Source organism: Lactuca sativa, chromosome 4 (assembly GCF_002870075.4).
Source record: "Lactuca sativa cultivar Salinas chromosome 4, Lsat_Salinas_v11, whole genome shotgun sequence".
In the NCBI taxonomy this organism is placed as follows: domain Eukaryota; kingdom Viridiplantae; phylum Streptophyta; class Magnoliopsida; order Asterales; family Asteraceae; genus Lactuca; species Lactuca sativa.
Genome location: NC_056626.2, coordinates 403,076,965 through 403,149,053, shown reverse-complemented (window position 1 = coordinate 403,149,053; position 72,089 = coordinate 403,076,965). Strand labels below are relative to the sequence as shown.

The following is a 72,089-nucleotide window of genomic DNA, read 5'->3' as shown; positions in this document are numbered from 1 at the left end:
GAGAGAATACTCTAACACTCGCAAAATCGGCCAAGCCCTCTTGTTTCTTAGTGTAGCCGATTTTGGGGAGAGTTACATTGCTTATATAGTGTGTTGCATTAGGTAAACCCTAATGTTCCATGACTCTTCATTTCTTGATCCATGGGTTAACTCCATGGAGCATCAATGGAGCATCTTATGGGTGGAACCCAACTTGATAATCCATGGAGCATCTTAGTCCACTATATAAGATATGGAAGATTTACTTAATCTACCCATATATCTAATTAGTTATCTTTTGATCACTTAATTAATTCTAAATTAATTCTTGATCAAAACTAATTAAATAATATTATTAATATATTAGAACTTATAATATATTAATAAACCATATGTGTTATTTCTCTCATTTAGTTTATCCAATTGCATGGTGCCATGCAACCCAAATGGACCATACCGTATCGGGTCAAGTACTTACCAGAAATATTTATGGACTTGGACACCTTATCCAACAGTTACTACTTTGGCCAAGACCCAGTCTTGGCCTAAGCAAGCTAAGGCCATGACAGTAGCTCACTTCTCATCACATGATAAGACTATTCCATGTGATCTTCTCATTCACTAACAACGAATGAGAAGGCAAAAAATAGCCCAGGTGACGTCGAAAACTGACGTCACCTAAGAGTTAGTTAGCGTGAATAGCTCTCCCAGTTAGAGGAGGCCATGGTTCATGCTCACGAGACACAATCTCCACGATCCGTTAGTAACAGGTACAAAAGGATCTCTTCTGTCTGAAGGAAGGGATCCATCTTCTCTCTTATTAAAAATACTTACTACCAAATTCTCTCTATCTCTCAGGAAAAGCTAACTTGATCGTCGTAGTGACATCCCAGGAGAACACCTGGCCGTCCTCTAACGGTTCTCTTGTGATTGTGTTATCAGGAAAGCACCCTAGTTGGATCCTCCATCCAGCATCTAAGTCATCTGTGAACATGTCACAACAAGGCCCCAAACTCGTCGAGTAGGAATGTAATTCGGACGTGGGGTGTAAAGTCTACTCGACGAGTAGGACTGGCAAAGTGAAACCCTAATTTCCAGGGTTTTGCACCTTATTTAAACACCTTAACCTCCAAAGGCTGACTTATTTACAACCTCCAAGTCCTAAACCCTAAATCTTGAAACCCTAATGCCTTGTGTGAGCTTTTGAGTCATTTTTTAGGAATACTTGTGTATTTGAAGCTTGTGGAAGAAGAAGAAGCTTGAAGACTCAAGAAGGTGTGAGTAGATCTAGAAACTTCACCCCATCCTCGTCACTTTTTGGTAAGCAAGTCTCGAACTTGCTTAATGAATTCTTAGATCTCTTCATTTTCACTTTTATTGGGGTTTTGGTCCAAATATCTTGATCCTTGGGAATTGGACATCCCAATTGAGTATACTTCCAGATCTAGGACCTTTAAGGGCTTTCATGGCATAAAGGTGCAAACTTTATGGCCATTAAAGCCCCATGCAAGCTTTAAGATATCATTTTGGCCTTTTAAGCTCCAAAAGGCCATGCATGGAGAGAAAGTCAAAGACTTTACGTGTTCATGTAGTGTCTAGGGTCTAGATGTTAGTTTGTATGCCTTAGCTTGAAGTATTGATGGCTTATGGATCAAGATCTAGGTCTTAAAGAGTAGGGTTTGAGATAAACCCATTAAGGAACGGTATTAACAGGTAAAGTTGGAAACTTTACCCTTAAAATGACATTTTCAGCATGTACATGAAGTATCGAGCTTAGATTTGAAGGATAGGAGCTTAATATATTAAGATATCTTAATAGACTAAAGAACTCGACAAGTTCATAAAGGAACTCGATGAGTTGGGTCGAAATGCCCCGACCCTATAGAAGGTAAGACTCAACGAGTTCCGGGGCGAACTCAACATGTGACGTTGGAAAGTCCCGATTCTGTTGATAGGAGAAACTCAACGAGCTCGTGAAGAACTCAACGAGTCGGATCGCGAGTTCATGGTTTTTTTATTTATGGAACTCGGCGTGTTGATGGGTCAACTCGGTGATTTGATTCAACCTAGAATGTTGACCTTGACCATAATGTTGAATTTGACCAGGGGTATAATGGTCATTTTATCCTAAGAAGGATTATTGGATTTTGACCAAGTGTTATTGTGATAATGATAGTCGGGGCGTCGTTGGAGCAGCCGTTAGAGATTCCTTATCGTGAGTTTTATCATTCAACTTTGCGAGGTGAGTTCCTTCCTGTAGGAAAAGGTTAAAGGCACCAATGCCAGCCGATTTATGTATGTTAGTATATGTCGGGATAAGGTCTGATGTCTGGTAAGGCCCGATGTAGGTTTATTTGTTTCCGAACTTCGGTCCGATGCTGAGGAAAGCACGAGGAATTTTTGTATGCTTGATGTCTTCTTGATTCTTGCATGTACTTGTTTTATATGTTCCGGACTTCGGTCCGATGTCGGGGTAAGCCTGAGGAATGCTTATATGTTTATATTATATGCTTCCGGATTTCGGTCCGATGCCGGGCGGGGCCCGATGAATGTTTATATGTTCATCTTATGTGATTAAGTTTATATGGATTTGTTGATATGTTTACATGTATACCAGATTTCGGTTCGATCCCGGGTGGGGCTCGATGTCGGATTTCAGTCCAATGTTGGGCGGGGCCCAATGCCCGATGGCCCGATGTAGCGAGTAAGGCCCATGTTATGTTATTTTGTGATTATGTGTATGATATGTGTTAGTTTGGGGAGACTCACTAAGCTTCGTGCTTACAATTTTTCAGTTTTGGTTTCAGGTACTTCCGGTAGCAAAGGGAAGAGCTCGTGATGACTGTAGTGCACACACACCATTTGTTTTAGCCCCGGATGCTTTACTTTGATGTATTGACATGTGTTTTGATATGATAATGATTTGATACGTTGACTTATGTTTTTGGATGAAATGATTTGAATAACTATGGTTTATTTAATAATTAATAATAATTTTTTTGGACCGTATTTTAGGGGTGTTTCATAAATCAGTTTGTCAACAAAATATGTCAAATTTTGTAAATAAAACCGTAAACAATATGTCAAATTTCATAAATAACAAGTCCATACCCGTAGACATAATTGTTTATGAGTTTTGACATATTTTGTTTGAGATTAAACTAATAAATCATGTCTGATGAAAAAAGGCAAGATTTAGAACGAAAAAGTAAGGAAAATAGACAATAATAATTAATAACAAAAAAAGGGTTTATAAATTTCAATTCAAATTTGAACCATGAAGGCATCCTATTTATGTAAATAACTAAAAGGGAGTTAGAAACTTGCAAAGATGAAAGTCAAACGCAAAAAAACATATAATATAATTAATAAATATATCTATTATTCAAATTAACATTGATCTTGTAACACCTCAAATTTCAACCCAAAATTTTCAATTAAAACGTTAAGTGTTTATTCAATTCACAACTACAAAAATTTAAAACATTTATCAGAGTATCATTTAAATTTATCAGGTGCACAAGTCCCCCATTGATGTGATGCAATCGAGCAGTGCCCTTCCTTTAATATAAGAAAACCTGAAACGTGTAAACCACAAATCATAAACACAAAGCTTAGTGAGTTCCCCAAAATACCACACACAACATAACACAAATAAACAACTATGAGTTATCAGCAACCCTCCAGACTACCTGAAGTCTCTGTGGGCAAACAGCATGCCCGTTGGGTTATCACCAACCATGGAGACTACCGGAAGTCTTAGTGGGTGAACAGAACCTCTGGTGGGTTATCATCAACCTTCGAGACTACCCAAAGTCTCAGTACACACTATCACGTATCACAGTAACAACAAGCAAGACTCAACTGGTCAGCACACACACACATACACACACACACACATACACACACACACACACACATATATATATATATATATATATATATATATATATATTACCACACAGGCTCATACAAATATGCAAATGTCACGAAGCACTACAAGAAAAAGATCCTTTTACGACGCAAAAACCACGACACTCATTGATTTATGTTACGCAAAAAAGAGTGACATTAAGAAAGTGTCATCTCTTAAAAAAAAATAAGGATTTAGGTCACACATTATTGCGTGCCCTTAAATTAGTGTCTCTTGTAAAAAAAATTAAAAACACGGAGGCCACTTGTGCATCCTCTCTCAATGTCGCTTTATAATTTTTACTCAAAACGCGCTTCTTAAAGGGGGAAACAAAATTCTCTTAAAATTCTAAAATTTTTAAATACCCTGCTTCAAGATCTCCCATTCGTTCTCTTCTTCCCTTCTCTCTGCAAACCCTGATCACGATACTTCCCAATCCGCTATTTACCTAGACAACTCATATAACCATTCTACAATTTTTTTTCTTAAAAACTCTCGTTCATTCTGGTCAGATTTCCCGTTTGGAGGTGAAAGGTGACCATGAATGCACCATCGACCTCCAATACTTTCTTGGGGTTAGTTTAATCCTGGTCCCGGTCTGCTATTTACCCTCGATGTCTCCACCGCTTACTTTCTACTCCACCTTCTATCTTCAATCTTTGTTAATGTTGGCAACCACCGGACGAATGTCACGACCATTCTTACATCTACACGTCTTTTCTCCTACACATAAATAAGCCGGTGTTCGTTGACCAGTGGTGGCCAACAAAATCCCTAAATTTCCATCGCTTACTCTTTATATGTATGTAATTTTGCACGGTTTGTCTTTATTTGTTATATGGTGATGGAGATTCCAAGAACGTTGCTTCTTTCATCGCCTCTCATCACCTTAACATATTCGAAGTCAAAGGTATCTTAACTACTCATTCTTCATCTCTTTTGTATCTTCGTCTCCTTCTTTTAATCATCAAACTACTTACCCTCGATCTGAGTTTGACAAGATTACGAAACTAAAGGAAATAGACATCAGATATTAGGTATTCGATAGTATTTTTGGCCCTGGTGATAAGTTGATTGTTCCATCTTTAGTTGCTGCAGCAAGGGCAGGGAAATCAAAGGTAATCTGAAATTTGGCTATAAGTTTAATGAATCTTTATTTAATTGGAATTGATGTTGCCTATGATGATAGTGAAGCAAGCACCCCAAGGGGACATCCCCATTTGCAGATCTTTTTTCCAAGAGCACAGTGGAGCATTTTACTAGAAAACTGAAAATAGATTCTGGATATGAGAGTGAAAACAAATCAGGAATCTACAAGATTTTTTCTTCAAAAGCAGGCGCATGGATGGGTAAAAAAAGAAATTCATGGTCACAGAAAGGAAACGAAAGAGTAGAGTCTTTTGATCCTATATTTGGTAGGTTTGGTTGGTAAAGGTTAGATATCAATCAAGAAGATGAGCTTTGCCCAAAAATAAGCTATTATGTTTCCTCAAAACTAGACTTTCAACTATTGGAAAATATCAACAAGAGCAATAACAAAATTGAGGCTTCAGGGTTATGTTTTTCTTCATTACATGTTAGTAGAAGTACTACAACTAATTAACTCAAGTAGCTCAAGCAGCAGTATGAGCATCAAAAGCAATGCCATCATCAAAGTGGAGAGGGAAACTAATGGCCTTGATTGTGAAATCTTGTGGGAGGATTTGATAATTGGAGAAAAAATTGGACAAGGTAAGAGAAGGGTATTGTAGTCATTTTGAAAACTATCAAATTACTATTATTTTGATATTTTATGTTTTGGCAGGTTCATGAGGGACTGTACATCGTGCATTGTGGTATGGATCAGTATGTTCTCTAACTCACACTTGATTATAATTTATAGGTAACTATTATTTTCATAAGTAGCATCAAGCATGCTAAGTATCATCTTTTCCATATTTCTTTTGATTTGTTTGTCTTAATTGTGACTCTCTCAAGGCACGAGGCATGAATTATCTTCATCATTGCAACCCACCGATTATTCACCGTGATTTGAAGTCTTCAAATCTTGTTGTGGATAAGAATTGGACATGTTCAAGATGGGTAAGAAGAAGAAGAAGACCGAGAAAAGTGCTGCAGAGATTGCATTACTTGTTGAAAATGTGATGGCTGAACATGAAGTTGTAGCGGAAGAAGATGCAGAGCAAAACAAACAATCAAAACCATCTATTAATAACTTAGAAAGTTGCCACTTCTAACTGAATTATTATCTAAGTAAAGTCTTTTATTTACAAAAGTAAAACATCTATTACATAGTATTGTTTATATCATTTACCTTTTTAAATTCTTAATGCAGGAAACAACTTCAATTAGAGTTTCTAGATCATGGAGTTCTAACTCTTTTGAAAAATTGGCTTGAAACCCTTCTAGATGGAAGCTTGCCCAATATAAACATTCATGTAGAAATATTGAAGATCCTAAATCAGATAGGTATAAAATCAACCAGGATTAATTATATGCCAAAGCTAATGGAAGAACATTCTACTTATACTCTCTAGGACTGGACAGTGGACCACAAAGGAAGACAACAAATCATAGTACCACTATTGTTGTCTCCCATAACAAAAGTGTCCACCATGATTGGCTAGACTCACTAATTGACAAATTTAAGTAAAAGACTAAAATACCTCTTGTCCAAATATCAACAGCATAACAAGAAGGAATTACTCAATCGCCTTTTTTTGCCCTTCTGCTATATAGACCAGTAGAGTCTGGGGCTTATCTATCTTAAAATATCCACTTGTGCTCTTTCTTTCAATAAGATATTTATCTTAAATCTTTATTTTTTTATAATGTATAAAAAATAAAGAAATGCAAGAGAGAATCACACTGCTAGAACAACAACTGGCTACAACCAATAGTGAGAATCCAAGTCATCATCTGGAGAGAATGTATCTGAAGAATACATCAACGAGCTAAGAAAGAAAATTTAGATGCAGGTAACTCCAGGTGCTAATGCCAAGTCAGAAGCTGCAATGGCTGAAAAGGAAATCATAGAAGATGAATACAGGAAAAAAGTTGAGGAGTTGAAGAAGAAAGAAGGGGAGTTGGAGAATGATATGGCGAATATGTGGGTTCTTGTTGCTCAGTTGAAACGATAAGCAGGAGTTGCTATTGAAGCTAATGTTAATAGTGAGAGAAATGAAAATGTGAATGAAGTAAGAGTCAAAAATGGTGATTTCACTTCTCACTGTTTCCAAAAAAAATAGTCAACATGGCATTTAAACTGGTTGCAGAGTTTCTGAAAATTGTGTTGTAGACTGAAGTTAATTTCCTTGGTCAGCTCATACATCCCAATTTGGTGAGATTGTTTGGGTATTGCTGTGAAGATGACCACAAATTGCTTGTTTATAAGTTCATGTTTTGAGGAATCCTTGAAAACCACCTCTTTCGAAGTATGCCACTTCCTTCCATATGTATCTTTTTTTTCTTTATGTCAAACATCTCAAACCCCCCTTTTTCCTAACTTCAATACTCTACATAACAAATAGTATATGGCATCTTCAGCCATGATAGTTGTAATACCAACAATGATCATAACAAGCCTTTCTTGGTAACTGTATTAGAACTATTAGTGATTTAGTGGTAATTGCCAGAGGGAGAGAAAGGGTGACAATCCCTTCATTATGTTTTAGCAGCTAGGTCAAAATTGTTTATTATATCTGACTTGCTCTGTCTTTCTTGCCCTTTTAACAGGTTAAAATTGTTTATTATATCTAAAGAGACATAGTAAACCCATTGTAAGTTGCAGATTTCGATCATATTCATACCCACTACTCTTTCATCATTTCTTTCAAATTCCCACCTCCCAATTTTGATTTTTAGTGAAAAATTACACGTTCTTTGAAAGTTTATATGGGTACTTCGGTTTGATTTGTACAAGAGCTTTCTCTGATTCTGGCGATTTCTAGTTGTACACCAACTGTTTGTTTAAATGTCTACACACCGATTGAAATCATGCATCATTTATCTGGAAACCCTATTGTGGTTTTAATTCAAGGGGCTTATGAAGATTCAGTTGCAGTTCATTTGGTTATGGAACTTTGTGCAGGAGGTGAATTGTTTGATAGAATTACCAAAAAAAGACATTATTCAGAAAGAAAAGCAGCTGATCTTGCTAGAACTATTGTATCTGTGATTGAAGCTTGTCATTCTTTAGGTGTTATGCATCGTGATCTTAAACCTGAAAACTTTCTTTTTGTTGATGAACATGAAGATTTTCCTCTTAAAACCATAGATTTTGGATTATCGGTTTTCTTTAAACGAGGTACCTTTTAAATCATATCCTTTTCTTGAATATTGTATGTTTCTTGAATGTTTATGTTAATGTATTTTGAATTATTGCATAGGTGAAACTTTTGTAGATGTGGTTGGAAGCCCTTACTATGTTGCCCTTGAAATTTTGCTTAAAAATTATGGTCCTAAAGCAGATATATGGAGTTCTGGTGTGATTCTTTACATTCTTCTTTGTGGGGTCCCACCTTTTTGGGGAGGTAAGTCTAAAGGAATAAAAGAATAACAAGTTAATAAGTTAATAACTTACCAAATGCTCTAAACTTTCTTTTTAGTGACTGAATTTATGTTCTTTTTTTTCATGATAGAATCTGAAAATGAGATCTTTGAAGAGATTTTGAGGTGTAAACTCGACTTTTCCTCAGATCCATGGCCTAGTATCTCTGAAAGTGCTAAAGATTTGGTTACGAAAATGCTTATTAAAGACCCCAAAAGACAAATAACAACTCATGGTGTTCTTTGTAAGTCTTGGTTGTTATAAAATTTTCCTATAAGTATTATATAGGCTTCTTATTGAACATTATTTACGATTAGGCCATCCATGGATCAGCTAGGCTTCTTAAAATAAGGTGATTATTTATGTTTTTAATGCTAGCATGGTATATGAATGTTATGTTGGATCAGTCTTATGCTAGCATGGTATATGAATGCTATGTGATTGGGCTTAGTGGAGGTAAGAAAATATCAAATTAAAGAAATAAGCTTTTAAAGTACTAGTTTATTGTACAAAGAAGATATTCTTGTCATTGTGATTTTCATTGTTGATATCAGGTAATTCATATTGTATTGTATTTATTCCAAATCCCACATTCGTTGGATGGAGAAAAGAGTAATTTTGTCTTTTAAAACTAACATTCCATGTTTGATTCTTCTAATAATTATATTAGCATAATAATTTTTTAACTTTTACTTGATCAGGTCACAAGAATTATCGGAGCAGGGATTCATTAGTCTTAAAGAATTATGAAAGGCAAGATGCAACTCTACTTAGCTGGAATTTGATGTTTATCATCTTTGTGTATATCTTTTTAGTTTGTATAGCTTTACATTGCAGAAGATGTCCCTTAATAGCAATGTAGTATTAGGTTATATAGTTAGGGAAAACCTCTTAATAACAATGTACAATTAGATTCCCTTAATATCAATGTATTACAATTTTTTGACATGATGTTATTGGATGAAATTGATTGTTTTGGGTATATATTTTTTTACATATTTTTGTATTATGCATAAATGAGTATCGTAAAGATGCGTTGTAAATGCATATCGAAAATGGTTACTGAATTATGACACGCAAATGTGTGTCATCTTCATTTATGACAGGGGCTTTAATGATACATAATGCATGTCCTAAACGCGCGTCGTAAGATTACGACACGCAAATGCGTGTCGTCTTCCTTTATGACAGGGCCTTCCTTGATACGCATTGCATGTCGTAAATGAGTGGCGTAAATGCGCATCGTAAATAGACGACACGCAAAAGCGCGTCGTCTCTCGTTATGACAGTGCCTTCCTTGACACGCATTTGCGCGTCGTCTGAGCGTTTTACAACATGCATTGCGCGTCGTAAAAGGTTGTTTTTCTAGTAGTAAAGACAGGTAGCATTCCACATACACCATTTAGTGAGCCGACATTGGTGCTTTTGACTCACAAGAATAGGGAGGAGACTCACCTGAATCGAAGAACTCTGAAACACTACGACACGATCCTTTTTCTGCACTCCTTGCACCCACGAATCCACTAACACCATAACTAGATAAAATCTTAATTAATCGCCCAAAACCCTCAAGTTTGACCTAATGTTAGACTCGGTCAAAAAGTCAACATTTAACAGAAGTCAAACTTTTAGCTGAGTACGCCCAACGTACTCATCTCATACGCACTGCGTACTCACCATTCAGAAAGGGGACCCTATACAAGTATGCGGAGGATACTCAAAGTAACGCCCAGTGTACTCGGCCAGATGGCACTTTTCTATTAAGTGCTTAATCTCTTAAGTCCTTTAATCCAACACTCAGATCTAGACCCATAACATCATTCTAAGTCATAAAGTTCCCACCTTTATGACTTTCCATGTCTAGAAAAAGTCCAAAATCCAAAACCCTAACTTATTAATCCATTAAGACATCATAACTCTTCCATGGATGGGATAGAAGGACCAAGATCACATTTTAATGGATCCTAAAAGCTCCATAATGGATAAATTTTAAAACTTTATCCATTAGAATGGTACAAACCACCAAGATCTAGCTTTTTAAGTATCAAAGTGACCAAAAGTGCATCTTTTTCAACTTAATTCATTAAGTCCAAGTCTCCAACCTTTAGATCTGAATCACAATGATGTTTAGATGGATAACGTTTCCAAATTTATCCATAACAAGGTCACAAACTTTCAAGATCTAAAATTTATCTACTAAAATGACCAAAAGCTCATAATGTCCAAAACTATATGGATCTAACAAATGCATCATAAGGATTCAAACTTTATACCTCTAGAAGAGAGATCAAGGTGAACAAAGTCTGGATCTACAAGCTCCAATGAAAACAATACTTCACCAATAAGCTCATTCTTCTGCAAGATGCACCAAGAACACTTCAAAGCACTCAAAAACACCTTCTTTTGCTCAAAAGACTCAAACTAGGGTTAGGGTTTTCATGGGAGGGTGTTGGAGAGGTGGAGGTTGAAAATGGAATGAGTTTGGGAAAGTTAAGGAGCTTAAATAGGGCTCAAACCACGAAAATAGGGTATAGTAACTGATCGCATACGCCCGACGTACTCCTGGTATTCCTAGCATACTCTGGGATGCCCTAGTACGCCAATGTACTTCCCCCGTATGCCCAGCATACACGGATTAACCCAAAACCATTCAAATTTCAAACGATCATAACTTTTTCGTTTCAACTTCGACTTCGACAATCTTTATATCTATGAAAAGGTATTGAGGAACTATACAACCCTATCTAGTTACTTTTGACTTAAAACACATCGAACTAAAACCCATAATTCATAAAGGAAGTCTAAAACATCACTTTTCCCATTTTACCTTAGGACTCCAAAGCACAAACCAAACTATTGGATCACATATCTACATTACCCACTTCCAAATGGGTCTAAACCTCTCTTCCCCCAAAGCCTTGAAGCCTTATGTTACTTGATCTTCGGGTCATGGCCCCGAATTGTGAAATGACTCGAAACAGGGTGTTACACCTCTCCCCCACTTAAATTAGATTTCGTCCTCGAAATCATTTCTTAATATCTCCTATGCTAAACCAAACGATCCTGAACGAACTCCCTGAATCCCAAATATGACTGGAGAAGTCATCCCACACGGACGACTGCCCACCCTTACTGTTGTCGAACCCAAAATAGTAGAAATCACAATCCCCAATGAGTGTCTAAACACTTAAAACTAAAAAACCCTGATCAATGCCTGACTCCCAGACAGACAGAACCATTCCAAACGGTTCCCACAAAGACTTGACTTCACAACTAGAAACGCACAAATTTATCCGTCTTGATCAATTCACAGATACTCAAAACATATACGCCTCGACCACTTACCAATACCAAAAAATCCTTATTGAAAACAAAATCAACTCTAGACTCAAAAACTAAATAGGTACAGGTGGTTCTGGTCTATCCGCCAACATGACTCCATCAGTCAATCACTCCCAATGCAGGACAACTCAACCAACCAATGCTAGAACGATCACCAAGTACACTTAACCCCAATGATGGCTACAAACCGAATCGAGTTCTCCCATCACATTTAGCCCCTACCCAGCCTACGATTTCCCAATTATTATAGATGTTGATGCCTACTCACAACCCTTCACCCAATCCTGTGATGATCTAAATCATCCTAGAGAATGCTACGAGCAAAGTCATAGACTTCCATCCCTGTTACCACCGCCTACCAACCTAGTGAATGCTACGGCTGCTTCACAGTTTGATAACAATTCCACAACCGCATCCTATCATAGTGAATGCTACGGCTGCTATGCAGTCCTACATCACTCCTACAACTACACATTAACCTAGTGAATGTTACGGCTTCTCCGCAGTCTTACATCACTTCCACAACCACACACTAACATGGTGAATGTTACGGCTTCTATGCAACCTTACTTCACTCCCATAACCGCACACCAACCTAGTGAATGCTACGATTGCTCCGTAGTCTTATATCACTCCTACAACCGCACACTAACCTAGTGAAAGATATGGCTGCTCCGTAGTCTTACATCACTTCCATAACCCCATACTAACCTATTGAATGCTACGGCTGCTCCGAAATCTTACATCACTTCCACAACCACACACTAACCTGGTGAATGTTATGGCCGCTCAACAGCCTTACATCACTTCCACAATCACACACTAACTTGGTGAATGCTACAGTTGCTCCGCAATCTTACTTCACTCCCACAACCGCACACTAACTTGGTGAATACAACAACTACTCTGCATTCTTACATTACTCCAATAACTACACCCTAACCAAAAACACTATGAGTCAAAACCCCGCCTACCGGACTCTATCAGGTGTTCGGGTCGGGCTTTAGACCCCAAAGCCTTCATGAGACAAGAATAGGTAGAGAGGTCCTAACACAACCCTCGAACTGAACATAGCCATGAATCCATATAATTTGCTTCGATGCTCATCACTAACCAAAGTACACTATTCCTTGCTTAACCCTGAACCCTCTCGCAACCAAAACTGGCTCCCTTGTTGACTTAGGATGATACCATCCTGACTGGCCTTCCTGGTTAATCCTTGATCAAACAATATCTTATTTGCACCATCCGATTATCCGTTTAAGGTCCCGTTGGCCAAATGGTAGTCTGCTCTGCACTTACGATCCTGACTGTAATATCCATAAAATTCATAAAAATTTAAAACTTTTTCAAGCATCCAAAACCATTACTTATTACAAAAATGTGTTCAAAATAGTTTCATATCAGAGTATCCCATAAATCAAAATCATAAAATGTGAGGAGGTGTACAATCAAGCCTTCGCTTTCCCGCAATCATCCGAATTACCTGAAACAATATCCAAAACTGTAAGCCCGAAGCTTAGTGAGTTCCACCAAAATACCAATACATAACGAATAGCACACATAATAACAACATGTAATGCGGCCACAACCTCATAGACTGGATTACCCCCGAGCCCATAGTATGAGTCTGGCTTGTCTTTCAGGCCCACGACTCACATCTGGCTTGCTCCCGAGCCCACAACATAAGTGTGGCTTTCTCTCGAGCCCACAACTTATGATTGGCTTGCCCCTTCATTCGTAAGATTGGAATATAATTGATCAACCCTCAGTGTGAGTCTGGAATTCTCCCCTGGCCCTCAACTCGCATCTGGAATGCTTAGGAGTCCTCAATATGACTCTGGCATGCCCTCCCTAGCCCTCAGCTCATATCTAGCATACCCCGGGGTTTGTTAGTTACCGTAAGGATAAGTACAACCTCAACCCTACCCATACAACATGTCGACATGTAACAGCTAAAAACACATACAAATAGTCAGACAGTATCACAGGTAGTCCTACAGATCTACCAGACTATTATAGCAAACTAGCATGCATAACTAACTCATACTCAGCATATCAACAACTACTAGGATATCAGATCCAATGGGCCGACCTTGGTGCCTTCGACCCCTAAGTATAGTGAGGAAAACTCAACTCACAATGTCGAACTGAACTGAAAATATCAAACTTCCGAAATACGACTCCAAACTCAAACACCTACAACCACCATTGAACCAATCCCATCAAAATCCCAAATTACGAAAATACCCTCAGAAGTCAAACTTGGTCAGCCCTTGGTCAAATTCAAAGTCAAAGTCAACGTTCGAGGTCAACAGTCCATGTTGACCCAACTCGTCGAGTGCAACTTACTGACTCGTCAAGTTCCATCAGCACTCAGAAACCGTGAAAACTCGAGTCAACTCGTCGAGTTGCCAAACAACTCGTCGAGTCCATGTAGTGTCCAGAAGATCGGGAAAACATTAATAAACTCGTCGAGTTATCTCACCAACTCGCCGAGTTCACTCAGAAAGCGGGAAAACCCTTATCCAACTCGTCGAGTTGGCAAAACAACTCGTCGAGTTGGCTAAGCAACTCGTCGAGTTCTTTTAGCCCTTTTTCATTCAGAGGCTTTTAAGAAAAACCAAAGCTCCAAACTGTAGATCTAGCCCCCTAGTGTGTAGTTACCACGTAAAGTTACCAACTTTATGTGCATGTAAGGCCTCAAGAGGCTAAAACACCCAAACCTAAGCTTAGGAAGAGGTTTAGAGCATGTAAAAGAGCCAAGACCAAATAAAGTCGACAACTTTATGTCCATGGGGGCCTAGAGGAGTCTAGATCTGAGACCATCTCCTCATGACAAGCTCAAACCTGAGAGTGACTCCATTTTGCACTAGAAATGGCCATATTCTTGCATAAAGAAAGATCTAAGCAATAAGAGGTCAAGGTAAAGTAGATTTCGGATCTACTACTTCTCCCTTTACTCCAACCTCTTCAACCTTCAGAATCCTTTCAAAAGAGCACAAAAATGACCTTCTAAGCTTACACACACAAGGAAGTAGTAAAGCACGGCTAGGGTTTCCATCTCTGGGCAATGAGGTGATAAGGGAGGACAAAGAATACGGGTTAAGTACTTTAAATAGGGTGCAAACCCTAAAAATTAGGATTTTCCCATTCTGCTCCAACTCATCGAGTTGGGGTCCTCTAACTCATCGAGTAGGTTCCAAAATCCATGCGGCATACTTAGCTTCTACACGACGACTTGGGGTCTCCAACTCGTCGAGTAGGTCTTGTGAAATATACAAAATCCTTAAAATTTCATACGCGAGGATCGGGATGTTACACTGACCTATCTTGGATTCTTCCCTACCTCAAGGAACCCTGGTGCTCCCTCAAGATATATCGATCCAAATCACTAACATGGATAAAAATTCTAAAATAGCTCGCACTTGGAACTATCCCCGACGGTCCCAAGTGACCATCCCTCAATCGGATTCATCTACATTCTTGATAAACTCGTGATCAATGGATTACCAAGCCATTTGTAACACCGTAAAATTTAAAACAATTTTTCACTTTTTAAAACAATAATAATTCATAAATACTTACTTTCAAGAAAACAATGTATCAACATTATCTCATTACAAATCCCAAGATTAAATCATAATAAACTCTGCGGGTGTGTATAAAGATCATGTCGGCGCCTTCCCGCGATCATCACTGCTACCTAAAACACATAACACATAACACTGCAAGCATAAAAGCTTAGTGAGTTCCCCAAAATAAAACTCTAGCACATATTAGCCACTCAAGGCTATAACTCTGCTGACCCTCTGGTCAGTGTGTCTCAGTGGGACCCTCCAGTCCCAACTCTCTGTGGGCCCTCTAGCCCTAACTCTATGGACCCACTGGTCCTATCTATGGAAACTCTGAATCATGCATATCACATATCACAATAACACATAAATAGCATACAAATACACTGGCACATAACTCAACAGTACACTAGCACATAACTCTGTTACCACTCTAGGCAAGTATAGTGAGAAGACTCACCTCGGATGTCTCGGTAAATCTCTGACTCGGTAGGAATATGGCCTAGCCTCCACCTAATCACATAAAGTAAATACTCTCATAAATATAACTCTCGAGACTAGACTCAACCCTCTCTTGGCACCCTCAGAAGGGTAAAAGACCATTTTACCCCTCTATTGACACAAAGACCCCAATGTTGACCAAACCCTCAAAGTCAACAAAAGTCAACGGTCAAACTTTAACCCGACTCGCCGAGTACATTTGGGCGACTCAACGAGTCTACACGTGTCCACTATCCCTCTAGTCTCGCATGACACGTCGAGTCTTTCCCCTGCTCGACGGGTTACACCTGGCATGAATCGCGGGGCCACCCCGACTCCACACGCCAAGTCCCATTATGAACTCGGCGAGTTCTGCCTTGAACTCCAGTCCTCTATTCCCCTCTGAGTCACCGATTCATTCCCCCAACTCGGCAAGTTACTCACTAAGTGAACTATGGGAAACCCTAGCCCTACTCGTCGAGTCTGTTCTTGGGACTCGACGAGTTCATGCCATGCTCAAGCTCAAATGAACTCCTGAGGTCAGATCCGTTCCTCTAACCCATAGATCTGGCCTCCGTAAGCAATATAAACACGTAAAGTCTGGATCTTGATGTGCATGCAAAGACCCAATGGCTCTATTTGAAGAAATGGCCTCAATATGTCACCCTAAGCTCATACTACCCATGTTACCCCATAAAGATCAGGGAGTTAAGGTCTCTGGACCTCTTTGGATCCAGATCCGAAGCCTCAACACAAGAAGGGACCAATTGCACCATTATTCACACTCTAAATGGGCTAGAAACCCTAACTCTCAAGGATTAACACCCAAAACTGAAGAAGGATCGAAAATATACCTCAATATGAAGTCCTTAGGCTCTGAAATCCACAGAATAGCACCCTCTTCAGCTCACTCTTGCCTTGGTCACCTTCTTCTTGCAAAAATACCCACACAAGGATCAAAAATGGCCTCTTCTTCCTCACAAACACTCTAGATCGCTTAGGGTTTCACTCAGGGGTCTGGTAGTCGCAATTGGTGGCTATAGGCCCCTTTAAATAGGTCTCAATACCTGGGAATTAGGGCTTCATTAAACAGCGCGGAATCGCTGATTCCACTACTCGACTCGCCGAGTCCGGTCATTAACCCGGATGGAATTGGCGACTCTACTCGGCGAGTCTAAGCATCAACTCGCCGAGTCCCTGCAAAATCTCCAAAATAAAGAATAAATAATGTGCCTGGGAATCCGGATGTTACACCATTCCACACTTTCCCTATCCAACTACTACCATACTGAGCTTGCTGAACTAAGATTTCATGACTAAACATTATTGGGTGCTCACACCCCAAACCACATGAAGCACTTTACTAATCTCGACAAAGATTGTTGTATCCAAAGTACCTTCCCTTGATACAATTCTACATCCTTCTACAATCCCAGCTAATGACATGGAACACAAACGACCCGCAATTAGAACAGACAAATAATCACTTCAATGTTCTACCTACTACGGAAACAAACCCAAGTATGCTATAGACCATAATTTCACAATCCAGCAATTCAGGGCAACGTACCCAGAAGCCACGATATAGAATAAATAGAACATGACAATAGGTTGTCACGATCATAGACCTCCAATTATACAACTCAAAACCTTCGAAGCATTCCCATCCATTGACGGTAAAGGGAACATTCAACGATCGATGATGTACTGGTAACTACCCAACAATCCAATCTTCTACTGAACTAACCCATGCGGAACTACATATACCAAAATTTGAAGTTGATTGACATACCAATGATAGCAACAATCTATACCCTGAGCTGACGAATTATTTAACAACCGACACTCGACCTGACCAACTTAACCACCTATTGACCAGTTCATCGGCATCCTCGAAACAGACCACTAGCTACAACGAGCTCCCTTACCAACAACTTCCTTCCGCGAAGACAACACATGCATTCCTAAGAACATATGACAAATGTTAACTTGCTTTGCACCTCGTCTTGACCACATCTTGAACCAAAGCCTCACATATCCGAACCGTAAATCTATATAAGTCGTTCTTTGGAAACCGTGAACTCAACTGATCGATGATCGTTAAAGTAGTATGCCCAGTTCTCCCCCACTTGGGTTCGAACTTTCATCAAATGATGTTGCAGACAAACCACACTTCAAACCAACTCAGCTAGATACAACAATCCTTGACTCTTGGAATGTATAACACAACGCAAGATAATCTCCTAGATAAATACCCCACAACTCAAAGACATTCCGAATCTCAGATGGAGACCTTGGAAGCTTCCCAGTCATAACCTCCTCTATTATCAAGAATCCCATGCAAATTCACAAGCAATAAATATGATAGCCCATTCATAGCACCGATTCTCCATCGAAGAACAATTGGACTACCACACACTTTGCATTTGAATTTTTGGCCTTCACGCCATCACGAGACACAATCATAAAAACATGGGCATCATCCTCATATCCAAGATATAACATAGACAATGAAAGTTGTCGTTCGCGATTCACTTCTCCTGATCACCTGGAACAACCTGCTAGGACACGCTCTAATTGAACTCAAGGAAAGCATACCCCTAGTCCTCATCTTGTACAGTCTCCATGAAAATGACTCTCTTTCCACACATGAAATTTTCTCGAGGTGGTCAAACCACACAATCCTCTCATAAATTTCCACCATTGTTGCGGATTGTAACATCCCAAGTTCGGAAGAAAGAAGTTGAAGGGTGCTAATTAAGTGTAAATTAAGGAAGCTACTCGACGAGTAGGTATGCTACTCATCGAGTCGGAGCGGGATTTGAACATGGGTTAAGTGGCCAACTCGCAGAGTCAGAAGATGTACTCGACGAGTTGGTGATGGAATGAGAAAACCCTAATCCTGTAACATCCGGACTCCCAGGTATATTATTTTATTCTTTTATTTTTTGGAGGATGTGAAGGGACTTGGCGAGAAAGGATGTTTTGGTTTCAGACACCGATTTGATAGTTCTTGTTTTAGGATGTTTTGGTTTCTGATTAGGTGAAAAAGGTGTTGAAGTGAAGTAGTTTGAGTTGGTATCATGTTCTACATTGGGACTTAGGGGAAAAACGAGAAAGGATGGGGAAGATGGTATGTGGAGAGAGAGAGAGAGAGAGGTGGGCCCAAATTAATTAATTATTTTCTTTTTCATTTAAATTAAATAGAAAAACACATATATATATATATATATATTAGAAGGGCATTATAGTCATTTCAATTTTACGAGTGACCAAATCTATGTATAAACATGGCCAAAAGGACCACAAATCCAAAAAGTCTTGGTTTGGACTAAAACCCCCAAAAAAATGCATACCACAGGGACCATTTTTGCAGTTTTGTCTATACTTAACTTATTAGATTTAATATGTTGTTGTATGTAAATAGTTATCAATTTAAAGCTACAACTTTGGAACAGTTTTAAAATACTTAAGATGTTAATTTAAATATAACATTACAGTGTAAACTTAAATATAAATTTCAGTTCCATTTAAAAAACTCAATAAGTATTTTGTGAATAATTAAAAGTGATAAATTGTAGTGTTAAATGCAAAAACTAAATTATAATATCAATTTAACTAAAATATTTCCTAAATAAATTTGTATAATCGTTAAAAGTTTTCAAATATGTAGCTTAAAATAACAGACAATAACAATAGTGAAAAATAACTCTATATAAATGATTATATTGTTACGTTTAAAATAAAAAAAAACATTGTCTAATGTTTTAAATAATTATAATGATAAAAAGTAAAACGTTATAAAAATAAATTTTAAAAAATTAATTAACAATAAAAATAACTATAAATAACATTAAGCCATATAGTATATTTAATTTTATTCATGAGTAACTCACAGTTAGAATTCATTCAAACGATTAAGATTATACAATTATAATAGATGTATATATTATCATATAATTCAAAATAATCAATATATTATATCAATTTGGTATACGAGTTATTATATCAAATTTAACAACAATGTTATTGTTATATTAATATATATATATATATATATATATATATATATATATATATATATATATATATATATATAAAGATTTCAATTATATAGGTGTTTCTGCGCAACGCACGGACATTCACCTACTATACTTATAAAGGAAATATTTTTCCTTTTACCACATCCATTTGAAACTCTCATGACTTTTCAATTTCTTTATAATAATAATAATAAGTTGGTTAATAAGATTAAATAAATATCAAACCTAAAGTGTAATCATATATAAACTAAATTTCAATATTAAAAAGTAACGCCCGCAGATCCGAGCTAGTCAATTTAGAGACAATAAGTGTCGAAAATGACTTTTCATCAAAATATTATTTATAATAAATAGTCCTAACCAAGTTGTAGAATATGTCTCAAGGTTTCTGTACATATAAAGAACGCCGAAATCCGAGTTATAACGAAGAAGTTATGGCCCGTCGAAGTTTTACGGCAAAACCGACACGACACTGGGAAGCGTAAATAGTAAATTAACGATGGAGCGACTTTTAGCCTTAGAAATCTAAACAAAAGTTGTATTATATGTTAAACCGAGAACGCCCAAATCTGACTTCGTATGAGGAAGTTATGAATTTTCTAAGATTTGGCTTAGCAATACACGGCCCGAAACTCGATTTTTAATTCGAGCGGTTTTTGGCTTACGCGACCTAAATGAGAGTTGAAGATCTCATTAATAGGAACTCAACGGTAAAATGATAGATAAAAACGGAGTCCGTATGAAGGAGTTACGAATTCTTCGCGGTCATTTAACAGTCTAAACGCCTCCTACTGTTAAACTTGAGATCGTTCGACAATTAGCCAACGGAGTCTAAAGAAAAGTTGTAGATCTTGATTTTACCTACGCTTTGAAAAAAGAACGTAAAAAACGGAGCTCGTATGCGAGAGTTATGACTTTTCTAATTTGAAGGCTGATACACGATAGGGGGTGACGTGGCACCACCAGAATTGGACATGTGGCACCACCTGAAGGCTGCCACATGCCCAAACTCGGCGAGTAGGTCCTTCTACTCGGCGAGTCCATCAGTCAGCACCCTTATAAATAGAGGTGTCGGGTTCCCTCACTTCCTCACACCTTCAAACCCTTCTCTCTCTAGTTTCTCTTTCTAAAGCCCCACCCCCCTCCCCTAAAGTCTAGGTAAACCCCCTAGCACCCAAAGGAAGCCATGAGGCTCCCAAAGCCCCGAGAAAAGAGTCTTTCAGCTCGGGAACGTTGCTCCAACGAAGCCCGGTTTTTGAGAAAACCCGTTGTTTTGTCCGAGGAAAATTGTGTTAAAAGTAACGAAGTGTTGTCCGAGTGCCGAGTCACCACCTTCTCAAGTGAGTGCATAGTTACTTTCATCTTACACATAGATATGAAGTATTTAATATAAATTACGTGCTATGTGTGCATATTGTCTGAATACTTGTTGTCTATGTTGAGTGAGAGATTTTTATACATGTTTTAAATGTTTTAAACTGTATACGTATTTTTATATCTACAAAATATGTTAGGTAAAACATGGATAGATGAAGGACGAGGGGTGAAAGCTGAAATAGAGGAATATTAGTGGTATGGACCTAGTGCCCTATAGGTGAACATTGACAACAATGGACCTAGTACCCTATAGATGAGCACTAGCAGCTGCGCCACAACCTGTAGATGTTGTTGATCTACGATAAACATCCTAGCAGTTGCGCTCTAAGGATAATATCAGCAGCTACGCCTAATAAAGAACATTACAACCTTGACAGTAGCGTCTAAAGGACAATACCGACAGAAACGCCTCATATAGAATGTCACAACTATGGAAGGTGCGCCTAAGTGATAGAATTAGCAGCTGTGATTGACAGCTGTGTCATTGACAACGATGGACTTCGTACCTATTCCTTAGGAAAATCCTTAGGAATGAATGAACGAGAAATAGTTGATTCTTACGGTAGATCCTTAAGATTAAAGAAGATAATGGGGATGGGTAATTGGTTTAACTATTTGATGATTAAACATAATAATTATATTATTGTGGGTTGAAAACCCTATGTACTCACCAGGTTTCCCAACCTGACTCACTTAGTTTACTTGTATCACAGGTGACGATGTGAAGTTACATTACACTGAAAGATTAAGTAGATATAGATCACTAGTGTAAATAAATGTAAGTTCTGTTTATGCTTGTTTCTGTATTAATGATGACATCTCAAATGTTTTAAAATGAATAAAAAATACATTTCTTCGGAAATGATTTAATAATGAAATTATCATGTTTTTCTGGGAACAAATTCCACGACGTTTTTATTGAAAGAAATACTCTGATTTTTATAAAGCATAAACAAAATCGGTCTTTTCTGCCCGTGAAAATGGGGATGTCATATAAAATAATATATTACTTCTACTTATAAACTTATGTTTTTTAACTTTTAACATATTATACTTAATTTATTAGTTTTAATATATTATTGGATGCGAACCATTATCAATTTAAAGCTACAACTTTTGAACAATTTTTATAAAATACTTAAATTATAAATTTAAATATAACATTACAAGATCAACTTAAATATAAATTTTAATTTAACTTAAACAACCCAAAGAATATTTTGTAAATATATAAAAATGATAAATTGTAGTGTCTTTCCAATAATGATTATAAGTTGGTTAATAAGGTAAAATAAATATCAAACCTAAAGTGTAACCATAAATAAAATAAATTTCAATATTAAAATAATTTCTTTACTTATAGTTACAAAGTTATGTCTTTAACTTTTAACATATTATACTTAATTTATTAAATTTAATATGTTGTTGTACGTAAACCATTATCAATTTAAAGCAACAACTTTTGAGCAATTTGGAAAAAATACTTAAATTGTTAATTTAAATATAACATTAAAGTGTCAACTTAAATATAAATTTTAGTTCCACTTCAAAACCCAATGAATATTTTATGTATAGTTAAAAGTGCTAAATACAAAAACTAAATTATAATTTCAATTTAACTAAAATATTTCCTAAATATATTTTTATAATCGTTAAAAGTTTCCAAATAAGTAGTTTAAAATAACTTACCATAACAATAGTTAAAATAACTCTATATAAATGATTATATTGTTACCTTTAAAATCAAAAAACAATTTTTCATGTTTTAAATAATTATAATGATAGAAATAAAAACGCTAAACAAATAAATTTTAAAAAATTAATTAACAATAACAACAAGCATATATAATATTTAATTTTATTCATGAATAACTCATGAGTAGAAGTCATTCAAACAGTTGAGATTATGCAGTTATAATAGATGTATATATTATCATATAATTCAAAATAATCAATATATTATATCAATTTAGTATATGAATTATTATATCAAATTTAACAACAACGTTACTGTTATATTAAAAAAAACATATATTTGTAAAGATTTCAACTATATAGGCGTTTCTGCGCAACGCGCGAGCATTCACCTTGCTATATATATATATATATATATATATATATATATATATATATATATATATATATATATATATATATATATATATATATATATATATATATATATATATATATATAGAAAGAGGTAAGTTCAATTGAGAAAACAAAGGGTAATCATTCTTAGTCACTTATTTATTTTTGTCACAAAAGCGTCCATAAATGGGAGATAAATACACGTATGTTTTCCAACAAACATGTTTACTTAAACTATGTTATTCATTACATTAATATTTACAAAAACATAGTTATTTTGTCTTTTTTTTTTTAATTTTTTAGAAGCTATTTTTATCAAAAATATTTTTAAATATATTAAAATTCATAATTTTTTATTCTCTATAAATAGACATCCATGTTGATATAGTTTAAGATAATATATATATATATATATATATATATATATATATATATTAGTTTTAGCTATCGTTATTAATAAGTGAATAGAAATGCATCAGATTTTTACTACAGTACATTTGATATTCACTTATGAATAAAAAATATGATTAACTTTTTTTACAGTTTAAGTATGATTCATATATGAATATAACATATAATAAACTTTTTACAGTTTACATCAACTCTCGTCACATGTTATATTCGCATATAAATAAAACGTGTATTAGCTTTCTTCACAAGTTATATTCATATACGAAGAACATATTTATCATAATTTTGTTACAGTTCATTTGTTATTCATATATGAATAAGTAGTTCAAATTTTCAAAACACTTCTTCATCTATTAACATACTGCTTATTCATATATGAATAACAAATTAACTGTAACAAAGATATGATAAATGTTTTATTCATATATGAATATAACATATGACGACAACTAATACGTGTTTTTATCCATATATAAATATAACATGTGACAAAAGATGATGTAGAAAAACATATTTTAGGTAAGAAAACTTTATTATGTGTTATATTCATATATGAACGATACTTAAACTATAAAAAAGTTAAGCATACGTTTTATTCATAAATGAATAACGAATGTACTGTAATAAAAATCTGATGCATTTTTATTTACTTGTGAATAGTGAGAGTTGAAACTCTAAAAAGAATAATTTTTTTTTATTATTTTATCTTAAAACTATATGAATATGGATGTCTATTTATAGAGAATAAGAATTATAAATTTTGATATTTAAAATAACTTTTCGATAAAAATAGCTTTCTAAAAATAAAAAATATAATAAAAAAAATATTTTTGTGTATATTAAGGTAATGATTAGCATAGTTATAACTTCTGGTTTCCCAGGTATTATATTTTGTTCTTTTATTTTTGGGTGTTGAGGGGAGACTCGGCGAGTTGGCGTCTAGACTCGCCGAGTATGTTCGCGGATTCGTTTGCGAGTTCACAGCTGGGATCGACGAGTTCATGAGTGGACTCGGCGATTCCACACTGTTTAATGAACACTACAAGAAAAACAGCCTTTTACGACGCTCATTGCGCGTCATAAAAGGCTTAGACGACGCGCAAATGCGCGTCAAGGAAGGCCCTGTCATAAAGAGAGACGACGCGCTTTTGTGCGTCGTCTATAGACGACGCGCATTTACGACGCTCATTTATGACGCGCAATTACGACGCGCGTTTACGACGCGCAATGCGTATCAAGGAAGGCCCTGTCATAAAGGAAGACGACACGCATTCGCGTGTCGTAACCTTACGACGCGCGTGTTAATGACACGCAATGCGTATCAAGAAAGCCCATGTCAAGAAAGGCCATGTCATAAATAAAGATGACACACATTTTTGCGTATCATAATTTTAAATGTTAAAAAAATTATTTATGGATTTACTAATTTTCAAATTAAATTTGCATTTAATGTCCAATAATAGAAAATAATATATCATATACAAAAAATATAATCCATTACATAAAATTTAATGTCATACAAATAATTTTTCCATAGAAAATAAAACAAATCAATAAAAGTTGTAACAGAAATCTACAAACTAATAGCTCTAATAACCTAATGTGTGTCTCACTGTAAACAAGATTTGTGTTGATTTTTTTAAATGTGTGCCTCACTTGTCTCCACTCTTCCTTAATAACACCACTTAAGGACTCTCAATCTATGAACTTGCTCACAGTATCTATATTGCCTGCACAAAAAATATAAGTACAAAATAAGTGTGAAGATGGATTAAATAACTACAAAATAACAAGAAAAGGATGAAAAGTTTTTAGGAAATCATATGGACTTACCGAGCTGAAGGGTCATCCATGTGCTGTTCTTTCTGCAAATTACATGCACCACATATTTCCGAATTAAATAAGACAGTAAGGTCACTGACTATGCTACAAAAAATGCAAAATTTACTCCTTTTTATCTTTATCACAAACTATTATGTGAATCCGATATGGTTATATTGACATCATGATGGAACTATAGAAGACTAACATATAAAAAAAGAAAGATTATAATAAGACAACAAGATTAACCAGCAAAACAGCCATCAAGATGCCTGAACCATGGTACTTGGAACCCAAGAATCCTACATAGACAAGACATATTCCATAAATACCCTTCTGCCTGAAAATAAATAAATAAACAGACCTCTATCAGACTTGTTGCTCCTTCTCCATCCCATGCTATTGATTTGGCAAGCCCTTGCATTACCTTAACAAAAACAAAAAATAAACACTTGTAAAATGCATGTAACAATAAAAGGGTAAATTGGTAATTTAAACATACCGCATCAAGGCACATTTGATTCAGATAAACCACTAGCCAAAGCAATAATGGTAGCATTGGTGCTAGTATCCCTATCTACCTGCAACATTTAATAAGCAATATTTTAGTTATTAATATACACATATCACTATTGGTTAAACGACTAAAAGGAGTTACAAATTACAACTGCTACACTCTTGCTCACAAGATCAGTTGTTGTTATTGCTACAGCAGTAGAATCTGCTCTGCAAATCGAAAGTAGAATTGATAATTAATTTAACATTTAAAGGAAAGCAATACAAGGAGTTACAAATTACAACATTACCACTTGACACTTGATGAAAGCAAACTAATTAACTTAGTAAATGAATTAAGAAGAGGCTCCTACACATAATATGATAAGTCAAACAAGTGGTAAAGAAATCGACTATAAATGAATTTGCTGTTTTATTTACCTTCTTTATTCGTTGACCAATTACCTCAGTTGATTCTATCAAGATTTCATCTGGGCTTACTTGAAGTAACTGTAGAATTGTGAATTATCAGTATTATTTTCATTGTGTAAATAGAAATAAATGAACATAATGAGGTTTACACTTTAGATACATTGGAAAGGGCATATGAGCAGTCTATTACATCTTGGTAACTTACTGTAATATATGTGAATATTTCCACATAATCTTGAAGCTAAGGAACAATTAATATATAAAAAATCAAGGGAAAAAGTGGAAATAAAAGTGTTACAGGTAAAAATAAAGGAGCAGTTTAGACGATTATACCCTCCTAGGGATTTCAAGACAGAATAAATCATCATAAGTCCTGTTTAAAGCTCCTTTCTTGATCTCGGGGTGCTCCAAATCAGTGAAAGGCCCTAACTGAGATACGTAGGAACAGATGAAATATGTTTGGTATGACTTGTCACTCTGTCACTTTCATGTCGCAGTCCACGAGCTCTTGTTCGGATAGAGACACCAATTTACCTGTTTTCAGTTGGGTTATTCCTTCCATAGCTGCCACAGCTTAAAACGCCCAGCAACACCCTACAAACATATATGATGCGATATCGAGTTTAATTAAATATGGTCTTGTTAACAAACATAACTTAATTACTACTTGGACTACGTCTCAAGTTTGAAAATCCCGGTAGTAGTTTTTGCTTACCACATTGGCCTTGGTCTTTAACAGGTGTTACTGCTCCTTTCTTTCTCCAGTCCATTGATGATGGAACTGCTGTCACATTTTCATACCTGAAAGCAGAGGTCGATGGGGAACATTCGTGTGCCTTGAATCGGTTCCTTGTGCTCGTGAACTCTTGGTTTATAGGGTCTGCAAATTCATTGACTGCTAGTTTGTAAGCTTTGTTCAGGACACTGTTGGATGACTCTATGTACCGAACATTCTCTTGAAAAATCTTTGAACGTTGTTCTTTCTCATCAGCATCCTTGTACACGCGTCCATAACGAGCCATCCATTGTTCGAGCAAACTCCTTCCTCGAAGCAACTACAAAAGTATATAATATATAAGAAGATTATGCAGAGAGATTGAGAATTACAAAAGCATCATAAGCTTTTTAGTCATAATACCAAAATCAGTGAACCACTTTCATAGAATGTGAGCAAACTCTGCATATTCTTTTCCTTCTTTAATCTTATAAAGAAGTAGAACAAGAGGACGAGTGACAATTCCTACAAAATAGATGTTAATTAATCAAATTTTATATTTAAAATTTTGAATCAGAAAATTTTGAAGATACAATAATTACCAGAACCACAAGGCGCAGGGGAGACGGCAAAGGGAGCTGCATAGATCGCTACGAAACCAACGACGAGAGCTGAAACGAAACTCTCTACAGATAAAATCGCGTCGAATCCTGTTCGGGGGTTTCCACCATCAACGGATGCGACAGATGGGAACACATCAGGAGCGCCGTTTCCGAGTGCTAGAAGAGTGAGTGCACCGGAGAGAGAGAGAGAGAGAGAGAGAGAGAGAGAATGTACAGGTAGTATTTGATCTCTCCGCTAATCGCCGACTCCAGTGCGTCATAATCGTAGGAAAGATCGGGAAGCGTGAACGTCTGCAATCCACGCACATGTTGCTAAAACCTGGATATCGTAACTAGGGTTTTAGCAAACGCGAGGGTTCGTAGAGCCATGTGTTCCAAGACAGAATAAACCATCGATTTATGATCTTCAACCTCTAATTCGAGTTTGATACCTCTTATTTTTGATGAAAGAGGAGACTCAAATCTGAGAGAAAAATGAGGAGTCGATAATTAGGGAAAGAGGGAAAGAAGAAAAAAAAAGGAAGACCAATCGGGAAATCGAAGCAGATCTTTACCATTTGCGTTCATAAGAGGGCGGAGTGGATATTAGCGAAAGCAGCGATCGTCGATTCTGATTTCCTTTTCTTCGATTGAACACCCAAGAGATCTTATTCCTTTTCTTCAAATTCTCATTTGCCTCCCAACCCCGGAAGACATGGAATCGATGCCCTCTATTTTTGGAAGTCGGATCGATGGATACTCGTCCTTGTTAGATTTTTTTTAGGCTTCAAAATTGATAGATTTTTTTTTCTATTCTTTCAAGTTTGAATCAGAAAATGAGAAAGAGTTAGGGAAATCAAGAGTGCAATGCTGTTAGGTTGAAGATGAAAGATAGATAGAAGATAGAAAAAAAAAGGCGGGTTTTCAAAATTTTGGGGATTTCATTTCCCCCCTTGTCTACTGAAGGCGCGTTTCATTAAAATTATAAAGCGACAGGTACAGACGACGCGCGTTTAAGATAAAGCGCCCTCCGTGTTTTTAATTTTTTTTCTTGAGACACTAAATTAAGGGCACACAATAAAGCGTGACGTAAATCCTTAAATTTTTTGGAGAGATGACACTATTTTAAGGGCACGTCCTTTTGCGCATCGTTAATTATCGCGTGTCGTAAAAAGCGCGTCATTAAAGGTCTTTTTTCTTGTAGTGGAAACCCTAATTTCCAGGGTTTGAGACATATTTAAAGGGTCTCAGGGTCGTCATTTGTGGCCACCAACCCTAAGAGATCTAGAGCGTTTGTGAGGAAAGAGAGGCCATTCTTGAACCTTTTGTGGGTGTTTCTGCAAGAAGGAAGTGTTCAAGGAAAGAGGAGGCTGAAGGAGGTGCGATTTTGGTGATTTTGAGCTCATAGAGATTGTATTGAGGTATTATTCTCGGACCTTCTTCAGTTTTTGGTGTTGATTCTTAGTGTTAGGGTTTTCTAACCCCTTTAGAGGTTGATTAAGTGGAGCATTTGGTCCCTTCTCGAGTTTGTGTTCTAGATTTGGACCCAAAGAGGTCCAGAGGCCTTAACCCTTGGAGCTTTATGAGTCCTTTTGGGAGCCATGAGTTAGGGATGTCATTTTTGGGGCTAAATCACCATTTTGGACCATTTAGATGTTATATGAGTGCCAAGGTCCGAACTTTACATGATTATCATGCTTGGGGAGGCCAGATCTATGATTGTATGGAGCAGATCTGACCTTAGGAGTTGTATAGAGTTTGTGCATGGCATGAACTCGCTGAGTCCGAAGAACAGACTCGGCGAGTAGTATGAAGGTTGCCCGTTAATCACTCAGTGAGTGGACTTGCCGAGTTAGGGAATAACTCGGTGAGTCAGGGAGAGTCAGGGGAGTCTGAGTTCAAGTTGGAACTCGCCGAGTTGTTCTTGAGTCTCGGCAAGTTGAGTCGGGGTGGCCCCGCGATTCACGCCAAGTGGAACTCGTCGAGTCCGGGGAAGTACTCGACGTGCCAAGAGAGGGACTAAGAGAGTCAGTGGACACGAGTAGACTCGCCGAGTCGTGTTAGTGCACTCGACGAGTCGAGTCAAAGTTTGACCGTTGACCTTGTTGACTTTTAGGGTTGAGTACAGTTGTATTTATGAGAGTATTTACTTTATGTGATTAGGCGGAGGCTAGATCACATTTCTACCGAGTCAGATACTTACCGAGACATCGAGGTGAGTCTTCTCACTATACGTTGCCTAGAGTGGTATTATGTGTTGACCAGAGGGTCTTATGTGTTACGTATGAGTTTATGTGCTATATGTTATATGTATGTGTATGATGTTATAGACCGAACCGGAGGGTCCAACGAGCTATGACCGGACCAGAGGGTCCAACGAGCTACGGGACTGGAGGGTCCCGCTGAGACATATCGACCGGAAGGTCGTATTATAGCCTCGAGTGGCGTATATGTTGTATGCGGTATTTTAGGGAACTCACTAAGCATTTATGCTTACAGTTGTTGTGTTATGTGTTTCAGGTACTAGTGATGAGCGCGGGAAGGCGTCGGCATGATTCGTACACACTTATGGAGTTTATGTTTGAGATTCTGGGGAGATGTTTTGTGATGATAACAATTGATACAATATGTTTTGACAATATTTTATGAGTAAATGTATGTTTTAAAAATGAAAAATTGTTTTGAAAATTTACGTTGTTACAATAGTTTAAGGAAACATGTTTGGTTGGAAAACACATGTGTATCCATTACTCATTTTCGCCTATACGCATAAGTGTTTTGCAACAAAATAAATGTGTGACTGAGAATGATTCTCTCTCTCTCTCTCTCTCTTGTGTGTGTGTGTATATATATATATATATATATATATATATATATATATATATATATATATATATATATATATATACTAGTTTATAACCCGTGGAAACCACGATTACAAAATTAATAAAACTTTAATAGTAAAAAAACTCAAAATTATTAATCATTTATTTTAAATAAATTATTTATTAAGAGATTTTTTAGTTATATAAAATTATAATCATTGATTTAAATAAATATGTAAAATTATAACTTTATAATTTGTATTAATTTAATTTTAATTTTTATTCTAATGTTACTAATTTAATGTAATTAGAGTTGTAAATTTAAAATTTGAAATTTAAAATGAATAATCAATAGGTTGACAAATGACATGCATTAATTAGAAGACATAATAGGTGACACATAACAAAAAAAAATATACATACATTAATTATGAAGACCTAATATAGTGACACATATCAAAAAGAGAATAAAACTATTTTTTATTAAAATATATATATATATATATATATATATATATATATATATATATATATATATATATATATATATATATATATATATATATATATATATATATATATATATGTTGTACCTACCTATGTACTTTAGCACTCACATGGAAAAAAAAAAACCCAAAAAATTAAAATTCACTTTTTATTCATTTTTAAAATGGTTCTTGACATCCATATCTAGTCCTTTATTACCTATAACTAAGATTTATATAAAAGTGATGACTAGTCCGGTCAACACAATCATAGTAGTGTCATACATATACATATATATTTTTTTTGCACAAAAAGTGTATTAACAAACTAGCAAGAAGCTAGCAGGAAAAAAAAAGAGTATATGAAATTTTTTATAAATGATATAGTTTTGAGAAACACGTGTGTGGAAATTTTTTATTTGTTCTTCCACTATAAGGGGTATGGCGCACCATCTTTTGAAGGGTCCATTTACCCTAGCTATATATTATTGACTTGGTAGCTGACGTTAGTAAACTTTTTTTTTTTTTTAGTTTATTATTTATATAGTAAACATGGTGATATAGATATAGCAAATGTAATACTAAAGGTAATCAAACAACGGAAGTTACTTGCTGTCAAAACTTTATTAATAAGCTAAACTAATTTCTGAATACAATTAAGAAAAGACACGTCCTATATTTATACTAAAGAAATTGAAAACTACTCAAACTTCTAAAATAATAAAATAAAACACTTTGACTCCTAATCTAAAACTGAGAATTAATAAAAGGCAACTTTCCTAAAACTAGACTTGAATCCGATTAACCCAACAATCACTCTCTTAATCGGATTTGACATACGAGCCACTCGTTCAAAACAATGTCGGTTCCTCTTCGATTAGACCCGCTTCTTCCTTTTCCCATTTAGGACACTCGTTTTTATAGTGACCAAGCTCACCATATTTGTAACATCTAACGTGACTTTTATCCCGGACACGTTCATTACCATCTCGACTTCTCCCGGACCCCCGACCTCTTCCCCGACCATGTCCAAAGTCATCCCGATTTGAACGTCCATTGCCATAATGCTTACAAACATGTGACTTTTCGTCACTAGCCAACAACAACCCACCTTGAGTGTCCTCCACTTTCTCAGTTCCTCTTATACGCTCCTTGTACGCCTTTAATCTACCAACCGCTTCATCGAATAACATTGAATCCAACTCGAAACATTGCTCAATTGAAGCCACGATTTGAAGAAACGACTTAGGCATCGAATCTAGTAACCTTTTTACCAAATCACCTTCTTCAAGTTCATATCCAAGACTCTTTACTTTTGACGCTAAACCGGATAATTTTGTCACAAAATCATCAACCATTTCATCCTCTTTCATGCTTAAACTTTCAAGCTCCCTTTTTAAGGTTGCAAGTCGAGCCGTTCTTACCCGATCCACTCTCAAATACCGTGTTTTTAGCCCATCCCACACTTGTTCTGGGTCGGTGTAACTCGCCATTTGCAACACCATGTCTTCGGGTATCGCTTGAAACAAAAAAGCAAGAGCTTGTTTTGACTTCTTTTGATCTGGTGCTTTATCTGACGTCTTCGGTTCGACCGTCTCCCATATGCCATGTGCATCCATAATTGACTTGACTTTAACCGCCCACACCGGATAATTCGTTGGAGTCAAAACCGGAACTTTATATGTCAATGAACCTCCTTCTTTAACCAACGACATCCTTTTCTCCTTAACCCCGACTTCTTTAATCAAGCTTGTTCCGAGAGCACTCTTCCACCGGACAACAAGACAAGGTCACAACCACCTTTACCGTCTTCCGTCACCCGCAAAACGAACCGAATCAAAGCTACCCGCTTTGACGTCTTCTCGTTCGTTTACTCCGCGTCTCCGATTAGTCTCTCACAAGCCCGATTAAAAGAAACCAGGGTTGCTTCTAATCAACCTCGAATCACACCCCCTTCAACGAAACCGCGCTCTGATACCAAGTGTAAGACTAAAGGTAATCAAACAACGGAAGTTACTTGTTGTGAAAGCTTTACTAATAAGCTAAACTAATTTCTGAATACAATTAAGAAAAGACACGTCCTATATTTATACTAAAGAAATTGAAAACTACTCAAACTTCTAAAATAATAAAATAAAACACTTTGACTCCTAATCTAAAACTGAGAATTAATAAAAGGCAACTTTCCTATAACTAGACTTGAATCCGATTAACCCAACAGCAAACGGGTCGGGTAATTAATCATTGATAATTTTTTGTATAGGTGAAGTCGGGTTGTGTGGAGCGGGAGGAACTTTTTTCAACTTCTTTTATCATGTAGTGAGTTTAATAAAATATTATAACATTATAATAATATCTAAAACTTTTTTTTATCAGTAGCTTAAGAGTTGCATCTATTACAAATACACTTTCTCCAGCTTTTAATCAATTTGACCAATTTTCCTTATATATATATATATATATATATATATATATATATATATATATATATATATATATATATATATATATATATATATATTAGTTTATAACCCGTGGGAACCACGATTATATAATTAATTAAACTTTTAAAATAAAAAATAAAAATTATTAAATAAATATATGAAATTATATCACTTTATAATTTGTATTAAGTTTATTTTAATATTTATTCTAATGTTATTAATTTAATGTAATTAGAGTGAGAAATTTAAAATTTGAAATTTGAAATTGAAAATCAATAGGTTACAAAATGGCATGCATTAATTATGAGATATAATATGGTGACACATGGCAAGAGAAGAAAATATACATTAATTAAGAGACCTAATAAGATGACACGTGTCAAAAGGAGAATAAAACTATTCTATTATTAGATAGAAGATATATATATATATATATATATATATATATATATATATATATATATGTATATATATATATATATTCCTTAATAAATAAAAGTTTTTTTTGCCACATGTCAATCTCTCATGAGTTTTAACACTTGTCATTTTGTGGTATTTTTGCAATAAATATTATCTACTTGTTAATTTTTATTTGTTTCAATTTTTAAAATTAAAGTCATCTATTTATATATGTAAAGTATTAAATATCATATAATATGATATTAAATTGCAATAAATATGTTTCTTCCTTTCTTATTTGAAAATTGTACATTAAAAATATTTTATATTTACATTTTAATTTAATATTTAATCTTTTTTTAAATCAACCTGTGTAATAGACGTATCTCACATCTTATCTTATATATATATATATATATATATATATATATATATATATATATATATATATATATATATATATATATATATATATATATATCCCCTCTTATAATAAAAGAATCCCTCACATGCCACATGTCCATTTTTTACATTCAGGTTATGCCACATGGCACTTTCTTAGTCCAACTTCTTTTTATTTTCCCGCCCAAAACAATTTTAAAGATATAATTGGCAATTAATTAATAATTAATTTCCGTATTAATATATTTATAATTTATAATTTATAATTGAAATTGAAATTAAAAGATTTCGGATAATTTAGTTACATTTTAAAAGATTCCTTGATTATCTCTTTTAATTTGATTCATCGGTTATCCCTAATCACGACAATATCTCCCAAAATTTTGTCCATCTCTTTTGAAAACCAATTCTATACTAATAAATAAAACTCATTTTCTGCCACATGTCATGTCCTCATTGATTTGGACACATGGCATTTTAATAGATTTTTAGAATTTATTTATTTCCACATGTAATTTTCTGATTTGTTCACATATCATAATTTATTTCGGTTATAATATCTAGAGAAATAAATGCTTCCTTGAAAAAGAATTGATATATTTATAATGTAATAAATGTCATAATTAATGAGAGCTCTAAAATTGATATTGATATTAAATTTAATGTTTAAATATTGATATTAAATTTTTATTTTTAATAAACCCGTGTATTACACGGGTCTTACACCTAGTTGCTAATATAATCCGTGATTTTGAAATTCAAGATCAATATCTCCCTCGTCACCACCACTCCTACGACACTGCTGCTCTTATTCTTCGCCACTAATATCGTTATCATTTATCTTCCTCTTCAACTACATATTAGACGAGGAAGATATTTGAAGTCTCGCCTGCAATGACCGCATCACTGTTCTACATAATGTAAAGTTTATTGTTTCTCATTGATTAATTAGTTATTGTTTTCTATTTCAGTTTGATATGAATTCGTCATTCTTGATATGCAAAATTGAGTTATTCCATCTTCTTCTAGGTTGTGGTTTTTTCATAAATGTTTTTAAGGTAAAATTGGTTACGAAGACCATGATTCCAGTAGGCTCCCCATAATGGTTCCTCATGCAAGGTATTTATGTTTTGTTTTGATTTTTTTATGTGTATGTAGTTCTAATTTCGTTATTTTTTGTGGAACAAAACTGGATGCCTAGGTTTTAATTTTGGAGATTTTTTTTCTGTAATGACAATAGTTGATGATGGGTTTTGGTTTTTGGATTAATCACAATAAGTTATTGGTTGTGTACTTTTCATATAAATAAAAAAAATTGGATTTTGGTTTTTGGATTAATCACAAGAAGTTATTGGTTGTGTAATTTTCATATAAATCAAAAAAAATTGTCACCACAGGTTATTGGTTTGGAAAGGAATGGAGTATGCTTGAGAAAGACTTTACTGAGATGTATCATAAATTGAGTCATTTATTAGTTTTATTATAAATAGAAATTAATAATTGATTTATTGTTAGGAACATACACAATATAGCATCATAAAGCAAGAAAAGAACGTATTTCACGACTTACATAATCGAAATTCCACATGTAAAAGCTAATTATCATGTATCTCTTATTAAGACTTAATTTCTAAAATATTATGGATTCTCAGTCACATGAGAACCCTATTGATGAATCACCCAATTTAAATAATTAATTACCTACAATTCATTATACGGAAAAGAAAAGATACCCACAATAGTTTCTTAGGAGTTCTATTTGCAAGTGGTTTTATTACACATGGAGATCAAGCATTATGCCTATGTGAAAATATGAACCTCCATTCATCATACAACTTATCACATTGATTTATTTTCTCTGATGCCTATTTTAGCTCATAAAGCAAGATTTACAGTTTTGGAATATGTCAATGGTGGAGAGCTATTCTAAATAATTGTAAGTTGCAACCGATATTTTTAATCATTTTTTTTCTTTTGTCACATGCAAGCCAATTATCTCCATTACATTAATGTATTTTTATGGTAAAATTTATCTTCTTCATGTTATGTTTGTTTATACTTTGGTTATATATATGCCAATCATTGCTTACTATTATGGCTTGCACAACTAAAAGTGCAGCAACCTTCATGGCCAAGGATGTAAGAAAATAAAATGTCACTTGTAATATTCACAACTGATAGTTGCAAAGAAGCAGACGCCGGTTTTATTTGCTCAACAACACAAAAAGGTACTTGGGTGTTTTATTACTATTTTTACAATGTAAAATGTCTTTCTTTACAACCAATCATTATTTGATATATGCATGGAAGATACTGTATCGATTTTCATAATTTTTTTTATTGTATAGGACCATGTCTCCCTTCAAAATTTTAAGGGTAGCCATTGATTTCTTTAACTAATATTAGTCATCGACCTAATAAAATCATGGCAGTTCTTAAAGAAAATCATAAATTTAGATCCTATGAGCTAGATGTATTTGGGAGGAATATCAAGGTAAAAGAGAATAATAGTTTTAGTCACGAAGTTAATATGTATTCAGTTTTAGTCTCACAATACGATTTTGGTCATTATATTGAATTATCTTCAGAATTTTGGTCATTGGGTTGTTTAAGCTAAATGCTCAACTATTCATTTTTTTAAACAACCATTTTCCTTTGGACCAAAACAAAACAAAAAAAATAGTACCATAAGTATTTACGATATGGGCACATGGTGCAATTTTGAGAAAAGTGCATTGGTTATAATTTTTATGCATATATACAAAATTATTATAAATTGCAGAAAATCATATACGTAAATAAATCTCAAGCTAATATTAAAAAGCGTGTTGACATGATAGTTGCTAGGAAAACAAAGCGTGAGTACTAGCATCTTGGGAGCAAAATGGTTGGGAGCAAAATGGTTGGCAAGCATCTTGGGAAAGTGTTTGTTAGGGTAGGTCTCATTAGGAATTTCTTTTACAATGTCATTCTCTTTGAAAAAAAAACATAAATTACTAACAAAACATCGTATTGTTTCAGCATTAAGACTATGTGATCAAGTTTAATGGGTATTCAATCTCTCATTGGTAAAACAATTATCAAATTTGAGTTGTCTTGGTTAACCCATTATTACAACTTACAAAGTAAGCATGTTGAGTATTTATTAGGTTAATCTTTATGGTGTGAAATGGTAACTCTATGGATCTTGTGCATGGTTAATTATAGCATTGTACTTTAGTGTTATTTTACTTCAAAGAATTTTTGTAATTTGACAGAGCTACCCCATTATCGCAATAAAAATTACTGTATTTTGGATGGTGTTTCTATATTGGGTAAAATTTTAAAATACAATGTTGTAATATGATGAAATAAAAGTGGAATGTTGTAATAAAAAAGGCAAGAGATATATAGCAACAGTCTATCATTTATTTATACGTTGCACCATCCTAATTTTGTTTTTTTGTTTTTCATATTTAAACATTGTACTTTTAGGGGCTTTCTTATTTAGGCATTATTTGTTATAATATCCTAATTGCAAGAAGTAGTATCATACTTTTGATTTGACATTGTAAGACGTATAGTAATCATTAAAAAAAAAAAGCAAAATGCTATAACAAAAAAATAGCAACATACTTCCTTTTAATTGTTTACTATAACATCGTACTTTAATTTTATTTTTCTTTTTCCGGATAACACAAATAGAAATTACTTTTTTAAAATTTTTATTACAACATCTTACAAATCACCAACCGTGGTTTCCACGGGTTATAACCTAATATATATATATATATATATATATATATATATATATATATATATATATATATATATATATATATATATATATATATATATATATATATATAACTTAAATCTTGCTATGCCTTCTTTCGCCACATCTATCACATTCATAAGGAAAACCTGTTTTGGATGTGCCTCGGTTATCATGTTCTCAACATACGGCTTTGATTCGGGTCGTATCGTTTAATTTATGTTTTTTCGGTGATTTTGGATTTTATCATTCGGATTTGGGTTACATTAATTGACAATATAATTTCTAACAATTGCATTAATTATTGTTGATGTTGTGTACAAGATCTCTTAAGCTTACCAAAATTTTCAGTACAGGATAACATTAATTACACCTCTACAATAGCTAGTTGGTTGACTTGATGATTTGTGAAGATTTCTTGGGATCAACATGAAATAGTAAGCCAAAACATCTTATAAGCCAAAGTATGTGTTTTTTTAATTCAAGACCTCACAAGTCATAGTTAGCTTGAATCACAAAAAATACGTTAGCAATGGGTTGAACTCTTTCTTACGATTACGATGAAAATATCACAAGACCTTACACACATAGAAACTAATTTGGCAATTATGTTTCATAATTGAAAAAAACAATCATTTTAATGAATAGTTATATTTCTGTAACGGTGAGTGTGATTTACTAATTTGGCAACTATGTCTGCATAATTGTAAAAAGAGTCATTTTAATGAATAGTTATATTTGCGTAAAGGTGAGTATGATTTGTTAGGTTCAATTTTTATTGAACCATATTAATTTGGTTTTAGGGTATTTAGAGACCTTCAAACATGTCTTTTTTGGGCTTCCTACCCGGTCTGTGACGGGAACTTCTCATGGCTTCGTTTGATCCCAAAAAAAAGTTATGGGTTTTGTATGGAGAGCAAAGCTAAATCGAATTCCTTTAGCGGTGACACTCAAAAATAGAGGAATTGATTTAGCGTCAACGATTTTTGACGTATGCAAAGCATCTGACGAAACTGGTGATCATATCCTTGTTTCATGCACAATGGCGAGGTCAGTATTACAATCTATTCTTCATTGGTGTGGTCTCCCGGAGAATGAATTCCAGTGAGTATTGAATATCATCGATTATGCTTCCAATTGGGGTAACTGTCCCAAAAAGAAGGATATTCTAACTGTGATATTATTCGGAGCCTTATGGTCCTTGTGGGAAGCTCGGAATGATCGAGTGTTTAAAAAAGTTGAAGTGAATTCGGAGAAGATTGTGGCTGCTACCAAGTCATTAATGTATGTTTGGGTGAAACATAGAGGAGATAGAGGTAGTATAGACTAGAATTCATGGGTCTTATCTCTTCTTCTTTGTATTTGAATTACTGTATGCAAACATCCTAACTAGTTGCTTGCTAGTAGGAAAAACTTCTTTATTAATAATATTGTCGGTTCAAAAAAAAATATGTCTTTTTTTATTATTTAAAATGAGTCTGAATTAAGTTTGTTTTTTCGGCTTTCAACAATAAAAGTAATGGAGTATTGCCTACTATTATATTTTAAATGTAATTAAAACACTAAGGGCACTTTTGGTTCCCAACATATTTTTACAATGAGAGAAATTTATGGAAGGAATTCTAAATGAATTTGAATATCAAGGAATTATAATATGTTATGTTTGGTTGGCATGAAATTAAAAAAAAAAAAAAAAGCTGACATTTTATTTTGTATTTGGTTTGATATTTGTCCAAAGAATTAAAATATAAATTAGAGAATTCTCGAAGGAAGTCTTTATATTTTGACCTTATGATTGATTTCGCCATTATATTTTTTTTTTATTTAATAAGAGATAAAATTGGTAATAGTTTGCATTTTAACCATTTTACTCGGTAAAACAGTTAATATGAGAACTTTTTCGAAGATATAATCAAAACATAATGATTTTTCTTGAAAATATAGTATTTTTATTTTTTTTAATATTATTTTAGTAGCATAGTTTTTTTTTCTCTGTCTAACGAATTGTATTATCTTATATTAATCGGTACTTATGATATTTATGTCTAACAGAGAATATCTATTATAAAAATAGTTTTTTTCTTCAAAAAGTTAACCGTTTGTATAATATTTATGTCTAACAGATTGTATTATTTTACACTAATCTTATGATATTTTTCTCTTTTATATAAGATTGTTTACCGCTTTGCAAAATCATGAACATAAGATCCTATATAGGTTATCAAGAATATAAGATTTTATATAGGTTGTCAAGAACGTAAGATCCTACCAAAAACATTTTAGAACATAAAAATATATTTTATTTTATCAATTCACTATTCCGTTAACCATAAATATTTTAAAACAAAAAAGATACATCTTGAATAGGGATCATTTTACCCACGTGATAATACGATTATAGGATCATGATCGTGGTTTTAACAACTTTGATATCATTTGTTTAAAAAAGGTTTTTCTTTTTAAATGATAATTTTATTTGTAACTTTTAGATTCTTGTATTTAATTTAAGGAGAATATTATATGATAATAACATAAATACAATAAGATAGTACATTGTGTTATACATAAACGATTTCATTAAGATTATACTGAGATAATAAGATTATATATATATATATATATATATATATATATATATATATATATATATATATATATATATATATATATATTAAAAACCCTTATATTTTGATCACATATTGGGACTGATTTACAAGGTAAAAAGGGTTTAAATGTAAATAATTATTAGTTTTTGGGACTTAATTAAATAAAAAAAATAAATATAAAGACTAAATTGATTATGATGTAAAAATATAAAGATTTTATTGAAGATTTCCCTATAAATTATGTAAAATCACAAAAATATCATTATTTATGAAATCTTTTCATAAGATCTAATTACGTTTCAAATCAAAGAATAAAATCCACACCTAAATTTAAATATTTTCAATTTGTTGTTTGCAATGATAAATTTGTCTTTATAGTAAGGGAAAAAGTTGAGATAAGAAGAGAAACTATTTTTACATTCTCATTTTCCTCTCCAAGAGTCTATAAACTAGTTTTTCCATATTTGGTCCTTTTTATCCGTTATAACCCACTTCTATCTGACTTGATAGTTTTTCTCTAACATAAAAAGATAATCAGGGACGTTTAGTTGATTTTAAAAGTCATATGCGGAAAATAAAAATGAACCCGTAAATACAACTTTTAGTAGAAAAGAAAAACGAAAAAAAAAAAAAGAAGGAACGTGAATCGAACCTGGGTGGATTAAATAAACGTTCAAGTCTACAGCTTGCATGTATTTGAAGATTAATAAATAAATCAGTGCAGATTTTGTGTCCTAAATTTTTCGAGGCCATGTACGGTTGCACACCCTTAGTGTCAACCCTAATGACACTCAGAGGTTAACGAAACAATTAACCTTCTCTTTTGTTGTCAACAAAGGGTCCTTAAAGCCCCCTTTCTTCACATTTCAAAGTCGAGGCTATCAATTTGACCATGTTTTCCCCACCGATTTACAATTTTGTATTCTTTTTTTTTCTACAAGGCATAAATTAAGAAATATATTTAAAAAGGAAAACCCAATCAAATTAATCAAAATTCTAAAACTATAATAGTCCATTAGATTACGACATCAAAGAGACAATCACGAACTATTAATTCCTATATGAAGTAGAACGCTATAAACAATGCTACACGTAGTATAATGCTACAAAAAGTACCAGATTTTGAAACATGTTACTAACTTACATAAAGTGCTAAATATCATTTAAACACCATTATTTTCATAAGTTTGATACGAAAAGATAATAACATATCTTAACAAAAGTAAGACAATTCACAAAACATCCAACACTTTGAAAATTATAATGTATTACATATATAACATGCTTATAAGACTATCAGGTATACTCTCCACGACAACGGTCGTGGAGAGATTCCCAATTATCCACCAAAAGCCACGAACCCACTTCGGAGTGGGTATAACGAACGGAAGAGAAGAACGAAAAGAGAGAGAAGAAAGACGCTGAGAGTGAAGAAGAAACGGATTGGTCGTCCGCTTCCGTGCTCGCCACCACAAATCACCACGACCACGAGCCACCACGGACCGACGGGATAGTGTGCACGGTCGTGGTCCGTGGCCACGTCAACAACGAGCATTTTCGTTGCAGGTATACGGGATGGCCTAATCATTCAATAAATACAAAATAACACTTTTATCCACAAACATCAAAACCTAGACCATGATTATCAACATTTATCCGTAAAACATCAAAAGCTTGTCCATATTTCTCAAAACATCAAAAGTGTGGCCATGTTTACCAAAGTCTTTCTTCATCCCATGTGCTTGCATGCTCATTTCCAATATGTGTATTTTCAACCTATATGCATGCAAATTAAACATAAAATTAGACATTCATTTCTTTATTTATGTGCAAGTAAACATATCACTTATTAATGGATTGATCCTTGTTCTTATAAGTGCTTTTACTACCTATCACCTCTTATTTACCTTTACGATCAGTTGAAAGGTAATATCTAGAATGTAATCGATATCCATTTCATCTGCAGTTCATTCATGCGTATTATACCCATAATGGTCAATATGTCCATAGATTATATCCCAATTTTGACTACAATGGCCTATAAAATCCATATAACATCATAATTATAAGCCTATTAGATAATGGCATGCTTAGAATACAACAATAAAACGTTATTGTGTAACACCGTCAATTTGAGCATGAAGTTTTTGCCACTTTTTCAGTAAAAATAAATTGTTTTCGGTTTCACATGTCGAACATCATTAATGTGACACGTTCGATTTACCTATTTGGAGGCACGACTGTCGACATCAACCTCCCCCTATCACATGCTAATGAGATTCTTGAGGCCAGTTGTTGTCGTATGGAATGAGAATTAGTAATTCCATAAATGCAATGTAAAACCTACACTTACTTGGAATGGATTACGAATGTGAAATACGTATTTTAAATATTCTATTTGATCATTCAATGAAATGTAGTTAATTATTTGGGTCACAAAATGGACAAGTTTGCAAAAAAGTATTCATAACCTCCTAGATGGAGTTGTGTGTGGCTTAATATAACATCCCAAAAATCAAGATAAATTTTTTCATTTTTGAAACCAATTTAAAACCATAAGTGTTTACAAAACATAGTTTCCAAAAGTTATAAACATGAATCGGAGTATCCCAAAATGATAATCTCATAAAATTCAGAATGATGTGCACAATCATGCATTCGCCTTGCCCTTGTCCTATGAAGTACCTGAAACCACAAGTTCAAACTATAAGTCAAAGCTTAGTGACTTCCCCCACAGTACCACACACAACTAAAAAGATAACATGCATATATGAGCCTTCAACATGAGTAGACCACTTCGCAGGGCCTACAACTTATATCCGGACCGTGCCAGATATCTTGGTCTCCAGCGCGAAGCAGAATCGCCTCAACCCAACAAACCATAACATGTCGAATTATACAATAACAATCAGTAACCAACATGTATAAGTAATCATACAAATCTACCAGTCTAACACATAACCAGTAAAACACAGGTAATTATACAGATCTACCAGTCTATCATATAACCCGCATAACATCATTAAATATACCAGGATACATAATCCAGTGGGCCGACATTGGTTGCCTTCGACCCATAAGTATAGTGAATAAAACTCACCTCAATGTCAGAAAGATAGCAAAACTGAATGTTTCTCCAATTACCGGCTCTACGAGTCACCTATACAACACCCAAGGACCAAGCCTCAATCTACTACTCAAAATATCCCAAATGACCTAAAGTCAAACTTGGTTAAAGTCAATGGTTAACGGTCAAAGTCAAATGTCAAAAGTTACTCCAATAGGTTGCTACGTAGTGGCTGCTAAATGACAAAGCAGACAGGTCCTTACCAAGTCGCCACGGCGTGGCAACCTAAGGTCACACCGTGGGGACTGGTTTGGACAGCTTAACCATTAAGTCATTTTTCCCACAACTTCAAGAGCTCCAAAACTCATATATGGTCCTCCTTATGGTCTTGATGGATAAATTTTACAACTTTATCCATTAAGACTCCTCAACAAGTCAAGATCCCAAACCCTAATTCCTTAAGAGTAACCAAAAGCATAAAGACAACCATTAAGCACCAAATCTCTAGAGTTGTACATCCAAAGTTTCCAGAATGATTCCATACTCTAAATGAGCTCTAAAATTCGTAGATTTATGGACATGCATGTCCAATGCATGTCCCTTCCATTTTAGGTAAAAAAAACATGACAATAAAGGCTTAAACTTAAGCATGGAACTAAAAACTACATAGATCCTCAGATCTGGAACATCTAACACTAGAATGATCACATAGATCCATAAAGTTTCTAACTCTATGACATTCAACCATCCAAATTCTCACACCAAGAAGATTTAGGGAAAAAGGGCTAGATCTAAAGGTAAATAACATAAATGTTGGATCTCAGGGACTTATAATGGTCCAGAAACATGCTCAAGGTTGGTGAGACGATTTGCTTGTTGGAACCAAGCTCAAAGATGCCTTCTTCTTCTTCAAAATACCACCAAGACACACAAGAACTCAAAGATTAGTAATGGAGGCTAGGGTTTCCTTTTTAAGGTTGAGGGAGAATGACTGAGGCTGAGGGTGGGCAACCCTAGCTATCCCATTCCTTAAATAGGGGCTCAAACCCCGTATTATGGTTTGTCATTAAATAGCGGCCACGTCATGGCGATATATGCCACACCGTGGCGCCAACTTAAGGGCCACGAAAACTCTTGCTTTAGCCATACCGTGGCCACCATAAATTTAACTTCAATTTATTAAATTTACTTAAAAAGGAACATACCCGAAATTTGGTAAGGACTTTGGAATGAATTTAATGAACTTAATAAGTTAAGTGAAGAGGTTTATAAGGTTCAAAATTTAATATATTCATGTTAAAAGTTGACAAAAGTTGGGACAAATTGATTTATGAGACACGTAAGATGTAAAGAATGGATAGAAAAAATAGTTGGAACTCTGCCAACATGATACAACAAGTTCCATCATAATGGAACGATAGGGTTATAGTAAACCCTCCACTAATACGGTAATGTCATCTGCCATTACAGTAAAACTTTTTTCAAAAATCATCGTTTTTCAATTGAATGTTTTGAACCTTCTTGAAACATATTAAAGATATATTTTCATCATATTAAAGCATAGAAGTTAGGAACCCTTGTAAGGGTATTTGGTCATTTAGTAACATTTAGTTGTTAACTATAGGTGGTGTTTGAAGGGCTTTCACTTGAAGATGGTGTTGTTTCATTGCTAAGGTCTTGAGGTGAGTTTACCATGAGTACACATCCTTACATTATTTTATTTCCTTGGTTTTCTTCATATAATATTATATGTAAACTTACTTGCAATGTGGATTATGTGTGCTTTCATGAAATTATATTTTATGAAATGGTTTTTTTAACATAAAGCTAAATGCTTTATTTTGAAAAAAATAATTTAAACACCCTACTTTTTGCATCGATGCATTCATGCTAGGATGGTGGTGACTAAGAGATTGCAAGTAGCCAACTCACATGAGGAATTCCACATAATCGGGTATGAGGTATTCCTAAGCAATCGGGTTTGAAATATTCTCCACAACGGGTACACATGTGGGCTAGCTACCCCTTGTGTGACTTAGGGTGGCTTATGAGTGCCTAATATTAAGAAGAAGACTACTTAGGGTCAGTTCCAATAGGACACTACCCATGAGTCATACGCCATTTACCTTGTGAGTTGGATGTTGAGATTGACAAAAGGGTTGGGAATACAAACATGCATTACATACCATTTTAATGAATTATTCATTGCTTACCTTTTTGTTATGTTGAGCTAGTTTAGATATTTTGCAAACTAATGTTTAGCCTATGAGAACGTTTGATACTTGGGTCATATAATACCCTATTCTGATTTGGGTTATTAAAAGTCCAACATGTTTTGACTTGTTTAAATAATTTTTTAGAGGTTTGATTCGAATAAAATAAATTATTGTCTTCTTACTCTTAATAAATTAACATGGGATATGCTCACTAGACAATTTAATGCCTACTTGAATTTGATGTGTACTCGGATTAATGGTGTTAGAGACTTACAAGAAGTAGCGGATACATTTTAGAAGACTGATTATATCACTTGATCATTGTTATGATAAATATTACCACACTCTTTTACAACTTTTTGAGATGTTTTGTTGACTTTGACACCGTAAACTTTCCACAACTTAAAAAAAAATAACTAAACTTAGTTTCTGAGATGTTTCTTAAGTGTATTTTTACAAACTACCCTAGCGAGGGATGTAATCAAGAGTTTCGGGATTTTTGCAAACCTCCATATTCATGCATCAAAATTTATACCTTATGGCCCAGTGTCATCATATTTATATCCCACTAGCATATGCTCAAATTATTTAATTTAAAATAGAAGCATCAATATTGTCTCTATTAGTATATAATGATTAAATAAAATAATAAAATAATGAAACTAACAGAAGAAATTTTGTAAGCATGACAAAAGAATGTCGACATGTTACAATTTCAAACGGCACACAACACACGTTATAAGGGCTTTTTCAATGCATGTTAACACATTACCCACATGAACTTGCATCCGATCTATACCAAAATATGTAGATGCACTTTGGGTACAACTTTGATGTAAGATTTTTGATACAATAACTACATTTTTTTCAAAATTTATTATCGATTGTACCACTTTTTTCTTTGAAATGTTTTTTTTACTGTTGAAAGTTTCCATTTTACATTAGAAATATATTTTATCGTACAAAAGTACAAAAGTACACTTTGATACACTTCGTTTTGTCACAAGGATCATAGCTCTTTAAATTTATGTATTGTAGTTGATATTTTTTGCATTTGTTTCAAGGAGTCATCATACGAGAGGCAAATCATGAAGCACCAACACGAACTCAATGTGTAATGATGTGGGAATTCATACGTATTCTTGTCAATGTTGCTATCATGCGATTTACCAACCACCACCATTATCTCTATAACGATCACCACCGCCTCCAATGCTACTATCTCCAATTGTACTGTCATTGGAAAATTAGACAGTCATGGAGACGGTGTTAATTGTTATAAAGAAAATGGCAGTGACAGGTGTGACTGCGGTAGCTGAAAAGAACGAAACAATCAATGATGAATATCAGACTTTGCAACACATGCTTCAACATACCAACTACACTAGTTTATGTAAGTTGTTATGCAATTAAAATTCCAACTTCAGTTGCTAAAATTCCAACTTCAATTGTTGAAATTGTAATTAAAAAAAAAATCGATCTTAGTTCTTTAGTTCAATTGAAAAATCATATAGTTCAATGTATATTTAATTAGTTATATATTTATTTCAAATTATCCTAAAAAGATAATGCTAGAAATGAAGGTGATCCATAGATTTTGGAATAGAAACACAGGAAAATCCAATTAGATAGAACCACACCACCATCACCATCGCCTTCCACCATATGCTATAGATAACACCTTATCCCCCTTTGTTATCACTCATTCCATTCCCAACTATATTTTAATGAACATTTATAATATTATATACAAACTATGATACGTATTGATCGATACATCATGACAAATTAACTAAAACGTTGTTGAATTTTTACGTATTATGCTTATAATCGTACTAGAATCTTGATTTGTCATAATATGACTGCATCGATTGTCGTGGACCCCATGATATAAAACTGATTGTTTATTATTATTATTATTATTATTACTATTATTATTTTGTGTATAATCCTAATTAGCTTCTTTAAACAAGTTAAACGAATTTAATTAAACCTTATTTGGGTTTTCATTTAGAAATCGCGGGACACAGGAGCATAGATAATATTTTCAAAATAATTTAGAGACATTAAATCTAATGCTTTAAAATTATTTAAGAATGTACATGTTGTTTACGAATCTAAATACCCTGTCTTAAAAGTAAAATAATCATTATTGTTTACAAATCCAGTATGATTTTATTAATATCAAAGTACTTGCATACCAAGAAACAAGTAACATGTTTCAACAAAACAGAATTATGAAAACTGAAAAAGTACTATAATTATCTTTAATAAATTATTTTATGAAAGCTTATTCGTACATAATAATTTTTTGTCAATGACATTTTTTTTTCATAGTGTACTACTGAGCATGAATCAGCTTCCTTATTTTATGGATTAATCACAAAAATACCGAAAATGGATGTGTCATGTTAGAAAATAACCATATTTCAAATATTTATCACAAAAATATCATTCATTTTGCAAACTGTTTTTGCTTCACAAAATTTTGCTTTATAAACATCCACCACAAAGTCTTTTCCTACAAGTAAAAAAAAAAGGCGACTTTTGTTTGTGAGATGATGATATCATTTTTTAAAAGTATAATGTCATTTCAGACATTTCTCAATGTCCACTTAGTGAAATGAATTATTTTGTTAAATAAGTATTAAAAATTGATCATTTAATGACATATGTCCTTTTTTTAATCATTCTAATGATTACCCTTATTTTACTCTTTATCTTTGAGATAATTATTCTGAAAATGTATATTAATTAAACACCCACTCAATATTATATAACGAACAAACGATGTGGTTGTGTATATATATACATAATAAAAAAAATATGCATGGAGGGGTGACACGTGGAGTTTTGTGGTACGTCCAAACCTGATCCCTCATATTATCCATGCAAAAACCGGAGAGATGGAATTAGTATAAAACCCCAATGAAAACTCCGACAACTGATCACATCAACCTCTTCCACCGTTGTGGTGATCAATGTCTGCAACAGCCGCCGCATTTACACCCAATTTCAACACTCCATCTCTCAAGAAACCTTCCACCACCGTTTCCACTTGTATTGCAAGGCTGAGCAACACCTCATCATCCTCCGCACCTCCTCCTTCTACTCCAAGCCTCATCCGTAACCAGCCCGTTTTTGCTGCCCCAACTCCGATCATCACCCCCACTTGGGTATATATATTTTATAGGGACTAATTAACTACTTTTAAGTTTATGAATTTTTTTTCTTTTAATTTAACATTTTTCTGTTTTGCTACATTTATGGGAGTTAGCTTTAGCCAATCAATTTTAATTTTAATGAGACACGAAAAAGCACACAAGAGACGTATAGCATTAAAACGAGCCATAAAGACAATGTCGAAACTGATGAAATCTCGTTAATAAATAAATGACGATTTTTTTTGTGAATTTTGAAAGATGATATTTATATATAGAATGGAATTCTGAAATGTGATATATTTGCAGAGAGGAGACATGGGAAACGAATCGTATGAGGAGGCCATTGCTGCACTTAAAAAACTTCTAAGGTAAAGATATATTAATAGATTTTACTTTATGTCGTAACGGGTCCTTTATTTTGATATAGATTTACATAAAAAACCAATAAATATTGAGTTTTTTAAAGTTCGTATATAATCTAAATTATAAATTGTTTTGAAAGTCGTTTTACGTACACTCTACCCTTGTCAAAACCACATGTTCTATTAAATCTAAATAATTCCCAATTTCACTTAAAAGGTAACACTAGTTTTCCAACGTCCCACAACCTTTTTATTATTTGATTAAATAAATTCTGAATATTATTAATTAATTTAATGATGGTTTTGCAGTGAGAAGGGAGAGTTGGCACCTGTGGCTGCAGCAAAAATTGATGCAATCACAGCTGAGCTTCAAACACCAAACTCCAAACCAGCATTTGACCCTGTTGAGAGGATCAAAACTGGATTTGCCAAATTCAAGACCGAAAAATATATGTAAGTTTTTTACGATAATTTTTTTTTTATAAAGATTTGGGGTTTACTAAATGCTCATGTGGTGGAGTTATATGCAGAACTAATCCAGCTTTGTATGATGAACTTTCAAAAGGCCAGAGCCCAAAGGTATACTACTCATTTCAAAGAAAAATTAGTGAAATGGCACTGTACTTTCAAATTTTTTCTTAAAGTAAAACTATGTTTGACACGTCATAATAGCTACCTTATTTTTCGTGTTTTTTAAGGTTGTCATGTTTAGCAAACCAAAACGTAGCTTATAAGCTAACTTTTTAAAAAATTACTCAGACTAGCTTTTCAATGAGCTTATTGAATTTTTTTTAAATTATCTCAAATATACCTTTATTATATTAAAAAAAAAAAAAAAAAAAAAAAAAAAAAAAAAAAAATTCTCAATCTTCTACATGCCCTTTTATATCATTTTACATATTCAAGTAACTTATCGACTAGTTTTATCAAACGTCATTTTTTATCTGCTAGCAGTTAGCTTTTCAGCTAGTCTGCCAAACATAGCCTGCGAGTATAGCTAATTTTTGCAATTGGCCCCAAAAGTTTCCTTTTGCAATTTTGGTCCTTATTTGAGGCTCTTGTAACGTCTTTGATCCATGTTCCAACTAAAATGACTACTTTTGGTCATTGAGTATAGAGTTGATTTTTGCAATTTTGGTCTCAAAAAACGTTACAAAACCTCAAATAAGGACCCAAATTGCAAGAGAAAACTTTTTGGGACCAAGATTGAAAAATTCAGCTATGCTCAGGGACCAAAAATGTAATTTACTCTTTTTCTTATGAAGACATTTTACTTTAGAAAATCTACTTTTGCTCTTTTTTTTTCTTATTAGGAGATCATTTTACGCTTTAAAATCCCATCCAATCATTTTGTAATTTTTTAAAAGTAGAATGCTATAACGTGAAGAAATGAAAGTAGGATGCTATTAACATTTAACATGTACCAATGATATATATATATATATATATATATATATATATATATATATATATATATATATATATATATATGTGTGTGTGTGTGTGTGTGTGTGTGTGTGCAGTTTATGGTGTTTGCATGCTCAGACTCCCGGGTTTGCCCATCACACGTGTTGGATTTCCAGCCTGGCGAGGCATTTGTTGTCCGTAATGTAGCCAACATGGTTCCTCCATTTGACAAGGTTCAATCACAAATTTAATTCTTTATCATCATCATCATCATCATCATCATCATAAATCATAATAAGAATAATAATAATAATCATTATCTAAAGAATCACAACTTAATTATTGGTTTTCTTGATTACTTGCAAAAACAGGTTAAATATGCTGGAGTAGGAGCTGCTGTTGAGTATGCAGTTCTTCATCTCAAGGTAATTCCAAAATGGGTCGGTCGGGTCGGACTGTAGTTATTAATAATGGGTCAAATGGTAACACTAAAAGATTTATCACCTCCTAAGTTGCTTATTCAAAAAAGATTAGATCATTATTTTACTAAGAGTTTTTGTAATCTTATTAATATATTAACTAGATAAAAAAAGTGTCGACAGGTCAACCGGACATATTTTGACTAGTCGTAAGAATATACGAGTTTACACATTTTGCAAACTATAGATAAATATTTTTGATAAACGTAGTCAAATTTTGGTAACCATGTTAGTATATATTAAATCTAAAAATAGCATTGTTTGACTTCCTAAAAAGGTCAATCATTCGTTTTAATTTTTAAATTAATCAAGTTATGGAATTGAATGATATGTAGGTGGAGCAAATAGTTGTAATTGGACATAGCCGTTGTGGTGGGATCAAGGGTCTAATGACCTTTCCAGATGAAGGACCTCACGTTACGTAAGTTTTATTGCCCTTTCAATATGCAAAAAGTTAGGACCTGGTTGAAATTACCGTTTTGCCCTTGTTTTTATCTTCAATTCCTTCACGTTGATATGACAGTGATTTCATCGAGGACTGGGTCAAAGTTGCTCTCCCTGCAAAGTCAAAGGTGAAAGCAGAGCATACCAGTTCATCTCTTGATGATCAATGTGTAACCTGTGAAAAGGTAAATAACAATTAATCTTCAACGAGGTTAATAGTTTTTTTTTTTTTTTTTTTTTTTTTTTTTTGTGTGTGTGTGTTAAGAGCTAATAATCATGTGTTGACTTTTCAGGAGGCAGTCAATTTGTCTCTTGCAAACCTGTTGACTTACCCGTTTGTAAGAGATGGACTAGTGAAGAAAACACTGGCACTTAAGGGTGGACACTATGACTTTGTTAATGGGACATTTGAGCTGTGGGGACTTGATTTTGGACTTTCTCCTACCACTTCTGCTTGATTGATTCACACTTGTATTTTATATATAATTCCATCTTTACCCTTCACTCTTTTGTTCCACTTGAATTTCACCTACCATCTCTACTTGTAATAATTCTGGTCTTTGCACCTCTTCTGATATAATAAATAAAGTCTTTGATATGTATGCATATGCTTAATCTATCATTTCGTATAGTATTATATTTCGGAATGATTTTTCTATGCATAATAAGACACTGCTAATGTAGGCGAGTTTAACCAAAATTTAGAAATTATGACTAAAATCTCCTACCTAAGATAGCATATGGAAATATCTCATTTCATGCTATTTACATTACAAATTCAATAAATGGTTAAATATCATAAAACGCCTTATATTTTGGGTTTTTCCGGATTAAACCTCAACTTTAACTTTTTCTTAAAATAGACCTTGCATTTTCTTCATTTTTTCCAATTTGACCCTTTTAGTAGGTTTACCGGTAATCTAATGGTTTTATACATTTTTTCCAGAAAACCCATCAAAAAAAAAATTCGAAAACCCCCTCAGATTTTTACTTTTTCTCCGAAAAGATCCATCAATTTGTTTTTCCAAAATTGTCAAACATGAGGGGTTTTTTTGGAAAAAAAAATCTAAGGGAGTTTTTGGAAAAAAAATGGAGGGCTTTTTCGGAAATATATTTTGTCTAAAATCGGATGATTATAAGTAAACCTACTAAAATGGTCAAATCAGAAAAAAAAAAAAAAAAAAAAGCAAGGTCTTTTTTAGAAAAATAAAATAAAATTTAGGTTTAATCTGGAAAACCCCCAAAAATATAAGATCTTTTTATTGATATTAACCCTTAAATAAGAGAAATTATTAAAAACACTGAATTTGGGGAGAATCAAAATTTGAGCCTTGTACAATGGAATTTGGGCTTTGATATCTTGGGCTCTGAAACTGCTTGTTTAAAAGTTACAAATATTTGAAGTTTGCATGTTTTTCCTCACGCTTGTGCTACACATCAGATATTCTAGTAAAGGCAGTTATGGAAATTCAATAAAATGATTATGGCATCTTTGATAGTAGAAGGGTAATTCAGGCAATTTAGGTTTTATTTCTGTTAGAGCAGTATTTAGCTAGTAGTGGGAGAGGAGAATATCATCTTTTTGGTGAAATTAGGTCTTGTACTTTGGGAGAGGCTAGCCTCTCGAATCTCTAGCAAAATCTTCAGGGTTTTCTATTGTTCATTTTGGGTGTTATCAATTTAGTGAAGCTTTTGGGTATCGTTTCTTGTTTTGATTCTATTTTGAAAAGTCAGAGTTCATAGCAGTTTGTCATGTTCCTACTATTCCATAAATGTCACTATAGTTGGAGTTTGTTGCAATTAACATTACATAAAACATCAGAGGAAATCAAAATATAAAACACCAAACTCGTATAGGTCAAACAACCTATAGATGGAAATTATACCCGATGCAATCTGGCTGATGTAGGTCTGAATTTCCTCAATGGAAGGTAGAAGTCCATTTTCTATGAATAAATTGGAACCATGTAGCTTCATTCATAATTCTAAATAAATAAAGATAGATATAGAAATATTTGGTAGCTACATATTCATGAACATGACAAGAGTAAAGTAACTATAATGACATTCTGAAAGGATTACAACTATATATAGTTTCAAGTTAATACATGATTGTGGTTGTAGACTATTTACATGAGCCACTATTAGGAAACAATACGTCAAATAATACAGTGTGAGATATTTCTCATAATAAATAGTAAATACAAATTCACAACCTGACCTCACATTTTGAGGAATCATGACTCATCGGCTTTGGGCTCAAGTATCACAGGGATCTTCTCTACATGGTCACCCCGAAGCACCTCAACAGACACCTAATCATCACAAAACAACTTGAATATCGGAAGAAGATGAATTTTCAGAAATAATAACTTCAATAGTTAAACAAGAACTTACTGTTTCACCAACTTTACATTGGTCAAGAATTCTGTATAAATCACTTCCATTAGAGACTTTTTTTCCATTTACAGATGTGATAATGTCACCCAATATGAGCCTTCCATACGTGTCACGTTTCGTTGATAGAAGACCCTGTAGGTCCAGGTTAATCGGTGTATGTAAAATAAATAAATGATAAAAATTACAATGCTGACATGGCAGTCCGTTGAACTGTATTAAAGTTTAAAGGTAAAGTGATATAGAAAGTGTGATGATGATGTGGCAATAATCCATTAAACATGATAGAGATAAAAGGTAAAGTTGTATAGAAAGTGGAATTACTGCTTTTCCAGCTGGACCATTTGGAGGGGCATCTAAGACAAGTACTCCACTGACTCCAAGTTGTTCCACAGACTGATCAGGTGCAAACTTAATTCCTAAAATAGGTCTTGTAACTTTCCCAAATTGCACCAACTGGTCAACAATTCCACCAACCTAAACATACGATTTAATAAAAAGAAAATTAACCCTAGATGACAACTAAGATCAAAACAATGGTAGTTTAATGTAACTTACAGTGTCAACTGGAATGGAAAATCCAACACCAGATGATGCACCAGATGGAGAGTATATAGCTGTATTTATCCCAATAAGGTTTCCTGAGCTATCAAGAAGTGGGCCCCCACTATTACCAGGGTTAATAGCAGCATCTGTCTGGATAACATCTTGGATCGGACGCCCAGTTGCAGCTGAGCTTATTTCTCTCCTTAGCCCACTTCAAATAAGGAAACCAATACATTAGCAAATGTTTTACATGTATTTTACTATGCATAATATGTATATTTGTAGTCCACAAACTCATATTAGGAAAAGTATGAACTACAAATAGTCCTTGTATTCTATACAATGCAAAACAATATTGTGTAGAATATAAAAGTTGTCTTTCAATTTGTGTTTGTGAGTATGATTAAGAAATAGAATGTCACCCTTGCACTTCAACCAAAAGTTTTCATACCTGATGACACCAGTTGTTAGTGTGTGATCAAGCCCAAACTGCAAAAAAAAAAAAAAATATGAACTTTAACATTAGTCATCAGAGCCCTGTGATGCTAGAAATTTAAATGAAAATAACAAGGATTAACAAGGAGAGCTACTGCACGAAATATTGATTTGAAGCAGCAATTTTGCAAAACATATATATATGCAGATGTATGTATGATGTATATAAATATGCTTGTATTTTTACGTGTGTATGCACACTCACAGGGTTTCCTATAGCAAACACTTTTTGTCCAACAAGCAAGTCAGCAGAGACACCAACTGGAATTGGTCTCAATTTATCTTTTGGTGCATCGATACGCAGTACAGCAACATCCTTATCTTGGTCAAAGCCAACTACTTTTGCATCATATGTGGTCTGATCAGCAAGAGTTACCCTGTTTATACATAAATCAACTCATTGAATTATGCATTTTACAAGGTGTTCAAGGAATACAAATACTAAGATCATTGAAGATATTGGAAATATATACCTACTCTATTAGGTTAAACTTAAACCATGTGATTTTTAGAAGGTCGAGAGATCCTCTCAGATATGATAGATCAGCAAACTATATCTCCTATTATTACCACGGGTTGAAATTGGTACTTCCATGATTTTGAGTGTCTTTATACCATGGGTTATATCAGTATTCTTATTATATCGGATTTGGCTTATAGTACATCGCTTAAAGGACTTGTAATCAACAACCAAAAGCATCATAATATGTCACTATGGGAAGGCATCAATCACTTATCTGTTGTTCTTTTATTCATTTTCATTTCTGAAACTTATCATCTCTTCTAATTAAGCCTACTAGTCAAATCAAACTTACAACCAATCATTCAACTCAATATTCGTAGCAAGTCTTAAATGAAAAAGCAATATTCACTCTGCGTATTCCATGACATGAGAGAAGAGGCAAAACTTGACCAACCTGAGATCGGACGCACCTCGAATAACATGATAATTTGTGACAATGTGACCTTTTTTATCCCAAACAAAGCCTGATCCAGACCCCTGAGGCACCTCCAAGACATCCAAAGTAAATGCATCCTGCCTAGACAACATAACTTCAATCAGAAAACGAATGAATTAACAAAAGTCCAGTATCTCCATTGAGCTCATGAGATCAAAAATGCCTGACGTTAGCATCATATCCCTTATCAATCATTTCTAAATGTTTATCCGATGATCCGTGATAAAAAAAAACATCAGATGAGAAATTTCAATCGAAATCAACTAGATCATCAGAATTTTGCCTTTAGTTTGACCACATAATTCCGTTCCAGATTCAACAAACACAATGACAGCCACAAAAACAGATGTTTACTTAAATTGTAGTAATAGAAGTACCTGGCAGCTAAATTAGTGATGTAGACAACGGAAGGAGTATTATCCTGGAAAAGACGAACGGTAGCTAGCTCATCGGTTTGCAACTTCCTAGAGGGAGTAACAACAAAAGCAGCAGCCGAATCGACATCGGTAACAAAAATAGAGACAGAAAGTGCTGCAGAAGTGATCAATACGACTAATGAATCTAGGAATTTGTTGAGGATACAACAATTGGTGGACTCCGGCGCCGGCGAGTGGTTACTGTGATAAGTTTGGCCAAGAGAGGCAACGATGCAAGTGCTACGGAGACTGCGATGAGAGAAGTCTCTAGAAAGAGGAAGCGTGGAGTTTGGGAGACGATTAGGAGAAGGAAGTCGAGGAGGGAGAGTCGGAGAAGAGAAGTATGTGGAGAGGAATGAATATGCAGCCATTCCTGTTTCTGCGATTCCTACTGCGTAAGCATAGAGTGATGACTTGTTTTTATGCATATTGGGCAATTTCAATCAATATTAGTTTAATTTGGATCTTTTCTTATTGTTTCAGATTTATTCAACTACTAGTCATTTAACAGCTAAAATAAAATAAAATAATAATAATAAAATAAAATAATATTAATGAAAAGTTATCATCTAACCCCTCCTTTATCAAAGAAAAAAATCTTTGATATATTTATTTAATGATTTCAATCTTTTAATGGTTATAAATGGTTATAAAGAAGATATGGTTACTTAATTGTTAGGAGTTTTTTAATTTACATTTTGGTTATATAAAAGTTATATATTTTAGCTACAACTTACGGTTTGCCAAACATACCTCGAATAGCAACTCAATTGAGATACAAATTAAATGGCTTTCTTTCTTTTTCTGTATCACACACAAATTACTTTAAAAATAAAACAAATTCTCTTGTGGTTAAGCAAATTCTCCATAGATGAGCATCTTTCCGTTTACATTGTTTGTTTGGCAAGGCAGTTGTTGGTGGGTGTGTGCGTGGAGAACTGAACAGTATGGATGGTGTTTCAAACACGATATAATTATTATATTTTGTCAAAAATATAATGATTGTAATATATCATTTTTATATGTAATAGTGTGTATGTTGTGTCAAACATATAATAGTAATTGTGTAGTGTGCATGAAATGTACTCAATAATGCATAATAACATCAAATACATGTCCTATATGTAATAATGTAAAATTAGATATATGTCTAGCATAGGTAATTCACTAACAATAGTTGGCATAGGTAATTCACTAACAATAGTTGGCATAGATAATATAACTTACCCCGTTGGCAACCAAATGTTTGGTCGGTTGCCACATTTTGATTAAAAGAAATTAAAAATTGACTTAAAACTCACGACCGGTTTGCTCCACCAAACATACATTGCCCTTTTCTTTTATTTATTTGTTTATAATTCTTTTTTAGTTAAACATTATTTTTTAATTATTTTCATTTTACTTTTATTTAAAAAAATAAACAAAATATACTAAAACACGTAAAATAGTTTTATCTATGAACAAAGACCAATATTTATATATTTTATGATTTTTTTTACGAGAATATTTTATATTGTCTATAGAATCTAAAAAATAAAAGAAAATGGTTATAAATCGAATAAAAGTTTGTATAATATAATAAAAATTAATCATAAATAAGTAAAAAAAAAAAAATGTTTAGTTTGGATTGGGTTGCTAATGGGTGTAAAAGTTGAGTTGTATAGGTGGAAAAGAGAGGTTACTTTTTTAATAAATAGTTGAATTGGTTTTGATTATAAATGAGAGTAAGTGTAAAGATCGTTGATTCTATGAAATAAAGTAAAGCGAAAATTTTATGAAATGATTTTACTCTCAATTTTGTGTGTTGAAGTTTTTAACTTCTTAATAGCAGATTACCTACCATAAAAATAACACGACAAGCAGACGAATACCATACAATTCAAAGATCACGACCAAATACTCTCTGATTTATCATTTTTTTAATTTAATACTCTATAATTCATATTTTAAAAATTATTGTATTTTGAGAATTGTGTGTGGGCTTGATAGTATGAATGGCTACATGGTTTGTTTGACAAGACTAAGATTATTGATAAAACTTCTTTAGTTACAGGAGGGAGACACTTCAACTCGATTGAACAAATTGACTCCTATCAAGTGGAATGTGTTGGTATGAACAAAATATCCACTACATATACTTTGGGCAAACAAGATATTGAAGTGGATTAGGATTTATGCACGTCTTACAATACTTGTATCAAGACCCAGGAATAAATCTTATTTTCTTGTCCACTTAGCTATTCATATTTGGGGTCTAATTAATTAGATATCCTCCAGAGTAAGTTAATTCTCAACTTAGGGGAATATTAATACCATGCTTGGGTTTCTTTTTCTCCAAAAATCATTTCAGATATGGTGCCGTGCTTATAATACATAAAAAACATAATCTAAAAATTATATCGACTTAAAAGAGATTTAACATGCCCAACTAACCAATTAAGAATGAAACAAGAAAAATGTTAACAAAAAACATAATAATAGCAAACAAAACACTTTGATGAGCTACTTGAGAGAAAAGTTGAATTATTTAAAGAAAAAAAAAGTGAAGGAAATAAGTATAGAGTATAGAGGGTTGAAGAAAAAAGAAGATCAAAACATTCTACCATAGGGTCTGAGTTCCCTGGGGAGGCTATCAAAGTTGCCAGAACTGACATCGGATTGCAACATGGGTCTCATCCCGGATTTCCACTGGATTCCATCCGCTAAATGTTCTTTATTGGGTGTCAGCATTACATAATTTGGATCCGCCCTTTGGTAACTTGCTTCTCTTACATTATCCACACGAAGACCAACTCCAAAACATGTCTTTCCTATTGCACGATCTCGTGTAGCTGCCATGTCATCATATTAATTAAATCACATGTTTTACTTATATTTTTACATATATAACCTTTTGGATTTATTAAAACATACTCGAGTCAAGTTCAAATGAGAACTCGATCACAGCCCTCGGATCAAATTCATCGGTGGGCCCCTATAAATCACGGTCGTCTGACGAATTTGATCCAAGGATTTTTTTAACGTCACAAGATTAAAATTTTGAATATTATTATATATTTCTTATATGATCCTCCTTTAGTGATTATTACGACAATAAAATAGTAACTTTTCAAATGATTAACAATTATAAACTATAAATATAAATCATAAATTCTTACATCTTTGATTAATTAATCTTCAAATATGTGAAATATTCGATCTTTGATTGGGGTATTTGGGATCAAAAATATAAAACATCAATTGGAAGTTTTTCTTAATAACGGAAATCATGTTATTTAAAACTCAATCATTCTTCAAAAGTCTATATATAATTTATAGCTAGTAAAGTTACCTGTGACATTGAAACTGAATGCAGGTTTCCACCATGACTTAAAAGCTAAAGACAGAGATGAACAAAGAGGGCCCACTTTTCCCTGGAAGATATATTGGTGAATTAATAGTATAAATCAAACAATAATTAGTATATGAAATTAAATAAAAAGGTACCTTGAGCAAAATGTTTTTATTGGCTTGCCAAGATGCAGCAATATTAAAGGTAGAATTGTTTGATGACTTTTGATCATCCACCCTGTGTTTGTTAACAAATATAAGGACTTCTTTAAGTCACAGAGAGTATTATTTATGTGGATAGATTTCACATCTAAATTTACCTTGTTTGCAACTCGAATCCAAAGTCTATGTAATTTGTGATTCCAATTATTTCATTCTCTTCAAGTGGATTCTTCACCTACATAATTAAAAAAAATTAATTCAAATTTCAGACTTCTTGATTCTATCAAACTGGGGTTTTTCAGGTTATTGGCTTATAGTAGGTTGTATATTTCTGACATTTGCCCTTTATAACTAATATACTTTGCAAATGGTGTAGCACTATTAAATTAAATTAAGATGTTGATGAAATGACTCAAAAAATCAAACTGTTTTAACTAAATGGGACACTTTTACAAATTAAAAACACTAGGTATGTAGGAATGCTTATGTACCAAATTATTCTATGTAATTCCTGCTCTATTAATGTAAAACAGAAGATTCACGTGTATATATATATATATATATATATATATATATATATATATATATATAGAGAGAGAGAGAGAGAGAAGAGCATACCCTTCGTTGGACCACCACATGCTGATAGAAAGAGGCTATGAACTGCAATTAAAGTGTTTATAAATAAACATAAGTACTTAAGTTTTGATGGAGTAATTATCACAGCCAAATAATAAAGGGGTTAACTACAAAAAAAATGAAATTATAGTTTTTAATTACCCATTCGATGTACTAAACTTAACAATGTTTTCAGTATTTTCTGTATAACGTCGAATAAAAAGGTAAAAAAAAATGTAAATAAACTCATAAAATTGTAAAAATGTATATATATTTCTGGTCACAGACCAGAAATATTATCAGAGAAGCATTCAAGTAGACCACTGAAAATAAAATTTGACATATAAAGAAACAGAAATAAATTGGAATCTGAAAAATGAAAATAGAAATAGTATAAAGGGAAAAAAAAATGAAAATGCAAGAATCATAAACACTGAAAAACCTGGGAATTTTGAGCATATTCAAGACCAAAATTGAATGAAGGACTCAATGGGCTTCCTGATCCAAGTCCATATCCTATTGCACAGTTCCAATTCTTCAAATTTTTATACTTTGCACCATCCTTCTTTTCAACTATCCAAGCACAATAACCATGACAACATCTCAATTTAAAATTTTGCATAAAAAGAATAAAATAAAAAATATATATATTTATGGTTAAGACTTAAGAAAGAATCTTACATTGAGGATCATATTGCACCCCAGCAGTTAATCTCCCTATCTTGCTCACCAGCCATGCAGATTTCGGGACATCATCTCCCACTACATTCAAGAAATAGTTTTTTTTTTTTTTTAACTCAAAAAAAAATAAAGTATTTATTTTTTATTTTTTGTCAATGCATGTAACATACATGAATATGGCAAAAGTGTGGCTCCAAATGATAACCTTGATGAGCCATATCTCAAACCCATTGTTCCATAGTCTTCTGGAGATACTCTGTATGCAAAGCGAGTAGAAATTAGAAAACCATAAATAAGAAATCATAATGGAATTAAAATAAAAATAAAAAATAAATAAATAAATTAAAAAAAAAAAAAAAAAAACAAGATGAATAAACCTCTGTTTTTTAAGCACTGGAAAAATGCCAAATGCTCCAAAACCATATTTCGGGTAGTATGCACATGCTCTCATGAGTAAAATCCTAAAAGATAAAAACATGTAAGAACATAAGAGGAGGATAGGATAGTAAATTAGTAATAAAAATAAAAACTCACTCTAGATACTTACGGATCAGAACTTGATACATATAGATCTGTGAATGTGTGAGGATCATCAACATCACTGTAAGAACATAAAGAATTTCCTTTAGAAAGAAATCCAAAAGAAGAAAATGTAAAAAAATTTGGAAATAAATAACTCTTTACAATACCTTTGCCAACGAAATAGTGCATTACCAACAATTGGATCATCAGGCTTGTTATCAAGAGGACCTGAAACCTGAATGAGGGCTAAGGAACTTTTCATTCACATTTGGCATAAAAGTTGACTCAAACTCCAAATGAAAGATAAAAGAGAATGTACATAAATAAATGGATTAGAAGAATCTTTGGAAAGATTGTAAGTAATTAACAGTTTTGATGGATACAGTTGCTACTAAATCGACATGATGATCATCAACTGGCTTCAACATAAAAATAGTACTAAAATGATTTGCTGCATCAAAGTAATCTTCAAAGAGACTTTTTAAGGCGAGCTTTCCAAATAGCAGATTATATGATGGCTCCAACATCCTGCATCACTTCAAAATGAAGTGATTATAATCAAAACCAAATATATAGTTGATATCCTACAAAAGCAGATGTGTAAATAAAGCAACTAACTATGAAGATCAATACTTCCATCTTCCAAAGATGAACTTCTTGATAGTTGATACAGAATACATAAATCAGTAGGTCAATTCATAGATGAAACAGTGGGAATGAGAAAAGCATGCCACTTCAAAAGGCCATAACATTTCATCACATGGAGCTATGGGTACAAGAAAGCCTTTGGCCCTCCATTGGCTCAAAAATCAAAATCCATCGTTTGATGCCCTAATTTCAAATTTCCCTAATGTGGATAACATGAAACCCTGGTGTTCCTCCAATCACATATTATTTTAAAGCACGAATTTCAATATTTTATACATGATTAGGATATTTAGACTTTGATGTTTGGCAGAAGATTCCAAAAAATAGTAGTGTGCTTGATTAAGAATCATATAAGGTATTGATAAAATATGTCATTTTTCCTCAGAAAATGTGATTCTCTAGGGTTTGTTACGAAGTATCTGACGTGCCAACCTCCCACGCCGGTTCCAAATTCTTTAAACCACGAGTATAAGTTACATAACATAATGCATTATTCAAATCACTAACCCTGATTACAACGAAACATGCTTTAAATTTTCGAAATTTTAAAATCAAATCAACACACCAAAAAATCATGAATCTATACTGTAATTGAACCAATTGAAGGGAGAAAACATAGAGAAGACCTGGTACGAGCAGCGAGCGGAGGGAAATCGAAGAGCGGCGGAACCAACACCATAGGCGGTGGAGGCCCTTTGGTCAGCGACAATAAACCACCCATTTTTTAGTTTCTCACAAATTAATTTCGCTTTCTCTCTTCAGAAATTCGTATAGGGTTTCTGATAAACATTTCTTTCTGAACAGGTTGATCGATCAGACAAAGTAAGGAGTTCGTTGGGAAGCCATGAACTTCTGAACCCTCCCCCGCGCATTTCTGATTTAACTGAACGACTCTTTCTGTCAGTGACGTGGCACGTTTTGGATGAGAGCCTTGGGCCTCGTTGGCAAAATAAATTGGGCTCAAACTGGGAAAGAAAGATAGTTTTTTTTTTTTTGAAAGATAGAAAATTAGAAATTAATTGGGTGTTTTGGATTCAAGCCCAAATTTATTATGTAATGTGTTTTTTTAGAAAGATAGAAAATTAGAAATTGGTTGGGTGTTTTGGATTCAAACCCAAATTTATTATGTAATGTGCAAGTCTTTTAGTTTCTTGCGTAAAATATTCCAGTTGTTCAGAAAAAATTCATCCTAGTTCTAATATCATGATTTATAACATAGTCTTTTTATGTCTTTTGATTTTCTAGAATAATGTTTAAGCAAAAGGGGTTGTTGTTCATGCTAGCACCTTCCTTTGGGGGAGATCAACATCCATCCATCTATATATAACATCCCAAGTTCTTGCTGTCACTTTCATATAGAACTAAGATGAATTAGTATATAGTGGAAATATAATAAAGTACAAGTAAAGGTGGATTGTGAGGGTGCATCTAACAATTAGAAGCCTTTGATTCAGTTCTAAACATAACCCGTGTTGACTCAATCAGATCTTGACTCGATCAGGTTTGATTTGGTCCTAAACCATCAAATAACCCATTATTTCGATTCTTTAGTTCCTAGTACTCTAGTTCATTTTCCTTTCAATACCACGATCTTATGAACTTGTGTTACCAAAATCCCTTCAATAAGGGAATGTTTGATAAAACTGAACCATTTAATGTTGAATGATTCCAATCTCTTGATGGTTAGGAGAAGATAGTGTTCCTTAACATTCATAAGTCATTCAAAAGATTTTGATCGGTTCAGAAGTTGAATCAAACATCTTGAATGTTGGGCTATTCAAATATTACATATGAATAGTTCCATTTAAAGGTAATCAAACAACCTCAAAATACTCTAAATTCTCAATTAGAACATCATGATGTACAACCCCCCCCCCCCCCCCCCCACCCACATACACACACTGACACACACACACAGAGATAGTCTAAGCCAACATTTAAACCAAAGTCTATCATGGCTACTTAAACATCATATATTGCATTATCCTCATCAACAATGAAGTCACTATCCTCATTATTGGCCCTTTTTTATCACTATCTTCACTATTTTCATCTATTACATATATGTCCTCCATTATTTTGTCAAGATTCATCTCCTAATAAATCGTACGATTCTCAAAGTCATTTACTTAGTGGCAAATCCAAAAAAAAAAAATCTTCGTCGGAAACCTAGTGATTAGTTATATGCATGTAAAGTTTAGTGAAATTGGGTGATTATGTCAAAATTTTCTAAATCCACATGAAATCTAAAGCAACAAGAAATTTCACATTATGACGTTGAGATTATTAACCTATTATCCGACTTTTAATTCACATCAATATTAAAATCATACTTAACATAACAAAGTGTATGTTTTCCATGTTAATTGTTTAACTGTTTTTGATGTTATCTTAATCAATTGTTTTCATGTTTTTTTTAATAAATTTCGAGAATCTTTTTTTTATCTTCCAGTATCATACACCATTTGATAATGTCCTAAATTTTCATGTTAGAGTACAATACTCAAGGAGAAACAAATTACTTGATAAATGTTGAGGACCACGACCAAACCACAATGCATACGAGCACATTATTACGCCAATTTTACATATTTTTTTGGTTTCATTCGTACTAAAAAATATTTTCCAATAACGTATAACATTTCGAAACATAGTTCTTATACATTAAATTAAAGATATAATAATATATTTGATGCTTTTTTTCCTTTTACTTTAAAAGCACAAACATACATTAAACGTCATTTCCATTAACAAAAACTTAGCATGTCGAATTTAAAAAGATAGTTCGAAATTAAACGGGATAAACAATTTAATATTTTCTTATACTCAAACATTGGAGTAATCTATACTCATGTTTAATGAATTAGAGCACGCATATCGGCCCTTTCAAGGTCCTTTTAAATGTATTTGTCTCTTGCAAAGATAACAAGATATTTATTGTTCTTTGTTTTGATAATAAATTTGATAAATCTTGATTTTCATAGCATTTTCAGGTTATCTTGTTCTAATGATGGGAGGGGGAAATGGTGTTGTTTGCTGTCCAAGGATGGGAGGTATATAGTTGAGGAGTCTGGATTAGATTTGATCATTTTCCCTTGTCTGATTCTTGCTCCTTGATGGTTTGGTATAAGGCGGTGCCTCTCAAGGTTCTTTGTTTTATTTGGTGTGCCTCCTTGGGCAGAATACCCTCTACTGAGGCTCTTGCTTATCGCGGGGTTCCTAACATATCTACTAGTTGCGGTTACTGTGATTTTGGGGTTGAAAATGTTGATTACATCTTGGTTGGTTGTCCTTTTGCGAAGGCTGTTTGTGACTGTATATGGAGGTGGTGCGGGATTAAGCAGAATACGATTACGGATATTGGTGGTCTATTGAAGTTCGTGGGATTGTGGGGTAGATGTCCAAAAAAACATGTTAATCTTATGTTTGGCTGTCAAACCAACAAATAATGGGATAAAATATAACAATAAAACTCAAATCACTGCTACTTCATACACTAAAGATAGTATAGAGTAAGCAGGGTCGATCCACAGGAATACGAGACTTCTTATTTAGCCATATTCTCACACATCATACAAACAATATTAAAATGGGGGATTATGTTTGAACTAGAATTAAAATTCATAAAGAAGTAATATTTAAAACTAAATTCAGTAAATGAAATACATTTATGATTCCAATTCCTACATATGTATTATGTTAAAAGATGTAATATAATTATGACTCATGTTTTATCTAGGTTGGTAATTTAGATATTAATAAACTCTAATATCTAAGTTGACAAAAGTATTTTATTCAAAACATGCTCTTTAAATAAAAATTCATTTAATTGATTCAATTCAAATAAGTTCTTGCATCAAATCATTGAAGGACATTAAGTTCTTGCAACAATTACCAACAATGGTCAACATTCCTCTTAAGCTTGGGATTATGAACATTTAACCTTTGATTACACTTATTTTGATTTAAATTCAACCAATCATGTGTATGTTACTAACATCAAATCATAAAACATATACGAATTTCATAATTGGATTAACTAGATTGAATGGAACCCTAGTTCATTGATCAAGTGAAAAAGAGAATCCATCAAACACATAATTAAGATCAAATCAAAGATTACTAGATATTAAACATAAGTCAAATGTAAATTACAACCTAAAAACACATACTTAAGAATTCAGAATCAGAAATGAAATAGAAATCAGCCATACATGTCTAAGTTAAACTACAATTCAACAAGTTTAATCCTCAATTTAACTTACAAAGTGCAAATTAAAGTGTTTCCAAATGTTAATCCACTTCCAAAATCTCCCAAAATCGCATTCTTCTCTCCCAAAATACGACCTAACTTCTTCTACAACTGGTTGTCCCTTTTTACAAATGATTCAACTGTTTTAAAACTGGCGACACGTATACACGGCCCGTGTAAATTATAACTGACCATTTACACGGCCGTGTAAATACAAGAAGTAAATTGCTCATGAGTATACGTTTACACGGCCCGTGTAAACTCAAAGCTTTCATTTACGCGGCCGTGTAAATCTTTGTAAAGTCAAAATCTTCATTTTCTTCTTAACTTCCTCCTCGATGCTCCAGTGGTCCCGAAACTTCATCCACCTCTTTTATTCATCATCTCAACAAATATTATTCCTTCAAAAGTCCGTGAAATATCACTAAAGTGTGTGAATGGAATTGCATCATGAAAAATCCCGAAAAGTATGCAAAATGCATGAGTTTAAACTTAAATGCAATGCACTTTTATGGATTAAAACTACAAAATGGATGCATGAAATGCACCTAACATCTTACGACTATCTGTTATGGTCTATTTTGGATCATTTGGAAGACTAGAAATGACAGGATTTTCAATAAACATCTCAAATCAGCTTCTCTGGTCACTGATGAAATCATTTCGACTGTTTTCCTTTGGTTGAAGCATAGGGGTAATTTGGGGAATTGTATTTGGGATATATGGTATAGTTCTCCTTTTGACTGTCTGTAGTTCGTTTTTGTTATTGTTTCTTGTACTTTATATAGTGGCCGTTTCCAAAAAAAATCACTTATTATATAAAGTAAAGGTCATTAATTTATATTTTATTAAATTTTCAACTAAATTTTATATTTTAAATGAGTTAATATAAATATAATTATGTAAGTTTGGCATATTTTTAAACGTACATATATTAAAAATCAGTAAAAAAAATAAAGGAAAAACTACAATAAAGTCATTACATATTGACATCATAATCGATTTAGTCATTGTAATAATAATAATAATAATAATAATAATAATAATAGTAATAGTAATAATAACTAGAGGGTGTGCCCTTGCGTTGCTACGGGTCGGGAATTATTTTATTGTTTTCTTGTTTGTTTCAGATTTTATAGTACGTGTTTATTTATGGACAAATTTTTAGAATATACATAAGGGACAAAAGTTGACAAAATATATAAATTATGGTGGTTATATGTTGAAAAATGAAGATTAATATTAGAGAAGGGACCAAAACTATCAAGCTGTAGAAAATATTATGGCTTACTATAATTAATATTAAATAATGGACCAAAATTGCCAAGTCCTAGAAAGTATTGTAGCCAAATGGTGTAACATAAAAGAATAAGGGACCAAAAGTGTTAACATCACAAACAATTGTGGCCAAAGTTTGAAGGACAAAACTTTACTATTCTTAGAGGGACGAAATTTGCCAAAGCCATAAAGTATTGTGGCAAAATTGAAATGTAAAAAAAAAATAGATACAATTGCAACATCACATAATCAAATGACCATTTCTGTCAAAAGGTTAGGAACTTTACTGTTCCTAACTTTCATTTCCTTAATAGATATATATATGTATATATATATATATATATATATATATATTAATAATAATAATTAGAAATAAATAGATTTATTTAAGATAAATAGTTTTATAAGTTCATGGGGTATTGTGCAATTTCTTGAAGTCTATTTCGAAGAGATATTTCAACTTTGGGATATAATCTGTTATTAGACCCAACTGCAGGGACCGAATCGGCCAAAGTTGAAAATCTTGTCGTCTTCTTCCTTCAGAAGTGTAACTTCCCAAAAATCAAAATAACAATTTCAATTTTAAATCAAGAGAAATCATTATTTTCAGACAAACCCCAAATCAAAACCAAACGTTTACAAAACATTGTTCTCAAAAGTAGAAATCATATATCAGAGTGTCCCAAATCAGTATCATCAACACCAAAAGGATGTACACGATCATGCATTTGTTTTCCCACAGTCATCTGAAGTACCTGAAACATAAAACTAAAACTGTAAGTCAAGGCTTAGTGAGTTCCCCCAAAGTACCACCACACAACATATAACAACATGTATATTGGGTCCATAACTAATAGACCGGATTACCCCTGAGTCCACAACATGAGTTTCGCTTGCCTTCCGGCCCACAACTCAGGTATGGCTTACTCCCAAGACCACAACATAAGTCTAGATTGCCTCATGTGCCCACATCTTATGTCTGGCTTATTCAACGGTTTGTTGGCTTTCGCACGAAGCAAAATTGGCTCAACCCAACCATATAATGTCAATATATATATAGGACAAATAACATATATCCAGTAAACATAAAAACAAGCAGATATACAAATCTCTACAACATAGCAACACCCTATATACCATAATACATAATCCAGTGGACCGATATTGGTGTCTTCGACCCAACAAGTACAGTGAGGAAAACTCGCCTCTCAATCTCAACAAATAGTTGAATATGACACCGCTCCGAATATCATCTCTATAAGTCGCCTATACATCGGATAGTAACCAAACTCAAACATAACTCAAAATACCCAAAATACCCCTAGGTTCAAACTTGATTAAAATCTGGTCAAGGTCAAAAGTCAAAAAGTCTGCCGAGTTACTCAGCTGAGTAGGGCCATCGTACTCAGCTTATACGCTTGGCGTACTCAAGATCCAGAATCGGGGCTTCCATCGCGTATGCACGGTGTACGTCCATGTATACCCGACGTACGATGGCTGAATGTTTTCCTTCTTTTTAAGGGATTATTCCATTAAGTCCCTTCGACCAAAAACAAATTTCGTCACGCCCCCGAACCAGACAGCGAAAACGTCCGAGAGCTCGCGTGACTCAAATTGAATATCATCACAAAGAATATACATGAAACATAACATAAACTTCACCATGCATCAATAAATTACAACTGACATTGTTCACATCAAGTACATTGTTTAAACATTACATATCCATAACATAAATTTTCTGAAAGCTTTCAAAACAAAATGTCCTAACACACTTGGTATTATTCTTCAGCTTATCTGTTACTTGAGAATACAAGTTATTTGAAAACGTCAACATATAGAATGTTGGTGAGTTCATAAGCAAGTTTGATAGGAAAATGTTTTGTGTAGTTTGTAAAACCCAGAAAATCCGATATTTTCTGAAACGGAAATTGTTTATATAAAAGTGTGAAGATCCATGAATATATGCATGATGATTTCAAAACGTGTATAAATGAGAAGCTTTGTATTGAAAGTACAAGTGAATAATGTTGATCTCCCCCGGAAAACCCGATGTTTTCCGATAACATAATATAATATAATTGTTTCGAATTGTTATACCATCACAACGAATGATTTTGATTTGCTTTGATTACTCGAATAGTATTGGATTTATTTATGTGAGTCGTTATAACCATGCATGATAATGACTAGTTCGTCTGTCTTGGCACTCTGGCGAATGCCGGAATTGATCTTAAGATTTTGTCACCCTAGACTGGTCGAGTCTAACTGTAGCGAACAGCTGAGGTGTGGGGGAGTCACACCCGTATAGATCTATACACAAACTCTCGCTCTCCCTCCAGGAGACTTTGATTATAACTACAGACTACGACTGACACTCAATGGTGTTGCCCGTTATTACTCACTTAATCCAAATGAATTTGATTACTCTTGATTAACGACTTGATTTTTGTTTACTTGAATAGAAGGTAAGCCTAACAGACGAGGAGAAGAGGACCACGAGGTCCTACTAATCGCATATGTTATCTAAGGCTGTCGAGTATACGAAGGGCGCGTTGACCTATTTCGCATATGATTTATTTGGACCTAACTAGCAATGCTAATGAGTCACTGAGGCCCAATAGCATGTGAAAGCCATTGAGGGTCCCTTAAGCATGTAATTGGGTCACAGGAGGCCTAATAACATTTATTATTATCGTTGGGCCCTAAAGTCATGTTAATGGGTCACGAAGGCCCAATAAGTATGTTTAAAACTTTCAAGCCCAAAGATTTGAATATTTACTTGTTTTAGGTATTGTATCATTGTCGGAAAGATTGATTTAATGATTGTTAGATTTGTAACGGTACGAGGCCGGTCGGTTGTTTATAACGATCTTTGGAATTATATGTATATTCATCTTTCTATTTTTGTAAGTTGTAATTTGGTATTTTTGACCCAATATCTTAATAATAAAATAATTGACTCAAAAATATTGGTTTGACCCTTTCAGCCTTTCTTTAATAAATGACAATTTTAGTCCTTTATTTAAAAAAAGACATTTTGGGCCCTTAAACCATTTTCTTGACATTTTTGACCCATAGACTTGTTTAAGTGATGTTTTTAGCTCAAAATTTACTCTTTGGCAGTTTCAGCCCCTCCAGTAAAGAGTATTTCAGTTAAAGTCCAAACTTTTTGCAACTTTTACAATTTTGGCCCAAAATCCAAAAACTTTACATTTTTTTTATCCTTGTTTGGAAAAAAAATCATTTTAACCCCTGAATTAGTTTTGTTTACCCTTTTACCCCCTGTTTTGAGAAATTTTACCATTTCAATCCCTTGAAAACCATCTTTTTCGCAATTTTTGGGCCTATGGGCCGAAAAGCCCAAATATTGGCCCATTAGGCTACAAATTACATTTCTAGTCCTTTGAAGAGCATAGTATTCATAAAAACATATATATTAATTGTTTTGACTCTTTTCGGTCCTAAAGAAAACCGTGAATGAAAACCTTCAACCCCACTTTTGTTTAATTGACAATTATAGCCTAAAAATGAGTTTTGTGTTGAAATATGTTTAACATGACCTTAGATGATAGTTTTTCTTAACTTGTTAAGCGTAATACATCTTAGATCACATGTTTTTCCTCCTTGAACTATAGATCTCGAAATATCATTTATTTTTGGCACATATTTACCCCATAACACAAGAAATCACACATAGCATACAAATACACATAGATCTACACATTTTACTTGTATTCTCCCCCATAAAACATATGAAAACCAAAAATAGACGGGTATGAACTCACCTTTGCTTGTTGTTTTCGATTTGAAGAATAAATGGAAGAAGTTAGATGCTATTTTCGACCCTAGAAAGCTTCTTGAGAAGACTTTGGCTTAGATAGGTTCTAAGAAGCATGATCATGAACT

The 72,089-nt window shown here is 33.6% G+C and overlaps 5 protein-coding genes across 5 annotated transcripts; 2 read left to right on the top strand and 3 right to left on the bottom strand.

The window, feature by feature from the left end:
* The first annotated feature begins 7,885 nt into the window (after positions 1–7,885).
* LOC111920474 (calcium-dependent protein kinase 1-like) lies at positions 7,886–9,191 on the top strand. The gene is made up of 6 exons (XM_023916049.2): positions 7,886–8,198; positions 8,281–8,424; positions 8,533–8,685; positions 8,820–8,897; positions 8,996–9,053; positions 9,143–9,191. The coding sequence occupies exons 1-6, from the start codon at positions 7,889–7,891 to the stop codon at positions 9,189–9,191; spliced, it is 792 nt and encodes a 263-aa protein (XP_023771817.2). The 5' UTR covers positions 7,886–7,888.
* Positions 9,192–31,986: 22,795 nt separating this feature from the next.
* Positions 31,987–32,850, bottom strand: LOC111920473 (uncharacterized). The gene has a single exon (XM_023916048.1). The coding sequence runs from the start codon at positions 32,848–32,850 to the stop codon at positions 31,987–31,989; it is 864 nt and encodes a 287-aa protein (XP_023771816.1).
* A 16,105-nt stretch (positions 32,851–48,955) lies between these two features.
* On the top strand, positions 48,956–52,481 carry LOC111920498 (carbonic anhydrase 1). The gene is made up of 9 exons (XM_023916078.3): positions 48,956–49,199; positions 49,494–49,555; positions 49,859–50,002; positions 50,080–50,128; positions 51,073–51,189; positions 51,328–51,381; positions 51,771–51,856; positions 51,959–52,064; positions 52,173–52,481. Exons 1-9 carry the CDS (start codon positions 49,005–49,007, stop codon positions 52,335–52,337), a joined length of 978 nt encoding a protein of 325 aa, XP_023771846.1. The 5' UTR covers positions 48,956–49,004; the 3' UTR covers positions 52,338–52,481.
* A 1,446-nt stretch (positions 52,482–53,927) lies between these two features.
* LOC111920497 (protease Do-like 1, chloroplastic) lies at positions 53,928–57,135 on the bottom strand. Its single transcript, XM_023916077.2, has 8 exons — positions 56,654–57,135; positions 56,235–56,357; positions 55,523–55,694; positions 55,274–55,311; positions 54,835–55,033; positions 54,601–54,753; positions 54,277–54,411; positions 53,928–54,194 (listed from the first exon to the last, which is right to left on the bottom strand). The coding sequence occupies exons 1-8, from the start codon at positions 57,118–57,120 to the stop codon at positions 54,117–54,119; spliced, it is 1,365 nt and encodes a 454-aa protein (XP_023771845.1). The 5' UTR covers positions 57,121–57,135; the 3' UTR covers positions 53,928–54,116.
* A 1,978-nt stretch (positions 57,136–59,113) lies between these two features.
* Positions 59,114–63,530, bottom strand: LOC111920496 (uncharacterized). The gene is made up of 13 exons (XM_052770722.1): positions 63,277–63,530; positions 62,386–62,530; positions 62,170–62,237; positions 62,028–62,081; positions 61,858–61,941; positions 61,651–61,736; positions 61,481–61,561; positions 61,242–61,372; positions 60,803–60,844; positions 60,343–60,419; positions 60,179–60,260; positions 60,024–60,105; positions 59,114–59,523 (listed from the first exon to the last, which is right to left on the bottom strand). The coding sequence occupies exons 1-13, from the start codon at positions 63,369–63,371 to the stop codon at positions 59,282–59,284; spliced, it is 1,269 nt and encodes a 422-aa protein (XP_052626682.1). The 5' UTR covers positions 63,372–63,530; the 3' UTR covers positions 59,114–59,281.
* Between the last annotated feature and the right edge of the window lie 8,559 nt (positions 63,531–72,089).

Bases quoted from the DNA above. Each gene is read 5' to 3' on its own strand.
- LOC111920497 (XM_023916077.2), bottom strand. From the start codon at position 57,120: ATGCATAAAAACAAGTCATCACTCTATGCTTACGCAGTAGGAATCGCA. The intron at 55,034-55,273 runs GTATGAAAACTT...CCTTATTTGAAG, and splicing joins CTAACAACTGGTGTCATCAG to TGGGCTAAGGAGAGAAATAA. The intron at 54,754-54,834 runs GTAAGTTACATT...TCGTATGTTTAG, and splicing joins TTTCCATTCCAGTTGACACT to GTTGGTGGAATTGTTGACCA.
- LOC111920474 (XM_023916049.2), top strand. From the start codon at position 7,889: ATGCATCATTTATCTGGAAACCCTATTGTGGTTTTAATTCAAGGGGCT. The intron at 8,425-8,532 runs GTAAGTCTAAAG...TTTTCATGATAG, and splicing joins GGTCCCACCTTTTTGGGGAG to AATCTGAAAATGAGATCTTT. The intron at 9,054-9,142 runs GTAATTTTGTCT...TTACTTGATCAG, and splicing joins TTCGTTGGATGGAGAAAAGA to GTCACAAGAATTATCGGAGC.
- LOC111920498 (XM_023916078.3), top strand. From the start codon at position 49,005: ATGTCTGCAACAGCCGCCGCATTTACACCCAATTTCAACACTCCATCT. The intron at 50,003-50,079 runs GTAAGTTTTTTA...AGTTATATGCAG, and splicing joins TTCAAGACCGAAAAATATAT to AACTAATCCAGCTTTGTATG. The intron at 51,857-51,958 runs GTAAGTTTTATT...TTGATATGACAG, and splicing joins GATGAAGGACCTCACGTTAC to TGATTTCATCGAGGACTGGG.
- LOC111920473 (XM_023916048.1), bottom strand. From the start codon at position 32,850: ATGTCGTTGGTTAAAGAAGGAGGTTCATTGACATATAAAGTTCCGGTT.
- LOC111920496 (XM_052770722.1), bottom strand. From the start codon at position 63,371: ATGGGTGGTTTATTGTCGCTGACCAAAGGGCCTCCACCGCCTATGGTG. The intron at 61,373-61,480 runs GTAAGATTCTTT...GTGCTTGGATAG, and splicing joins GGTGCAATATGATCCTCAAT to TTGAAAAGAAGGATGGTGCA. The intron at 59,524-60,023 runs GTAACTTTACTA...ATGACATGGCAG, and splicing joins ATTCAGTTTCAATGTCACAG to CTACACGAGATCGTGCAATA.